The 69,326-nt window shown below is 48.1% G+C and overlaps 2 protein-coding genes and 1 long non-coding RNA gene across 7 annotated transcripts; 2 read left to right on the forward strand and 1 right to left on the reverse strand.

Moving 5' to 3' along the window:
• The first annotated feature begins 8,104 nt into the window (after positions 1-8,104).
• Positions 8,105-48,530, forward strand: UTP6 (UTP6 small subunit processome component). Its single transcript, XM_051825453.3, has 19 exons — positions 8,105-8,327; positions 11,479-11,563; positions 16,702-16,743; positions 16,964-17,056; positions 18,632-18,679; positions 20,094-20,157; positions 21,771-21,889; positions 24,768-24,848; positions 26,566-26,647; positions 27,448-27,529; positions 29,025-29,209; positions 32,172-32,251; positions 32,972-33,049; positions 39,024-39,203; positions 42,162-42,242; positions 42,423-42,532; positions 45,052-45,118; positions 46,031-46,103; positions 46,989-48,530. The coding sequence occupies exons 1-19, from the start codon at positions 8,236-8,238 to the stop codon at positions 47,144-47,146; spliced, it is 1,800 nt and encodes a 599-aa protein (XP_051681413.2). The 5' UTR covers positions 8,105-8,235; the 3' UTR covers positions 47,147-48,530.
• A 3,354-nt stretch (positions 48,531-51,884) lies between these two features.
• Positions 51,885-58,427, forward strand: COPRS (coordinator of PRMT5 and differentiation stimulator). Of its 5 annotated transcripts, none has more exons than XM_089317444.1 (4): positions 51,885-52,075; positions 53,937-54,007; positions 57,110-57,324; positions 58,009-58,427. In XM_089317444.1, the coding sequence occupies exons 1-4, from the start codon at positions 51,977-51,979 to the stop codon at positions 58,176-58,178; spliced, it is 555 nt and encodes a 184-aa protein (XP_089173570.1). In that variant the 5' UTR covers positions 51,885-51,976; the 3' UTR covers positions 58,179-58,427. The 5 variants fall into 5 exon arrangements, with proteins under 5 accessions (XP_089173570.1, XP_089173571.1, XP_089173569.1 ...); XM_089317445.1 differs by lacking the exon at positions 51,885-52,075 and adding an exon at positions 52,171-52,413; XM_089317443.1 differs by lacking the exon at positions 51,885-52,075 and adding an exon at positions 52,624-52,926.
• A 5,973-nt stretch (positions 58,428-64,400) lies between these two features.
• On the reverse strand, positions 64,401-65,361 carry LOC149121198 (uncharacterized). Its single transcript, XR_016223639.1, has 2 exons — positions 65,250-65,361; positions 64,401-65,169 (listed from the first exon to the last, which is right to left on the reverse strand). It is a non-coding gene; the product is annotated as an uncharacterized LOC149121198 (long non-coding RNA).
• Positions 65,362-69,326: the final 3,965 nt, after the last annotated feature.

Genomic DNA, 69,326 nt, shown 5'->3' on the forward strand with positions numbered 1-69,326 from the left:
ACACTTACCTCTGGACACTGTGACTGAGTCATATAATTGGTAGTATACATAATACAGCATAGCTTTCTTCAGAAAATGTTTATAGGGTACTCATCTAATGCTTTCCAGTGCTAGGTGCTGGGTAATTCAAAGATAAATAAAATACCAATTCTGTCTCTCATGGAAGTCATGGTGGCATGGAGGGTAGGTGCACAGATTAAGGAAATAAGTTAAATGGAAACCAAACTATATAAATATTCATTCAGCAAATACGTAATGAGCACTTACCATGCACCTAGCTCTAAAGATTGAGCAGCAACCAATATTAGCACCATGGAGTTTGTATATATGTGAAGAGAGACAAATCACAAACACATAATATAGTACGTTAGAGGTTGTCAGTCCTACAGAGGGCAGCAACATGAGAATGTAGACTATGGATTATTGAGAGAAGAGGCTACAATTTTATCTTATTTCTAAAATGTATTTATGAGGCAGAGAGAGAGAGGGAGAGCTCTCATCCATTGGTTCACTTCTCAGATGTTCACAACACTTCTCAGATGGCCACAGTTTGGGGGCCAAATTGAAAGTTGGGAACTCAGTCCAGGTCTCTCATGGGAGTAGCAGAAACCCAACTGCTGCTTCCCACAGTCTGAATTAGCATGAAGCTGGAGTCAAGAGTGGAGCCAACTATAGAACCAGTTATTCTGATGTGGGACACAGGTTAACTGGTATCTTGACCACTAGGCCAAACGCCTGCCCTGGGCCTGCAATTTTAAATGGGAAAGGCCTCTCTGAATGAGTGATATTTGAGGAAGGTCTGAAAAAGGTGGGCCGTAAGCAGGGAGTGGGATCGGAATTGGAGCAGTTGGGACACGAACCGGCACCCATGTAGGTTGCTGGCATCACAGGCGGTGGCTTTACCTGCTATGCCATAACGCCAACCCCATGGATTTATCTTGAGTATTCCACTCGTAAGAGGCAGTGTAAAGGCCCCGAATTACCATGTTGAAGGAATATCAACAAGGGTAGTACACGTACAGTAGAGGAAACTAGGGATTAGAGTGGGGAATAAGGGCAGAGAAGAGAGGGGCAGGGCATCAAATGGGCATGTGTATGCAAGTGACAGGACTTCACTTTCATTGAATGAGTCAAAAAACTGCAGGGTGATACGGTTTGACTCAGATTTTAATGTAATAACTTCGGCTGTCTTGTTAAAGACTCAAGGGGAGGGGCTGGCATTTGGCACAGCAGTTGACACTGCTTGGGAAGCTCACATCCCATATCTAAAGGTCTGAGTTTGTGTTCCAGCTCCATTTATGAAGCCAGCTTCCTGCTGATGGACACCGTGGGAAGCAGCAGGTGATGGTCAAGTAGTGCGTCCCTGCCACCGAGGTGGGAGACCTGGGGTGAGTTCTGAGCTCCTGACTTTGGCCTGGTCCAGCCCTGGCTATGACAGGCATTTAGGGAATAAACTGGTGGATAAGGAAATCTCTCTCTGTCTCTGTGCCTTTCCAATAAAATGAAAAAAAAAAAAAAAAAGACTAAATTAAAGGGGCCAGAGTGAAAGCAATGAGCTCAGTTGGAGACGATAGTGTTAATCCAGGGGAGAGTGTGGTGGCTTTGACTAGGGAGACAGCAGTAGTGGAGATGGAGTGGTCATATTTTGACCACGTTTTGTAGAGCAGAGAGGATTGCTGATGTTGAGTCAGAGAACATTCCAAAGCTTTTGTCCTGAGGAACTGGAAGAACTGGAGTTGTCATTAACATGATAGCAAGAGGCAGTTGTGGGGGAGAGCATCAGGAGCTTGATTTTAGAAACACTCATTCTGAGACTGCTTGTAAGATCTCCAAGAGAAGATGATGAACAGGCAATTGGGTATACTGATAAATCTGGAGTTCAGAAGGCAGTAATGGATTGGTGCTTTAAATTTGGAAGTTAATATAGATCAGTGCTGTTCATTGTGGCAGCCGCCAGCTACATGTGGCACTTTAACTTAAAATTAATTCAATTCAATTAAAGATGCAGTTCCCCAGCTTCTCTAGACACCTTCCAAGTACCTGTGACTGGTGGTTACCACACTGGACAGGCAAAGAGCAGACTGCCATCATCACAGAAAGGGGAAGTTCCCTCGGGCAGCAGCGATGTCGATGATATTTGAAAGCATGGGCCGGGACAAGATCACCTACAGAATCAGTGAGGGCCAGTGTGTGGAGAAAGAGATTCGCGGGCAGCGCTTTATATAAATGTGTGGTGGGCTTGGTGGAATACTGGGGTTGTTAAGGGTTTGTTTCCTTTCTCATTTTTTATTGTTTTATGAACTAAGCTTGCCAAGTGGATAAGGGAGCAAAGACATTGCAGGCGCAGGGAACAGTATGTGTTCAGAGCGGCATAAAATAGCATGGTATGGTTAGGGAGCTATGCAAAAGCTGGCATTTCTGGAGCAAGGCCATATTATTTTAGCGTAGTTAAAAACACACCCTGAACCAACCTCTTCTTTGCTTCAACAATTTGGGACCAAGCATGTAGTGCTACAGCTAATCACTCCAGGTCTAATTGGAAGGCAAAACGAGGAGAGAAAGTTCCTTGTCACTTGCAAAGTGTATGGGAACAGGAGTAAAAATGAAGTTCAGAGAAACCAATACTACCTTACAATGTGTTTCTCTCAGTGATAAAATCAAATGTGATCTTCATGTTCAATTTTATCATTTTGTTTAAAAAAGAACCAGAAAGTTACTTAAGTTGGAAGTGAATTTCCATCAGGGTTGGGGGAAACTGAAAACAAGTTGATTTAGCTAATCAGCTATGGCTTTGATGAAACGTATTCACACACACACAATTGCCAGGCCCATCCTGGAAGCCAATCATTTCAGGACATGTTTTTTCAAGATGTCAGTTTGTTTTAATAGTGGGTTGTTATATCCAAACTACCAGAATCTTGGTTTTCTTTTCTTTTTTTTTTTTTCCTCAAGTTTGCAAAAAGCAGTAACTCAAGCTACAGGAAAAAACACAAAAGTACTTTTCACCAATTAAAAGAAACCTTTTCCATTAATATGAATTTTAAACTAAAATAACCTCAAAAATTTAAAGATTTCATTAGAATAAAAACACTTTTAAAAGCAGAATCTATTAGAATCTCATGTTGTCATTCTCTGTTCCTGCAGTTAAAGACCGTGTCATTATTTCCATTATACTCACCTCCTAATTTTCAGGGCTTATTAGCCTGGCTGTAAAAACTTGCTCCAGTTGAAATTTGGCAAGCTGACAAGGCTGCGTGCCAGAAGTAATTTACTATCCAGTGCGGTTTGCAAAGTAAAAGAAGCTATAAATAATAGAAAAAGAAATGAAAAGTTACTGGTTCCAAATATTTTAATGTGCGTAATGTGTCACCTCCAACTTTTCAGCTTTTGTGGTTGGCAATGCGAGATAACATGAAAGGAGAGCACAGATGCCTCGCGCTTGCAGCAGAGTGAGGGCTCTGGCGCTCTCAGGCTTCAAAGCCCAGCCAGTGTCTGTCCCCACTGCTCGGACTTTGAAGTCCATGGGGGCTCTCTGTGTGGGAGAAGCACGCAGAGGATGTGGAAACAGGTGGGGGATGGGATTCCAGGTGCCTTGCCTCCCATTCTCACTGAAACAAGCTATTTCCCTTTATGAAATAATAGCACCGAAAAAGAAAGGATGAGCATTTCTCTCTGCTGTTCTTGACCACCGAGCTGCCTGTGACCTTAAATATACACAAGTGTCAGCGTGACTATTCCAGGGAAAAGTTCACGTTTACTTTGAAGTTTACATTTAAGTGCTCTGAGGGCAACAATAGAAGTTTTAACTTGGTTTGCAAACATCTGTTTAGTGTTCATCTGTCAGACTCTTTAAGAGGGATTGTTCCAGTACCCTGAAACCCCTTTCTGCTGTGTTCGAAGTTGGCTCATAAATACTCTTGGCCGGCGCCGCGGCTCACTAGGCTAATCCTCCATCTAGCGGCACCGGCACACCGGGTTCTAGTCCCGGTCAGGGTGCCGGATTCTGTCCCGGTTGCCCCTCTTCCAGGCCAGCTCTCTGCTGTGGCCCGGGAAGGCAGTGGAGGATGGCCCAAGTGCTTGGGCCCTGCACCCCATGGGAGACCAGGAGAAGCACCTGGCTCCTGCTTTCAGATCAGCGCGGTGCGCCGGCCGCAGCGCACCAGCCATGGCGGCCATTGGAGGGTGAACCAACGGCATAAAGGAAGACCTTTCTCTCTGTCTCTCTCTCTCTCACTATCCACTCTGCCTGTCAAAACAAAAACAAAAACAAAACACTCTAATAGGGGCCAGGTAATTCTCCAAGCCATGAGTGTTCAGGATGTATCTTTCTGGGATCAATCTCACTAGACAACCTGAAAAAAATCATTACAATTTATTTTTAAACTAGTATATTAAATATATTACATATATTTTAAAGCTAAGTGTTATTTAAATCCCAATATATTATGGACTGGGATGCAAAACTCATGTGAACTCTTTTGGAGTAGGAAGAGACTCTGATCATATGTGTTTCAGTATTTCTGACCTGGGGCCAGTGCTGTGGCCCAGGGGGTTAAGCTGCTGTGTGGGATGCCCACATCCCATTTGGGAGTGGAATTTCAAGTCCCAGCTCCTCTGCTTCTGATCCAGCTCCTTGCTAACACATCTGGGAAGCAGCAGATGATGGCTCAAATACTTCGGTTTTTGTCACCTGCTTGGAAGACCTGGATGGAGTTCCTGGAACCTGGCTTCAGCCTGCCTCAGCCCCTGCTATTGCAGCCATTTGGGGAGAGAACCAGCAGATGGAAGATCTCTCTGTCTCTCCTTGTCTTTGTTGCTCTGTCATTGAAATAAATAAATAAATTAAAACAAATTCTGATGCTGTCACACACTTAAAGATAATAATTGAGGCTCTTGGGAGAGAATGATATTCTCAAAGAGAGAGTCTGGTAATTAGTTTTTTTTCTTTTTAATTAAAGTATGAACTGTCATAAAGTGTACCAGTCTTAAGGGCCTACCTCTGGAGATGGATTTTTACACATGAATACACACACGTGATGATCACTCGGGTCACGCATAGAACATTTCAGCACCCAGAAGCCTCCCTTGAGTCCCCAGTTCTATGGGGAATTTTAAAGATAAAGTACAAGACTTAAAAACAAAAAACAAAAAACAAAAAACAAGCAAGTCAGGCTTTCCCATAGGTGACCTGGAGTTCCAGACTCAAGAGCACTATTCCCTTAGGGTTCCTTAACCAGGATGGTGGGCGCGCAACACATTGGGAGTCCTAGGGGGCATTATGCAGATATAGTTTGTTTTGCTGTCTTGGGCTTTTTTTTTTTCTTTCCCATCTGTTCAGGGGCTCCTTCTTAGATTGATGTTTTGAAATATTTATGGGATGTGAATGGGTGAGTTAGTAGATAAAAGACAGAACATTACACATGGTAGCTGGGCACAGAGTGAACCCTAGGTCAGCGATAGCTTTGTTATAAGGTGCAGAAGTGAAGAGAAGGCCTTGACACTTCCGTTCTAGTTACTTTTAGAGCAAGATAAATATAAAAGCCAATTTTCAAAATCAGGAGAAGAGTATTTATGGATTTATTAAAAAAATTATTTTGGGGCCAGCGCTGTGGTGTAGCGGGTAAAGCCACTGCCTGCAGTGCTGGCATCCTATAAGGGTGCTGGTTTGAGTCCCGGCTGCTCCACTTATGATCCAGCTCTCTGCTGTGGTCTGGGAAAGTGGTAGATGGCCCAAGTCTTTGGGCCCCGGCACCCACGTGGGAGACCTGGAAGAAGCTCCTGGCTCCTGGCTTCAGATCAGCGCAGCTCCATCTGGGGAGTGAACCGGTGGATGGAAGACCTCTCTCTCTCTTTCTGCCTCTGTCTTTCAAATAAATAAATAAATCTTAAAAAATTATTTGACAGAGTGGCAATCTTTCATCCTCTGGTTTACTCCTCAAGTGGTTGGAATGGTTGGGGCTGGGCCAGGCTGAAGCCAGGAGCCAGGAACTCCATCCTGGTCTCCCATGTGGGTAGCAGGGGTCCTAAAGTTCTTGGATCGTTTTCTGATGCCTTCCCAGGTGCAATAGCAGGGAGCTGGATAGTAAGCAGAGCACCCTGAACGCGAGCAAGTGCTCTGATATGGGATGTTGGCATCACAAGCTGCAGCTTCACCTACTGCACCACGACGCTAGCTCCTATAGTTAGATTTTTTTTTTTTTTTTGACAGAGTGGACAGTGAGAGAGACAGAGAGAAAGGTCTTCCTTTTTGCCGTTGGTTCACCCTCCAATGGCCGCCGCGGCTGGCATGCTGCGGCCAGCGCACCGCACTGATCTGATGGCAGGAGCCAGGTACTTATCCTGGTCTCCCATGGGGTGCAGGGCCCAAGCACCTGGGCCATCCTCCACTGCACTCCCTGGCCACAGCAGAGAGCTGGCCTGGAAGAGGGGCAACCGGGACAGAATCCGGTGCCCCTACCGGGACTAGAACCCGGTGTGTCGGCGCCGCGAGGCGGAGGATTAGCCTAGTGAGCTGCTGCGCCGGCCTATATTTAGATTTAAAAATCATAGTTAACTTGTTAAGTTCTCTATCAAATTTGCCTTGGAATGAAAGATTATAATCTGTCAGAGCTTGCTGACTTCCTTAAACCTGAAGACATTTAGCAAGTGGCTTTAATTCTCATGCATTTATTTTTTGAGTGCTTATTATATGCTAGGCATTATTGTAAGCTCTCAGTGAACAAAACAGCAAAACATTCACACCCAAATAGAGCTTACTGTTTAGTCACATCCCCATTCTTACTGTTAACACAGGGCTCAGAGGTGTTTTTTTTTTAAAGTTATTTTATTTATTTGAAAGAGCTACAGAGAGAGAGAGAGAGAGAGAGAGAGAGAGATAGAGATATCTTCCATCAGCTGGTACACTCCCCCAAGTGGCCACAATGGCTGGGCCTGGGCCAGGTCAGAGCCAGGAGCCTCATCTCGGTCTCCCAGGTGGGAGCAGGGGCCCAAGCACTTGGGCCATCCTCTGCTGCTTTTTCAGGCCATTAGCAGAGAGTTGCATCAAAAGTGGAGCAGCTGGAACTCCAACTGGCGCCCACATGGGATCCTGGCACTACAGGTGGTGGCTTAACCTGTTGTGCCACACCACCAGTCCCCAGCTCAGAGGTTTCACCATTTCAAAAACTTTCCATCTTTGTTATATGTCCACGATTTTCTTCCACTTCCTTCACGTCTTAACAGCTGATCCATTCAAGAAGTCAGGAAACCAAGCAAACCTTTGTCTCAGTTCTGAGACCAGTGCCGGTACAATGTGAAAGGAAAACGAGAGGACGGTGCGGGGGCGGGTCATGGTTAACTGTTCATTCTATTCCCCCTTCCTAAATCCTGCAGAGGATCAAGGTGCTAATGGGAATGTCGAAATAAACAGGTCGAGCAAGAACTCCTGCTTTGGCTTTACATAATCTTCCAGAAGTTAAAAAGAGCTGAGCCAGGTAGTTAGGATAGATTTAGTAACTGCACCAGCAACATTGCTTCCAAGTTAGGTGGCCTGAAGATCGTCTCAGAACGGCTGAGACACTTGGGCGATGGTTTAAGGGGTCTCAAACTTTTCTGTACCAAAATTCCCCCGTGTTTGTGTTTGACCTGGCCCACATAGGTAGGAGAATTATTTAAACAACAACGGCTCTCTCCATTTTAAAATCAATCACCCAATGAGAGATTCCAGTTGGCACGTGAACATCCAGTGTTGTCACAACGGTTTGCTAAATCCAGAGGAAGGGTGAGTCTGTGTAGCCAGTTCAGTCTTAGCGCCCCTACGATTTTTCACGACTTCGGGAAATGCTGATAGGCTGTAGTGACAGCATGTCTTCCCTATTTGCGTTTGCTTTTGGTGTTGGGAAGTGAGGATGTGGTACGGGGGCATGACAAAAATAAAATCCCGCAGAAAATGCATTTAACGTCCCTGTCAGGGAACCGCTCTGCGCCCGGCGGCGCGCGCCTCCAGCCCCGCCCGCAGGCCAGCCGGGTTCCTCCTGCAGTCCCACAGTCAGCCACAAGGAGGTGACAGCGGCCACAGAAGCCGAGGCGGCCTCCCCGGCGGCGGAGGGGCGGAAGCGGAAGAGGCGGGACGCGGGCAGCACGCTACGTCCGTACGTGCTGGCGTCAAGGCCGGCTCTCGCGACGTGAAGCCGGAGCCCAGCTGCAGGCGCGTTGGAGGTGTAGAGCGTCCCTGCGGCGTGGTGAAGTGCTGGCTCCATGGCGGAGATAATTCAGGAACGCATAGAAGATCGTATTCCCGAGTTGGAGCAGCTGGAACGCGTTGGGCTGTTCAGTCACGCGGAGATAAAGTGAGAGCGGGCTCGGGAGGAGGAAGAGCGGTGGCAGGCCGGGAGGCGGTTGGGACGCGTGTGTGGCGGGGGCTGGGCTGGGGACACGAGTCGTTTGTTTTGCTGAAGCGCAGAAGCCAGGTGCCCACCGTTAGCGTCGCATCTGCTGCAAGGTGGTGTCCGTCCTGGCATCCACCAGGCGTACTGACAGCCCTGGGTGGAGCCCGGCGTTGGGCTGTGAGGGTGCCCGTCCAGAGCTGACGGGGCACCTGTGGTGCGTGGTCGGCGAGACAAGTTCAGCATTCCGATTGCAGGGTGAGGTGATGCCTGGAGAGGCGCTGCGGATGGGCACCGCTTAATTCATTTCACGTGCTGCCCCGGCGCCTAGCCGCCGCTCCTGGTGCGTGGTTGGCAGTCGGCAGTTCGTGCCAGTTAGTTGCATTCAATAGTTTTTAGTATGTCTTCTGGGACTGTGGTCTGTGATGACTGTGAACGTGCGGTGTGGCTGTGGGAGCCTCAAAGTAAACATTGGTTAAGGAGCAACATAGATGTTATCATCGCTGAAGATAATGGACTTGGATTCTTTCCATTAAGTTTCTTTTTTAAAAAGATTTATTTACTTGAGAGAACAACAGAGAGAGGGAGAGTAGACAGATCTTCCATATGCTGGGTCACTCTCCAAATGTGTGCAACAGCCCGTGCTGGCCCAGGCTGAAGCCGGGAGCCCCAGACTCCCTCCAGCTCTCCCATGTGCACGGCAGGGGCCTAAGCACTTGACCCATCAAGTGCCGTCTGCCATGGTGCACATTAGCAGGAAGCTGGAAGTGGGGGTTCCGGGGCTGCTTATGGGACCCTGGCATCCCAAGCAGCAGGTTAACCTGTGCCACTACACCCTCACCTTGCATTAAATTCCAGTATACACATTGTGTGTTAACTCTTAGCTTAGAGAGGTTACTCTTTTTTTTTTTTTTTGGACAGGCAGAGTGGACAGAGAGAGAGAGAGAGACAGAGAGAAAGGTCTTCCTTTGCCATTGGTTCACCCTCCAATGGCCGCCGCGGCCGGCGCACCTTGCTGATCCGAAGCCAGGAGCCAGGTGCTTCTCCTGGTCTCCCATGGGGTACAGGGCCCAAGCACTTGGGCCATCCTCCACTGCACTCCCTGGCCACAGCAGAGAGCTGGCCTGGAAGAGGGGCAGCGGGGACAGAATCCGGCGCCCCGACCGGGACTAGAACCCGGTGTGCCGGCGCTGCAAGGCGGAGGATTAGCCTCGTGAGCCGCGGCGCCGGCTAGAGAGAGGTTACTCTTCTCTAAAGCCTTTGTAGTAATAAGCTTTCTTAGGTAAGGACAGATGTAGATTTTTATTTTTAAGAATTCATGAATTAAGATCTCAGATTTTTCCAAAGAGACTTGATAATTAAAATTCAAGTAACATGAATTTGGAAGGAAATGAATCCTTATGAATGTGATATAGAAATATGTTAACTATTTGACATTTACTTGCTGGTAGGAATCTCAGTGGTCCTGGCAGTTAAGATGGTTATCCTGAAAGTTTGAAAATACATCCTGATGCCCTTAAGTAGGGGCTAAGGTGGTGCCACAGGGGTTAAGCTGCTGCTTGTGAGCCAGCATTCCATATCAGAGTGCTAGTTAGAATCCCAGCTCCCCGCTAATGCACCTGGGAAGGCAACAGAAGGTGGACCAGGTGCTTGGACACCAGCCGCTCATGTGGAACACTGGGATGGAGTTACTGGCTCCTGGCTTCGGTCTGGTCCAGTGTCTGTGGCCATTTGGGGGAGTGAACCAGAAGTTGGAAGGTCTCTCTGTGTTGTCTAACTCTGCTTTTCAAATAAATATATAAATCTTTTAAAAAACCTCACAGAAGGGGCTAGTGCTGTGTTGTAGTGGGCTGATCCTCCACCTGTAGTGCCAGCATCCCATATGGGCACTGGTTTGTGTTTTGGATGCTCCTCTTCCAATCCGGCTCTCTGCTTATGGCGTAGGAAAACAATAGAAGATAGCTCAAGTGCTTGGGCCCCTGCACCTACATGGGAGACCCTGAGGAAGTTCCTGGCTTCGGATTGGTCCAGCTCTATTTTCGGCTGTCTGGGGAGCGAACCAGCAGATGGAAGACCTTTCTCTCTGTTTCTCCCTCTCTGTGACTCTGCCTCTCAAATAAATCTTTTTTTTTTTTTTTTTTTTTAAAGATTTATTTATTTGAAAGGCAGTTACAGAGAAACAGAGGCAGATAGTGAGAGTGTTCCTCCATCTTTTGGTTCACTCCCCACATGGCTGCAATGGCTGTAGCTGCACTAATCCAAAGGCAGGAACCAGGAGCCTCTTCTGGGTCTCCCACATGGGTGCAACCACTTGGGCTATCCTCCACCACTTTCCCAGGTCGTGGCAGAGAGCTGAATCGGAAGTAGAGCAGCCAGCACTTGAACCGGCGCCCATATGGGATGCTGGCACCACAGGCAGTGGCTTTACCCACTATGCCATGGTGCTGGCCCCATAAATAAAATCTTAAAAATTTTATTAAAAATGTTTTAATTTTTTAATTAAAAATCTTAAAAGAACTCACAGAAGTTATCATGTGCAAGCATATCTGCTTGTGAAAGAATTGTGTTTTATAAAGATGATTCAAAATGAATGAAGAATGGTATGGGGGAGGGAGTGGGAGGTGGGCTGTTTGGGGTGGGAGGGTGGGTATGAGGGGAAGAACCGCTATAATCCAAAAGTTGTACTTATGAAATGTATATTTATGAAATAAAAGCTTTCTGTAAAAAAACATAATTGTATTTTTAAAAAAGATTTTATTAATCTATTTGAAAGGCAGAGTTGGAGAGAAGGTGGGAGAGAGAGATCTGTCCTCCTGTTCATTTTCCACATGGCCACAAAGGCCAGGGTCTAGGCCAAGCCGAAGCCAGGAGCTTCATCTAGGTCTCCCACATGGGTGGCAGAGGCCCAAGCACTTGGCCTGCTTTCCCAGGTGCGTTAGCAGGGAGAGGGATCAGGAGTGAAGCAGCCAGAGCTTGCACTGATGGCCATAGCAGATGCTGTTGTTGTAGGTGGTGGCTTCACCCGCTATGCCGTAGCACAGCCCTGATAATCGTATTTGGGAGAGAGCTTTTTAAGCTCTCCAAGTGTTAAGAGTTTAAATGACTTTCTCCTCAGGGCTATCATTAAGAAGGCTTCTGATCTGGAATATAAAATACAGCGAAGAACCCTTTTCAAGGAGGACTTTATCAATTATGTTCAAGTAAGTGAATAATTTCATTGCTTTTTACTTTAAAAATTTTATGCTTTTAAATTTGAAATCAGTTGTAGAATGGTGAGCTTAGTATCAGCTTTCTACAGAATTTCAGAATTATTGATGAGACAGTTTTGAACCAGACTAAAGGGTCATTGGGAATTGTCTTGCCCATTAAGGCTTTAGACCTTGACAAACTACATTTTTGTCTCTGTCTTGTTCTCCCCACTCCCTTTATATTCTTATGGGGTTAGTAGGTCAGAGACTGCTAGAGATACAGTATGTATCAGAATGTTATCAAGAATTTTGCCACTTAAGGAGCAAGATAAAGGTGTTTTAATTTGATGATAGCAGATGGTTTGGAAAGTTAATATTTGTGTGTCTGTAAATCTGTCAACTTGCATTTTGAGGATTTACTTAATTTATAAGTCAGAATTACAGAGAGAAAGGAAGAGATGGTAGAGGGGAGGGGAGAAAGATCTTCCAACCAGTGGTTCACTTTCCAAGAGGCTGCAATTGCCGGAGCTGGCCCAGGCTGAAGCCAGGAGCAAGGAACTTCTTCCAGGTCTCTCATGTGGGTGCAGGGGCCCAAGCACTTGGGCCATCTTCTACTGCTTTCGCAGGCCACTAGCAGGGAGCTGGATCAGAAGTGGAATAGCCGGGACTCGAAACAGTGTGCATATGGGATGCCAGGGTTGTAGACAGCAGTTTAACCTGCTGTGCCACAGTGCTGGCCCTGATTCTTGTATTTTGTAAATGGATGGAAAGTTTGAAGATAAATGTGTAAGTTGGATCAGTTTTCAGGTGGGAGAGAATAGGTAATGTGTTGGGTGACAGACCAGGATTCAAAAAGAGCCAATAACAAGATGAGATATTTGTAAGACAAAGTTTTTTCTTTCTTTTTTTTTTTTTTTTTTTTTTTTTTGACAGGCAGAGTGGACAGTGAGAGAGAGAGAGACAGAGAGAAAGGTCTTCCTTTGCCGTTGGTTCACCCTCCAATGGCTGCCGCGGCCCGCGCGCTGCGGCTGGCGCACCGTGCTGATCCGATGGCAGGAGCCAGGAGCCAGGAGCCAGGTGCTTTTCCTGGTCTCCCATGGGGTGCAGGGCCCAAGCACCTGGGCCATCCTCCACTGCACTCCCTGGCCACAGCAGAGAGCTGGCCTGGAAGAGGGGCAACCGGGACAGAATCCGGCGCCCCAACCGGGACTAGAACCTGGTGTGCTGGCGCCGCTAGGCGGAGGATTAGCCTAGTGAGCCACGGCGCTGGCACCGTAAGACAAAGTTTTGAGCTTAGATTAAGAAAAGTAATGAACTCTCCATGAGACTGACGAAGAATATTGTTTTTGGGAGAGGTCTTAAGCCTCATTATAGATTTCTAATCAAAGTAAGCCAACAACAGATCATGTTAAAAATACACTTTAACTATATCAACCAAAGTAGAGTGATAAATTGCAGAGGACATTGGAAATAGTAGGCACTTATAAAATGTTGACTTGAGAAAACATGTTTTGCACTTGTCAGTCCACATTTAGGGCATTGTGTTAGGTTTAAGACTTCATTACGGGGCTGCCACTGTGGTGTAGCAGGAAAGCCGCCATCTGCAGTATCAGCATCCCATATAGGGGCAGATTCGAGTCCTGGCTGCTCCATTTCCAATCCAGTTCTCCGTTATGGCCTGGGAAAGCAGTAGAAGATGGCCCAAGTCCTTGGGCCCCTGCACCCACGTGGGAGACCCGGAGGAGGCTCCTGGCTCCTGGCTTCAGATCGGCGGAGCTCTGGCTGTTGCGGCCATCTGGGGAGTGAACCAGCGGAGACACCTCTCTCTGCCTCTGCCTCTCTGTAACTGTCTATTCAAGTAAATAAATAAACATTTAAAAAAAACCTGCTTTACTTCATTGTTATTTTTTTAGAAAAAAATTTTTAAAGCTTTATTTATTTGAAAGCCACAGTTAGAGAGAGATTGATTCTACCCACTGTTTCACTCCTCAGTTAGTTACAATGGCCAAGGCTAGGCCAGGCTGAAGCCAAAGAGCCAGGAGCTTCATCCAGTTCTCCCATGTGGGCCATCTTCCGTTGCTTTCCCTGGCTCATTAGCAGGGAATTGGGTCAGAAGTGGAGCAGCTGGGATTCAAACTGGTGCCCATATAGGTGCTGATGTTTCAGGAGACAGCTTAAACTGCTATGCCACAACACCAGCCCCTACTTATTTAAAAAAGTTTAAAGTTTATTTTCATCTACTTGAAAGGCAGAGTGAGTGAGTGAGAGAGAGAAAGAGAGAGAGAGATCTGCCATCTGCTGGTTCACTCCACACATGCCTGCAACAGCCAGGACTGGGCCAAGCCAAAGCCAGGAATCCAGAACTCCATGTGTGGCAGGGGCCCAAGCACTGAAGTCATCATCCACTGCATTCCCAGATGCACTAGCAGGTAGCTGGGTCTGAAGTGAAGTAGCTCTAATACAGGATGTGGGCAGCAGAAGCGGTGGCTTAACCTGTAGTACCACACCTGTCCCAAAGCCACATTTTAAGAAGGATGAAGGCCACTGCAATGTAAACCTTTATGTGAGAGGAAGCCCTGAGGGGACTCTAGGCATTTTAACTGGAGGAGACTTAAGAAGTGGTAAATGATTTCACTCTTTAAATATTTGATGAGCTATATGTGGATTATGTTGATTTATTTTAGTATGACTGAAAGAACGAAGTAGATGAAAAAAAGCACACCCACACTTACATATACATTCTGCCTGCCTGCACACAGCTATATAAACTTGCTCTGAGGGACAAGTGGCATTTTATTTATTTGAAAGGCAGAGTGACAGAGAATGAGAGACAAAGATTTTCCATCTGCTGATTCATTCCCCAAATGCCTGCCACTGCTGGGGCTGGGCTGGGCTGGGCGGGAGCCTGGGACTAGGAACTCCATCCAGTACTCTTATGTAGGTAGTACTGACCCAACTATTTGAACCATTACCTGTATCTGCTCAGGAGTGTGCATTAGCAAGAAGCTGGAATCAGGAGAGGATGCATCCATCCTATCTGGTGTCTTACCATCAGGCCAAACATCTACCCAGTATTAGTGAACATTTTAAAGACTGACATCAGTTCATAATGGGTTCCACCACTTTGGAGAACAATTTGGTAAAATCCCATAAAGTTGAAAATACATGTATCCTATGACCCGGCAATTTCATTAACTCATTCACCTTTAGATACTATCTGTCTGCCATACACATGACACTGATGCAGCCTAATAGGGAATGGGAAAAAAAAATTTTTTTTAATTTATTTGACAGAGTTATAGACAGTGAGAGAGACAGAGAGAAAGGTCTTCCTTCCTTTGGTTCATCCCCCAAATGGCCACCATGGATGGTGCTGTGCCGAGCCGAAGCTAGGAGCCAGGTGCCTCCCCCTGGTCTCCCATGCCCAAGCACCTGGGCCATCCTCCACTGCCTTCCCAGGCCACAGCAGAGAGCTGGACTGGAAGAGGAGCAACCAGGACTAGACACCGGCGCCCATATGGGATGCTGGCACTGCAGGCGGAGGATTAACCAAGTGAGCCTTGGTGCCAGCCCCAGAAAAAAAAATTTTTTTAAAGATTTGTTTTATTTATTTGAAGGGCACAGTTAGAGAGAGATAGAGAGGGAGAGGAAAGCTAGGCAAATTGTGTATTCTTTCTTTTTAAACAAATCTCTAACCCGCAACACTGATTCCAGTATGACTGGGTAGAAACTATGGATCAATTTTTTTTTTAGAATTTAGTTTTACTCATGAAAGTCAGAATGACATAGATATCTTTTATCCATTGATTCAGTCCCCAAGTGCCTGCAACAGCTGGAGCTGGGCGAGGCTGAGGCCAGGAGCCAGGGTTTCAACTGAGTCTCCGATGTGCATGGCCGGGACCCCAGTTGCCTCCCACAGTGTACATTAGCAAGAAGCTGCATAGCAAGTGCAGTTGAGACTTCATCCCAGGTATTCTCATATGGGATGTGTAGGTCCCAAGGGATGCCTTAACCCACTGTGCCACAATGCCTGCTTCAGTAAACTACACATTTATAAATGAATTACGAAGCAGTTGAAATGAATGAGAGTGAATGAAGTGTGTCAACAAAGATATATCTAAAGTTATTTTATTTTTTAAAGATTTTATTTGTTTATTTGAAAGGCAGAATTACAGATAGAAGAGAGATCTTCCATCCACTGGTTTACTCTGCAAGCGGCCATAATAGTTAGGGCCAGGCCAGGCCTGAGTCAGGAGCCAGGAGTTTCTTTTGGGTCTCCCACGTGGGTGCAGGGGCCCAAGTACTTGGGCCATCATCTGCTCCTTTCCCAGGCACATTAGCAGGGAGCTGATCTGAGGTGGAGCAGCTGGGACTCATACCAGCTCCTATGTGGCTAAGCCACAGTGCTGGCCCCTTTACTTGATAATTTTAACTAAATCTGGGACCAGCGTTACAGCAAATTCGGCTAAGCCTCCACCTGCAGCATCAGCATCCCATATAGGTGCCAGTTCAAGTCCTGACTGCTCCATTTCCGATGCAGCTCTCTGTTAATGCTCTTGGGCAAGCACCAAAAGACTGCCCAAGCGCTTGGTCCCCTGCCACCCATGTGGAAGACCTGGGTCAAGCTCCTGACTTCGGCTTCGGCCAGTCCTGGCCATTGTGGCCATTTGAAGGGTGAACCAGCAGATGGACCTCTCGCTCTGTCTCTCTGTCTGTCACTCTCTAATTCTAACTGTCTCTAACTTTGAAATAAAATAAAATCTTTTAAGAAAAAATTGGGGGCAAGTGTTGTGATGCCGCCTGCAATATGGGCACCATATGGGCACTAGTTCAAGTCCTGGCTGCTCCACTTCATTTCAGCTCCCTGCTAATGTGCCTGGGAAAGCAGCAGAGGATGGCCCAAGTACTTGGGCCCCTGGACCCTTGTGGGAAACCTGGATGGAGTTCCAGGATCCTTGTTTAGTCCTGGCCTAGCTCCAGCCATTGTGGCCATTTGGCAATGGACCAGCAGAAGGGAAATAACTCTGTCTCTCTCTTTCTCTTTGTGATTGCCTTTAAAATAAATAAATCTTCAAAAAATTTTTTAAACTAAATTTGTTTTCTGTATGAAATTCTATAAATTTTCTCCTTTTTATGTTTCTCTTCAATAGTATGAAATAAATCTATTGGAGCTCATCCAGAGAAGAAGAACAGTAAGTAGATGATTTTCTAGATGTTGGGAAAAAGTACACAGTAAGCATTGTGGCATGTAACTTGAACTTTTGCTTGGGAGGCAATTATTGTGGATAAACTGTGTGGTACAATGTTCATAATGGGTAGTTATAGTTACTTGCTTTCTTTATCTGTACTGTTAAATGATCAGGTAAGAATGCTGCTTTGGATAACCTAAGACTTTTTGATGTCCCCTATTAGCGCATTAAATACTCATTTAAGAGGGATGAAATAGAGAATTCTATTGTACACCGGGTACAAGGAGTCTTCCGACGCGCTTCAGCGAAGTGGAAAGTAAGTGATCAGAGCATCCTTTACTCTATGAGATGTGAGGATCTGTATTATACATGTTAAATGTAGCTTTTTGTTTCTTTTGACAGGCAGAGTTAGACAGTGAGAGAGAGAGAGAGACAGAGAGAAAGGTCTTCCCTTCCTTTGGTTCACCCTCCAAATGGCCCCTATGGCCAGTGCACCGCGCTGATCCGAAGCCAGGAGCCAGGTGCTTCTCCTGGTCTCCCATGGGGTGCAGGGCCCAAGCACTTGGGCCATCCTCCACTGCACTCCTGGGCCACAGCAGAGAGCTGGCCTGGAAGAGGGGCAACCGGCACAGAATCTGGCGCCCCAACCGGGACTAGAACCTGGTGTGCCGGCGCCGCAGGCAGAGGATTATTAACTCCCCACTTGGACGCAATGGCTGGCGCTGTGCTGATCCGAAGCCAGGAGCCAGGAGCTTCTTCTGGGTCTCCCACGTGGATGCAGGGGCCCAAGGGCTTAGGCCATCTTTCACTGCTTTTCCAGGCCACAGCAGAGAGCTGGGTTGGAAGTGGAGCAACTGGGACTTGAACTGCTGCCCATATGGGAGCGCTTTATCCAATACGCCCTAAGATGCATTGTTCTCTGTTATCTTGGGTGCCTGCGTAGTTAAATGATAGTATCATTGCTCAAAACATTTTTTGAGGGGCTGGTGCTGTGGCTTAGCAGGTAAAGCCGCTGCCTGCAGTGCTGGCATCCCATATGGGCGCTGGTTCAAGTCCTGGCTGCTCCACTTCCGATCCAGCTCTCTGTTATGTCTTGGGAAAGCAGTAGATGGCCCAAATGCTTGGACCCTGCACCTGCATGGGAGACCTGGAAGAAGCTCCTGGCTCTTGGCTCCTGGCATTGAATTGGCATAGCTCTGGCCACTGCGGCCAACTGGGGAGTGAACCAGTGGATAGAAGACCTCTATCTCTCTGCCTCTCCTTCTCTCTCTGTGTAACTCTGACTTTCAAATGAATAAATAAATCTTTTTAAAAAAGTTTAAAAAAAAGAAACATTTTTTGAGCCATTTAACAAACCGTTAAGAGAGTTAGTTTCATTCCCTCATAGTTACTCTATAAAAGTAGTGCTGAAAATAACATATTTAATTATTAGGGATCCAAAATTATTTTGGAACTGTTTTGATCTATCTCTAAGTCACAAACACAGAAGACTTGGAGATGGAAAATGAAAAGTTAGATAGGGCAGTATCTCAGTAATTTGATTTTCTTCAGGTTTGGCTTTGGAACTGGACATGTTAAATAGGAAATACTGTGTATTCCTGGGAATGACAATTTTTGGGTTGCTTCACCTGCTGGAGACCATTTAAGAACCGTATCAAGCATATTGGATAGATGACACATTTATCTTGGAACATGAGTGGAAGTTGGGCAGACTTTGAGTTGTCATGGTTGTGAGGTCCAAGGCCTTGATAAGGAAAAGCCTAAGAGGCCTAGGGGTGTGATAGCACATTGGGTCTTTGAAATCTGCCTGTCCATAACAGAATTAATCAATCAGAGGTGCCTTGTATGCACGCATCAAATTCAAGCAGCTAACCACATTACTTTCTTGCAGGATGATGTCCAGCTTTGGCTGTCCTATGTCGTTTTCTGTAAAAAATGGGTGAGTAAAGCGTGTCTTCCCCATCCCCCTCTTCCTGCTGGTCTGCCGTTTGAGCTTGGGCTTCATTACTCAACTCCTTGTTCACTCCAGAGCTGTAGGATTGATGAATGGAACAAGAACTCAAGAGTAGGTGTTTGGCAGCACAGTTAAGATGCCGCTTGGGGCACCTGTATTCCATATCGTATAGTGCCTAGGTTCAAATCTTGTCTCTGCTTTTGATTCTGGCTTCCTGCTGATGCACACCCTGGGAGGCAGTAGGTGATGGCTTAACTACTTGGGTACCTGCCAATCATGAGGCAGACCTGAATTGAATCCCCAGCTCTCGGCTTAGGCCTGGCCCAGCCCTGATTGTGGCAGGTATTTGGGGATTGGACCTTCAGTTGGAAGGTGTCCAACTTCTTTAAAGAAAAAAAAAAAAAAAAAGAGTGGAGAAGAAACCAAGAAGGGAGGCCAGCATTGTGGCATAGTGGGTAAAGCCACTGCTTACAACACTAGAATCCCATGTGGGTACTGGTTAGAGTCCTGGCTGTTCCATTGCCTTTTTTTTTTTTTTTTTTAATTAATTATTGATTTATTTGAAAGGCAGAGTTAGAGAGAGAGAGAGAGAGCGATTCCATCTGCTGATTCACTCCCCAAATGGCTGCAACAGCCAGGGCTGGGCCAGGCTGAAGCCAGGAGCTTCTTCTTGGTCTCCCATGTGGGTACAGGGCCCAGGCACCTGGGCCACCCTCTGCTGTTTTCCCAGGCACATTAGCAGGGAGCTGCATTGGAAGTGGAGTAGCCAGGATTCAACTGTTGCCCACGTGGGATGCTGGTCCTGCAGATGACAGCTTTACCTGTTATACCACAGCACTGGCACCTGCTGTACTTCCTATCCAGCTCTCTACTAATAGCCTGGAAAAGCAGCAGCAGATGACCTAAATGCTTGGTCCCCTGCTACCTCTGTGGGAGACCCCAAAGAGGCTCCTGGCTCCATCCTGATCATTGAGGTCATTTTGGGAGTGAACAACAGCATATGGAAGACCTCTCTTTTTCTCTCTCCTCTCTAACTCTGACTTACAAATGCATAAATACATCTTAGGAAAAAAACACCCAAGAAGGCTGAACTTCAGTATAACATTTGTATGTCTGAATGACTACAAACATAGTTTGTAAATAATTGGAAAAAACTCAGTTTTATACATATTCAGTGACATTAATTTCTTTATTTTAGAGTCTTAGAATCTAAATGTTTGTTTTGTGGTTTAGGTAGAAGAAAATATTTGTGTGTCTACATCTGTTCCTATGTCCCTAGCAATAGCATCTCTTGTCCTGTTGGGTTTTAAAGGTGCGAGGGTGTAGCACATACTACTTAGAGAGAAACATCAGTGACTGCTCTGTGCAGGAAGTAGACATTTTCCTTCCTCTTTTACAGGCTGCCAAAGAGCAACTGAGCAAGGTGTTCTCTGCCATGTTGGCCATTCATTCAAACAAGCCAGGTATGGTGAAATCTTTGATAGCTCTTTTTCTCTGTTTTATTTAGACTCAAGTCATTTTGAAATGTCTTTGCTTGATGCACCTAAGAGAAATTATTTGGGGACTTGAACTTAGGCAGTTGGCCTCGAGCAGTTTTTGTTTGTGAACAGCTGCCTCTTCATCTTTGCCAACCTGTACTAGTTACGATGCCAGGTGTTGTATCTGTGATCAAGAAGGACTATTATTTCTTTTTTTTTTTTTAATTTTTATTTTTTAAAGATTTATTTATTTATTTGAAAGTCAGAGTTATACAGAGAGAGGAGAAGCAGAGACAGAGCGAGGTCTTCCATCTGATGGTTCACTCTAGTTGGCCGCAATGGCCAGAGCTGCACCGATCTGAAGCCAGGAGTCAGGAGCTTCTTCCGGATCTCCCATGTGGATGCAGGGACCCAAGGACTTGGGCCATCCTTTACTGCTTTTCCAGGCCATAGCAGAGAGCTGGATTGCAAGTGGAGCAGCCAGGTCTCGAACTGGCGCCTATATGGGATGCCGGTGCCTCAGGCCAGGGCATTAACCCGCTCCACCACAGCACCAGCCCCTATTATTTCTTTTTAAAAAGTTAAAATCTTTTTTAAAAAATTGTACATGACCACTGATGTTGATGAAATGCAGTAGGTCTTGTGTTAGTGTTTACCTGTTTCTTTTAGAATTTTCTTTCTTGTTTTTGTTTTTTAAAGATTTATTTATTTATTTGAAAGGCAGAGTTACAGAGAGGCGGAGGTAGAGAGAGATGGGGTCGGGGTCGTTCATCCTCTGGTTCACTCTCCAGGTGGCCTGGCCAGAATTGTGCTATTCCGAAGCCGGAAGCTTCTTCCGGGTCTCCCACGTGGGTGCAGGGGCTCAAGTACTTGGGCCATCTTCCACTGACTTCCCAGGCCATAGTGGCAAGGGCCTAATCAGTGGGGCCCATCTTCTGATGCTTTCCTAGGCATAGTAGGAGGGAGGCAGATAGGAAGTGGAGCAGCAGGGACTTGAAACCAGCACTCTGACATGGGATGCCTGTGTTGCAGGTAGCAGCTTAAGCTGCTGTAGCACAACACTGACCCTGGAATATTCTAATTTTATTTATTTATTTGGGATTGATTTTATTTGAAAGACAGAGTTAGTGGGTGGGTGGGTGGGAGGGGGGTGAGAGAGAGAAAGAGCGAGAGCTATCTTCCACCCTCTTGATTCAATATCCAGATGGCTGTAATGGCTAGGGCTGGGCCAGTCTGAAGCCAGGAGCTTCTTCCAGGTCTCTCAAGTGGGTAGCAGGGGCCCAAGCGTTTGGACCATGCTCTGTTACTTTCCCAGGCTCCTTAGCGAGGAGTTGGATTGGAAGTAGAGCAGCGGGTCTCAAACTGGTGCCTATATGGGATGCTGTTGTTGCAGGAGGCAGTTTTTACCTGTTATGCCACAATGCTGGCCCCATAATATTCTAATTTTAGATAAAGCAGCAAAACTTGGTTATTGGAAACTTTGTTTTCTTCCTTTCCCTTTGGTAAAATTATTTAAAAATTCTTTTGAGTATTTGAACTTGGGACATTGTCTTTTCTTGTTTAATTTATTGATATAAAGTCTGATTTTTCATTTATAGCTTTGTGGATTATGGCAGCCAAGTGGGAAATGGAAGACCGTTTATCTTCAGAAAGTGCAAGACAGCTATTTCTTCGGGCTCTACGTTTTCATCCAGAGTGCCCGAAACTTTATCAAGAAGTGAGTGTGTGCGCACCAGGTGAAAGAGCGATGTCTTGCTTTGATCCCCTGGAGATGTACTTTCTTGAATTTGAGAGGCAGAGAGAGAGAGTGCTCCCATCCAAATACCTACAATGACCAGTACTGAAGCCAGGCACCAGAATTCAAACCAGGTGAAAACACGTGGATGTCAGGAACCCAGTTACTTAAGTCATTACCACTGCCTCTCGGGGTCTGCATTACTAAGAAGCTGGAGTCAGGAATTGAACCCAGGCTGTCCGATGTGGGATGTGGGCATTTTAACTGCTCGGCTAGACACTCATCCCATATGTTTTTCATTAAGTCTGGAAACACTTCAGGGGCCAGTGTTGTGGCAGAGTAAGTTAAGCTGCCCACTTGGGATATTGGCATTCCATATTGGAGTCCCAGTTTGAGTCCTGAATGCTCTGTTTCCAATCTCTCTCCCTGCTGATGTGCTTGGGAAAGTAGCGGAAGATGACCCAAGTCATTTAGCTCCTGCCATCCACATCGGAGGCCTAGTTGGAGTTCCAACTCCTGATTTTGGCCTGGCCCAGCTCAGCATATGACCTTTTGGGGAGTGAACCAACAGATGGAAGATCTGTCTCTGCCTCTCAAATAACTAACTAACTAAATCTGAAAGACTTCAGATTATGCAGGCTAAGGATAATTGTGGTGGGGGTGGAGGGGTGAGGAGAAACATCTTTTTTTTGTTGAAACTGTGCAACTTCTTGATTCATGAGAAGTTGGAACCCTTACCTGCCTGCTGTGGTTTGGAGGTATGGGGATTGGACCATAACTTCTTTTAGTTGAGTGGTCCATTTCAGCCTCTTTTTCCTTTGTTCTTATTTTTTAAATTGATTTCCCTCCCTCCTTTCTGTCTTCTTCTGGATTTCCTTTTTCTCCACATTGCTCTTTTTTTTTTTTTTTAGGTTTATTATTTTATTTGAAAGGCAGAGGCAAAGAGAGGGAGGGAGGGAGGGAGGGAAGGAGGGAGGGAGAGAGAGAGAGAGAGAGAGAGAGATCTTCCATCCACTGGTTCACTCCCCAGTTGGCTGCAATGGCTGGAGGTGGGCCTGTCTGAAGCCAGGAGCCAGGAGCTTCTTTTGGGTCTCCCACGCGTGTACAGGGGCCCACACACTGGAACCGGCACACGGATGGGATGCAGGCATTGCAGCTGGAGGCTTAGGCCACTACACCATAATGCTGGCTATATTTTATTTCTTAAGATGGATACACTTGAGCCAGCACTGTGGTGTAGTAGGTTAAGCCTCCGCCTGTGGCGCCAGCATCTCATGTGGTTACAAGTTTGAATCCCAGCTGCTCCATTTCCTATCCAGCTACCTGCTAATGGCCTGGGAAAGCAGTGGAAGGAAGATGGCTCAAGTTTTGGCAACTGCACCCACATGGGAGACCCGGAAGAAGCTCCTGGCTTAAGATAGGCCCAGCTCCAACCATTGTGGCTATTTGAGGAGTGAATCAGCGGATGGAAGACCTATCCCTCTGTCACTCCTGTTCTCTGTCTGTAACTCTGCCTCTCAAATAAATAAATAAATTTTTTTAAAAGATGGATATACTTTTAGGGCTTTCTTCCTCTCTTGAGGGACTCATTCCTCCTCCTCTCTTTTTTTTTTTTTTTTTTTAAGATTTATTTATTTGTTTGAAAGAGTTACAAAGAGAACAAAAAGAGAGAGAGACACACGCACACACACACACACACACACCACAGAGACACCAATAGATCTTCTGTCCACTGCTTCACTTCCCAAATGGCTGCAGTGGCCGGAGGAGCCAGGACCTTCTTCGAGGTCTACACCTGGGCCATCTTCCACTGTTTTCCCAGGTGCATCAGCAGGTGGCTAGATAGAAGTGGAGCAGCTGGGACTCGAACCGGTTCCCATATGGATGCCAGCGTCACAGGAGGAGGCTTTACCTGCTATGCCACAACGCTGCCCTTCCCCCATTTTTACTATTTATTTTAACAGTTGTCAGCTTGTAGCTATCCTGCTTGTCATGCTGCTCCCCTGTAGCATGCAGCAGTAGCAGCTAAACCCTAGCTGTCCTGATTGCTCGCTCCTCCCCTGAAGCATGTTCAATAAATCTAATGCTGCTAAAAATTTTTTAAAAATGTATTTGAAAGGTAGTTAAAGAGAGGGAGAGAGAGAGTGCTGGTTCAAGTCCCGGCTACTCAGCTTCCTGCTTATGTGTTAGAGAAGGCAATGGGAGATGACCTAAGTACCTGGGCCTCTGCTGCTGATGGGGGAGATCCAGATGGAGTTCTGGCTCCTAGCTTTGGCCTGGCCCAGCCCCAGCTGTTGTGGTCATTTGGGCCCTGAATAGCTGGGACTTCAACTAGAACTTGAATATGGGATTTTGGCATTGCAAGCAGTGGCTTAACCTGGTGCACCACAATGTTGGTCCTTGTGTCACATACTTTTTTAACAAAATATAATACTCTCTGCCCCCCAGACTTTCCTAGATATGATACTTAAGGATAAAAAGTGGCATCTTAGGGGCTGGCACTATGGCGCAGTGGGTTAAAGCCCTGGCCTGAAGTGCTGGCATCCTATATGGGTGCCGGTTCTAGTCCTGGAGCTTCTCTTCTGATCCAGCTCTCTGCTATGGCCTGGGAAAGCAGTAGAAGATGGCCCAGGTCCTTGGGCCCCTGAACCCACGTGGGAGACCTGGAAGAAGCTCCTGGCTCCTGGCTTCGGTGTGGCCCAGCTCTGGCAGTTGTGGCCATCTGGGGAGTGAACTAGCGGATGATAGATCTCTTTCTGTCTGTTCCTCTGATTGTAACTCGACTTTGAAATAAATAATACATAAATCTTTAAAAAAAAAAGGTTTCAAGGATTTTCATGTCATTGTTTTCCTTCTGCAGTACTTTAGGATGGAGTTAATGCATGCTGAGAAACTGAGGAAAGAAAAGCAAGAACTTGAAAAAGCTGACATGGATGATCTGGTAAGATCCTACTGTGTTGTCAGTTGCTAATATTATGTAGTCTTTTAAGCCTGTACAGGAGTAAGAGAAAAATCTTTGGAATATATTATTTTTCTTTTCACTTTAATGTCACATTTTGAAATTTTAAGTAAGTCCAGAGTTGATTTAGTTTAATGGGCCTAGTAATAAGAGTAACATTTTATATTTGAAAATAGGTATTTGATGGGGGCTGGCATTGTGGCATAAGCTGGTAAAGCTGCTGCTTGCAATGCCGGCATCCCATATAGGCGCTAGTTTGAGGCCCGACTGCTCCACTTCTTAGCCAGCTCTGTGCCAATGTGCTTAGGAAAGCAGTGGAAGATGGCCCACGTGGGAATCCCAGGTAGAGTTCCATGTTCCGGTGTTGCGCCTGGCTGAGCCCCAGTTGTTGCGGCCATTTGGGGAGTGAACCAGCAGATAGAAGGTTTTCTGTGTCTGTCTGTCTCTCTGTAACTATGCCTTTCAAATGCATAAATAAAATACAAAAAAACAACAACAGGTATTTGGACTACCTGAAGTGGTCCTCAAAATTATTATTGAGGAAATAACCAAATACTGTGGAATAGCACTTTTATATATGGGTTCAAGGAGCTTCAGAAAGATGAAATGTGTAGTTCCTAGACTTCTTTCTTTTCCTTTTTATATAATTATTTACATGGCAGAATTTTTCTTCCAAAGATTTATTTATTTATTTCAAAGTCAGAATTATGCAGAGAAGGAGACAGAGAGAGATCTTCCATCCTCTGGTTCACTCCCCAAGTGGCTGCAGTGGCTAAGGCTGAGCCAGGCCTTAACCAGGATCTTGCAGGTCTCCCATGTGGGTACAAGAAGCCCAAGCACTTGGGCTATTATCTTCTGCTTATCCTAAGCCATTAGCAGGGAGCTGGATTGAAATTGGAGCAGCCAGAACATGAACCGGCCCCTTATAAGGGTGTACTGGTGTCTCAGGAGGGAGCTTTACTTACAACACCACAATACTGGTCCCCAGAATAATTTTTAAAAAAGATTTATTTATTTGTGTAAAGGGCAGAGTTAGAGAGAGAGAGAATGAAAGATTTCTGTTTGCTCATTCACTCTCTAAATGGCTGCAATGATTGTGACTGGGTCAGGCCAAACCCAGGAGTTCAGAACTACATATAGTTCTTCGGTGTGTGTGGCAGAGGCCCAAGGGGTTGAGCCATCTTCTGCTGCTTTCCCAATAACATTAGTAGGGAGCTGGATTGGAAGTGGAGCAGCTAGGACTTGAACTGGCATTCATATAGGATGCCAGCATTGTAAGTAGAAGCTTAACTTGTACCACAATGCTTGCTCCATGGCAGAATAATTTGAAAGAAAGGTTTAGAACATTAGGCTGAAAAAGGAACTTTGTTATCTTCTTGTTAATTTGGTTTCCAACTCAGACCTTTTTTATCCAAGTAAAATCTTAACACAAAAGGTTAAACAAGGCATGTAGCACTTGACCTATTCTGGTCTAAACGGAGTGAGACTTTAAGGCATGCGATCTTGCCAACACTCCAGCATCCTGAGTGAAAAGAGCAGGAAGATGAGTGATCTTGTTTAAGCTGCATGGTTTACAAGTAAGAGGGCTGGGCCAGACATAGAGCTTATGTGGTACAGGTAATCAAGGAATGTTAATTTTCATCATGGTGCTTTCTCTACTCAGTAGTGCTATGGTTACGTTTTATATCACTCTCTTTAGAGGAATCTTGATTATCCTCAAGAAATCCTTAAGGGCGAGTTGGCACGGATCATCTACAAAAATTCTGTAAGCATAATTAAAGGTAGGTGTCTATTGGACATTTATTTGTGGTAAGAAAGTTTAATATTCTCTTTACAATGAAAAAAACCTTTGCTAATTTTGAAACTTTCCAGTAGGATGATTATAAAACTGATCGTACACATAATGTTCTGTTTCTTTCAGAAAAGGTTTTTTTCTCTTAGATTTTTTTTTTTTAAGATTTATTTATTTATGTGAAAGGCAAAGCTACAGAGAGGCAGAGGCAGAGAGAGAGAGAGTTCTTCCATCCACTAATTCACTCCCCAAATGACTGTAATATCTGGAGCTGGGCTAATCTGAAGCCAGGAACCAAGACCTTCTTCTGGGTCTCCCACGTGGGTGCAGAGGCCTAAAGGCTTGGACCATCTTCTGCTGCTTCCCCAGGCTCACTAACAAGGAGCTGGATTGGAATTGGAGCAGTCGGCATCTGAACTGGCGCCCAAATGGGATGGTGGCACTGCAGGTGGCAACTTTACCCACTATGCCACAATGCCAGCCCCTTGTCCCAGATTTTTATTGAACATTTCAGTAAGTTTTCACTGAGTACTTTACTCATATTGGGAGTCAGAAAAAAAGATAATTTATTCCATTTCCTTGTGCCTTTCATAAGTCTAGAATGAAAATTAGAAGTGCTTACAAATACTCAAATATGGCTTTGCTTGTTGAGTAGGACTGTGAGGAACTTTTCTTTCGTATTTTGTTCTATTTCTGCATTTTTCAAAAACAAGAAAAAGAAGTTTGTATTTTTAGAGCAGTTTTTTTTACTGATAATGAACCTTTCCTCACCTATTTTTTAAATTCTAGGTGCAGAATTTCATGTGTCATTACTTTCAATTGCACAGCTATTTGACTTTGCCAAAGACCTACAAAAAGAAATTTATGATGAGTAAGTAAAATAGTGGAAAGGTGACTGTTTCTCTTGCTGATCTGTGATAAGGTACTTTTTTTTTTTTTATTTTTAGATTTATTTGAAAGGCAGAGTTAGAGAGGGAGACAGAGAGAGAAAGAGTCAGAGGGAGATCTTCCATCTGCTGATTCATTCCCCAAATAACTGCAATGTCTAGATTTGGGCTGGTCGAAAACCAGGAACCCGGAGCCAGGCACTTCTCTAGGTCTTCCACGTAGGTGCAGGGGCCCAAGCACTTGGGCCATTCTTTGCTCCTGTCCTAGGCACATTAGTAGCAGAGAGCTGGATCAGAAGTGGAGCAGACGGGACTTGAACCGGTGCCCACATGGCCTGCTGGTATTACAGGCAGCAGCGTTAGCCACTGTGCCACAGTGCTGGCCCAATGTGATAACGTTTTAAAGAAGTATATTTAGAGGGGTGGAATGAAGATATCACACAAAGTCCTTGATAGGAAAGCTAACTTTAAGATCATGTGTTTATGGTATATTTAATGTTTCTGGCGATGTTCTTTGGCTTATTTCCTTTGTATTTATTCAATAATAAATACATCCTAATGCTTAAATAAATATTAATATGGTACTTTGCTTGTGTGCCTTTCTCCAATAAAATGAGAGTTGTATTCATAGGTGTTAATACTTGAATACTGTAGATAATTCTAATCTTTGCTGTCTGATTATATTGTTTAAGAATTACTTGCAATGTACCTTGTGGGAACTTCATTCTTAGGTAGTTCCGCTCACAAAAGAGATTAAATAGACTTGTATCATTTTGGATATCTTCAAGGTTTTGGTAGGGATTAGGTTGTGCTTTTTCCTCTGTCTCTATTACAGCAAATTTAGTCTGAGCATCATAAGCTTCTCTGGAGTTCATTGAGGCTTGTGTTGTCATGGTGAGCTGCTGACTTGATTTTGAGAGCTGACTTCAAAGTTCACATTTGTGAGTGATGCCTGACATGTTCTGGAATTCTTTAAGTGAATGGTGACTTTGTTCCATTGACTAGATTCAGTTTATTTTTTACAATTTTTTAAAGCTATTTATTAGAGAGAGACAGAGGGAGCTGCCCTCCGCTGGTTTGTCCCCCAAATGCCTGCAGTGGCAGAGACTGGGGCAGGCTGAAGCCAGGAGCCTGGAACCGAATTCCAGTTCTCCCATGTGGGCAGCAGGAACCCAACTGAACCGTTAACCTGATGCCTCCAGGGTGTGCATCAGTAGAAAGCTGGAATTGGGAGTGAAGCCCAGACATGAACCCAGGCACTGGCATAGGGATGTGGGCTTCTCAATCAGTGTCTAACTGCTCTGCCATACATTCCCCCTCCCCCCACCCCAACCAAATTTATGGAGTGAGTAAGGAGATTCTGGAGAGCATATTGAGAAATGCAGTTATTATGAGGGTGTCCTATATGGAGCTCTTTCTGTGGTTGATATTATTGTGTGTTAAGTCTCTTGTCATAGATGCAAATAAACTATTTTTCAGCCTTCAGACTCGACACACAGATGACCCTCTCACTTGGGATTATGTGGCACGGCGAGAATTAGAGATCGCGTCAAAACCAGGAGAAGAGCAACCTACAACGAAGTCAGCCAAAGTGCTGGAGGTGTGCCGGCGGGAAGACAGGTGCAGTGCAGTGTATGAGGAGGCCGTGAAGACTTTGCCTACGGGTGAGCTGCAAACCATGGTGTGGTGTTAGAGTAATGGCCTCTATGAATGTGAAACTGAAGCTCCCCTTCCTATTACCCAAATCAGCATCAGAAATGTTTGTGTAGTACAGTTCTCAGCATGCCTGCCTTTTCCAGCTTGTTCTTCCCACGATGGTGAAAATTGGAGCATTTATGACCTTCGTCAATAATAATGGTATTTATTTTTGGGAAATGATAATGCCGAAAGCTATTATTATTTTTAAAAGATTTATTTATTTATTTATTTTTTGACAGGCAGAGTTAGACAGTGAGAGAGACAGAGAGAAAGGTCTTCCTTCCATTGGTTCACCCCCCAAATGGCTGCTGTGGCTGGTGCGCTGTGCTGATCTGAAGCTAGGAGCCAGGTGCTTCCTTCTGGTCTCCCATGTGGGTGCAGGGCCCAAGCACTTGGGCCATCCTCTACTGCACTCCCGGGCCACAGCAGAGAGCTGGCCTGGAAGAGGGGCAACCAGGACAGAATCCAGTGCCCCAACTGGTACTAGAACCCAGGGTACTGGCGCCGCAGGCAGAGGATTAGCCTAGTGAGCTGTGTTGCCGGCAAAAGATTTTATTTTAAAAAGCGGCAAAGATAAAGGGAGAACAGAGAGAGCTTCTATCCATTGATTTATTCCCCAGAAGGCCACAACAGCCGGGGCTGGGCCAGGCCAGATCTGGAGCCAGGAGCTCCCATCTGGTTCTGCCACATTAGGCAACAGGGACCAAAGTACGTGGGCTATAATCTGCAGCCTTTCCAGGTACATTTGCAGCAAGCTGGGTCAGAAGTAGAGCACCCTTAGCTCTGGCATGGGATGCAGGTGCTGCAGGTGGCAGTTTAACCTGCTGCAGCACAACACTGACCTTTATTATTTCTTAACTATTTTTTTTTGACAGGTTGCAGGGGCCAAAGCCACAGGGCCACTATGCCATGATAGCAACCCCATGCTTTGCTTATTTTATTTTATTTTACTTTATTTTGTTTTCTTTTTGACAGGCAGAGTTAGACAGTGAGAGAGAGAGAACAGACAGAAAGGTTTTCCTTTCCATTGGTTCACTCCCTATATGGCCGCTACCTCCGGCGCACTGCGCCGATCCGAAGCCAGGAGCCAGGTGCTTCTTCCTGGACTCCCGTGCAGGTGCAGGGCCCAAGCCCTTGGGCCATCCTCCACTGCACTCCGGGGCCACAACAGAGAGCTGGACTGGAAGAGGGGCAACCGGGAGAGAACTGGCGCCCCAACCGGGACTAGAACCTGGGGTGCGGGCGCTGCAGGCGGAGGATTAGCCTAGTGAGCCGCGGCGCCGGCCTGCTTATTTTATTTTTATTTAAAGATTTCTTTCTTTCTATTTATTTATTTATTTATTTAGACAGGCGGAGTGGACAGTGAGAGAGAGAGAGAGAAAGGTCTTCCTTTTGCCTTTGGTTCACCCTCCAATGGCCGCCGCAGCCGGCGCACTGCGGCTGGCGCATCGGGCTGATCCGAAGCCAGGAGCCAGGTGCTTCTCCTGGTCTCCCATGCGGGTGCAGGGCCCAAGCACTTGGGCCATCCTCCACTGCCCTCCCGTGCCATAGCAGAGAGCTGGCCTGGAAGAGGGGCAACCGGCACAGAATCTGGCGCCCCAACTGGGACTAGAACCTGGTGTGCCGGCGCCGCAAGGGGGAGGATTAGCCTATTGAGCTGTGGCGCTGGCCAGATTTCTATTTATTTTAAAGTCAGAGATACACAGAGCAGAGGCAGAGAGAGAGAAAGAGGTCTTCTATCTGATGGTTCACTCTCCAGTTGGCTACAAAAGCTGGAGCTGTGTCGATCTGAAGCCAGGAGCTTCTTCCAGGTCTCCAACACGATGCAGGGGCCCAAGTCCTTGGGCCATCTTCCACTGCTTTCCCAGACCATAGCAGAGAGCTGGATTGGAATGGAGCAGCCAGGACTATGGGATGCCAGTGCTTCAGGCCAGAGCGTTAACCCGCTGCGCCACAGCGCCGGCCCCTCTTAATTATTCTTTGATAGGAATTTCATTTTTTAAAATTACTAATACTGGTAAATAAAGACAACAGGATAGAGAGCCTGAGTAAGGCTTTTGAATTTTTATTTATGCCATCTTTCAATATTTTTTCTCTAATATTTGAAATGTTTTCCTGTAATCAGAGTACTATTCTTGCTGTCTGGCTTCTTCCTTTTTTTTTTTTTTGACAGAGTGGATAGTGAGAGAGAGACAGAAAGATCTTCCTTTTGCCGTTGGTTCACCCTCCAATGGCCGCCATGGCTGGCGTGCTGAGGCCAGCGCACCGCGCTGATCCGAAGCCAGGAACCAGGTGCTTCTCCTGGTCTCCCATGGGGTACAGGGCCCAAGCACTTGGGCCATCCTCCACTGCACTTCCTGGCCACAGCAGAGAGCTGGCCTGGAAGAGAGGCAACCGGGACAGAATCCGGCACCCTGACCGTGACTAGAACCCGGTGTGCCGGCGCTGCCAGGTGGAGGATTAGCCTATTGAGCCACGGCGCCGGCCTTTTTTTTTTTTTTTTTTTTTTTTTTTAAAGGTTTATTTTATTTATTTGAAAGGTAGAGGTAGAGCGAGCAACACAGGGATATCTTCCATCCACTGGTTCACTCCTCAAAGGGCCACAAAAGCTGGGGCTGGGCAGGCCAAAGCCAGGAGCCAGGAGCTTCCTCCAGGTCTCCCACATGGCTGCAGGGATCCAAGGACTTGGGCCATCTTCTGCTGCTTTCCCAGGCACATTATCAGGGAGCTGGATTGGAAGTGGAGCAGCCAGGACTTGAACTGACCCATATGGGATGATGGCGCTGCAGGTGGCAGCTTAACCTTCTGTGCCACAGTGCCAGCTCCCAGGCTTCTTTAAACTTCTTCATCAGGGTTTTCTCTTTGAAGTGAAGATGCACGGTGCTTATTGAATTGGTCTGATTACGGTGATCTTTGTCACTATTCCAGGGCCCATGTGGAAGTGTTACATCAACTTTTGCTTGGAAAGATTTTCTAAGAAGACAAACAGTGAATTTCTCAGAGGGAAGGTAAGGACTTAAGTTACATGGTTATAGTGGCTCACTAGCAAGTGACTTTTTTTTTTTTTAATATTTATTTATTTATTTGAAAGGTAGAGTTACAGAGAGGCAGAGAGAGAGACAGAGACAGAGGTCAGTCAGTCTTCTATCTGCTGATTTTCTCCCCAGACGGCCACAACAGCTGGAGCTGTGCTGACTGAAGCCTGGAGCCAGGAGCTTCTTCCGGGTTTCCCACATGGGTGCAGGGGCCCAAGCACTTGGGCCATCCTTTGCTGCTTTCCCAGGCACATTAGCAGGGAGCTGGTTTGGAAGAGGAGCAGCCAGGACTTAAACTGGCACTCGTATGGGATGCTGGCACTGCAGGCGGTGGCTTTACCAGTTATGCCACAGTGCCGGTCCCAGGATTTTCTTTCTGAAGGAAGGGTTTGGGACAGCTCCTGAGAACTTTCCGCCTAGCCCCCGTCTTTCTCTTGTGGGTGACTGCTGTTCTGAAGGTCTGGGTTTAGTTTATGCCTAAGGGCCCTCCAGGTTGGAAGCAGCTGTCTGCTTACAGCCTGTACCCCATACACCTGACCTGCTCGGGCAGTCAAAAGTGAAATCAACAAACGGCAGCAACTCAGTCTCTTCACCAAATTCTCAGAAATATGCAGAACTGCTTTTGTTGGTGTCGGAGGCATGTCACTCCTGTTGGTATCCTTAAAATGGACTGAAGGATTTTTCTGTTTGCAGAGGCTGGAAAGAACCATGATTGCGTTCAGGAAGGCACATGGACTGAAGCTGCTGTCAGAATCCCAGTACAAGCAGTGGGTAAGGACGTGGGGAGCACATTCACTGCCAGTTACAGCACTTTATTCCAGTTGTTTTTTGACAGTCTTACACATTTGAAATATATATACTTATATGAATAGGCCCACTCAGAAGATCCGTATGTAAAGAGTGTTTACTTTGGGCTGTCAGTACTCAGTATATGCTAAACTTGAAATCTGTACTAGTGAAGCGAGGAATATCAATTTTTTTAAAAACTTTTATTTAATAAATACAAATTTCAAAAGTACAACTTTCTGATTATAGTGGTTTTTTCCCCCTATAACCTCCCTCCCACCCACAAACCATCCCATCTTCTACTCCCTCACCCATCCCATTCTTCAAGATTCATTTTCAATTATCTTTATATACAGGAGATCAAGTCAGTATATACTAAGTAAAGATTTCAACAGACTGCACCCACACAGAAACACAAAGTATAAAGTACTGTTTGAGTACTAGTTATACCATTAATTTGCATAGTACAACACATTAAGGACAGAGATCCTATATGGGAAGTAAGTGCACAGTGACTCCTGTTGTTGATTTAACAATTGACACTCTCTTATTTATGATGTCAGTAATTACCTGAGGCTCTTATCATGAGCTGCCAAGGCTATGGAAGCCTCTTAAGTTCACAAACTCCGACTTTATTTAGACAAGGCCATAATCAAAGTAGAAGTTCTCTCTTCCCATCAGAGAAAGGTATCTTCTTTGATGGCCTGTTCTTTCCACTGGCATCTCACTCACAGAGATCTTTTATTTAGGTCATTATTTGCCACAGTGTCTTGGCTTTCCAAGCCTGAGAAACTTTCATGGGCTTTTTAGCCGGATTGAATGCCTAAGGGCTGATTCTGAGACCAGAGTACTGTTTAGGGGATTTGCCATTCTATGAGTCTGCTGTGTATCCTGCTTCCCATGTTGGGTCATTCTCTCCTTTTTAATTCTATCAGTTATTATTAGCAGACACTGGTCTTATTTATGTGATCCCTTTGACATTTAATCCTGTCTTTATGATCCATTATGAACTTAAACTGATCACTTTAACTAGTAAGATGTCATTGGTACATGCCAACTTAATGGGATTTGGAGTCCCATGGCACATTTCTAACTCTACCATTAGAGGTAAGTCTGAGTGAGCGTGTGCTAAACTGTACGTCTCCTTCCTGTTTTATTCCCACTCTTATTTTTAACAGGGATCAATTTTCAGTTAAATTTAAACACCTAAGAATAATTGTGTGTTAATTAAAGAGTTCAGCCAATGGTATTAAGTAGGAAAAAAAATACTGAAAAGAATGAAATAGTAAGCTGTCAACAGTCAGGACAAGGGCTGATCAAGTCATTGTTTATCATAGTGTCAGTTGCACTTCTACAGGTTTCCTTTAGGTGCTCAGTTGTCACAGATCAGGATTTTTTTTTTTTTTTTTTTTTTTTTTTTTACCGCTGTGTAGTATTCTATAGAGTACATATCCCATAATTTCTTTATTCAGTCTTCTGTTGATGGGCATTTAGGTTGATTCCATGTCTTAGATATTGTGAATTAAGGTGCAATAAACATTGAGGTGCAGATAGCTCTTCTATTTGCCAATTTAATTTCCCTTGGGTAGATTCCGAAGAGTGGGATGGCTGGGTTGTGTGGTAGGGCTATATTTAGGTTTCTGAGGACTCTCCAAACTGTCTTTCATTGTGGCTTTACCAATTTGCATTCCCACCAACAGTGGATTAGTGTGCCTTTTTCCCCATAGCAAGGAATATCATAATGTGGAAAACACTGGAACAGAGACTCTGAGTTGGGTTTTTTTCTGTCTTCCCATTCTTCCCCCCAACCAATTTGAAAGAATTAGAGAGTTCTTCCATCTGCCGGTTCACTCCTCAAATTGCTGCAGTAGCCAGGATTGATCCAGACTGAAGTCAGGAGTCAGGAACTTCTTCTAGGTTTCCCACATGGGCAGGGTCCCAAGCACTTCAACCATCCTTTGCTGCATTCCCAGGGGCTGGCGCTGTGGCGTAGCAGGTAAAGTTGTAGCCTGCAGTGTCAGCATCCCATATGGGTGCCAGTTCAAGTCCCGGCTGCTCCACTTCCGATCCAGCTCTCAGCTGTGGCCTGGGAAAGCAGTAGAAGATGGCCCAAGTCCTTGGGTCCCTGAACCCACATGGGAGACCTGGAAGAAGCTCCTGGCTCCTGGCTTTGGATCAGCGCAACTCCAGCCATTGCAGCCAGTTGGGGAGTGAACCAGTGGACGGAAGACCTCTTTCTCTGCCTCTCCTTCTCTCTGTGTGTAACTCTTTCAAATGAATAAATAAATCTTTTTTTTTTTTAAAAAGTGGAGCAACCGGGACTCAAACCAGGGCCCATATGGAATGATGGCATTGCAAATGGCCACTTAACCTTCTATACCACGGTGTGGGACTTTAACCCACTGAGTCACAGTGCTGGGCCCCATCCATCTGTTTTGACTATCCTTTTCCTGAGCCAGGCCCAGCCCAGATTAACCACTGGTAGAGTAAAGACAGATGAGACATGTGTCTGTGTTCAGAAACTGACTTTCTGGAAAGAGGCACAGTAAGCCATCTGTATCTTGTTTTATGGGTAAAGTTCGCTAGGGACCAGAATAGCAATGCACAGTTAGAATTTGCTACTTAATAATTTGGTGACTTGGGCAAACCACTTTTCTGAGTTTGTTTGATTTTTTTTTTTTTTTTTTTTTTTTTTTTGATAGGCAGAGTGGACAGTGAGAGAGAGAGACAGAGAGAGAAAGGTCTTCCTTTTTGCCGCTGGTTCACCCTCCAATGGCCGCCGCTGCAGCCGGCGCACCGCGCTGATCCTGGCAGGAGCCAGGATCCAGGTGCTTTTCCTGGTCTCCCATGGGGTGCAGGGCCCAAGCACCTGGGCCATCCTCCACTGCACTCCCTGGCCATAGCAGAGAGCTGGCCTGGAAGAGGGGCAACCAGGACAGAATCCGGCGCCCCAACCGGGACTAGAACCCGGTGTGCCGGCGCCGCAAGGTGGAGGATTAGCCTATTGAGCCACGGCGCCGGCTCTGAGTTTGTTTGATTTTAAAATAGTGATAGTGGTGCCAGCCTTTTGGCATAGTGGGTTATGCTGCTGCCTGTGACGCGGGCATCTCATATGGGTTCCAGTTCAACTCCCGGTGGCTCCACTTCTAATTCCAACTCCCTACTAATGTTCCTGGGAAAGCATCAGGGGATGGCCCAAGTGCTTCGGCCCCTGCACACACGTGGGAGACCTGGAAGAAGCTCCCGACTCCTGGCTTCAGCCTGCCCAGCAATAGCCATTGTGGACATTTTGGGAGTGAACAACAGATGGAAGATCTTTGTCTCCCCCCCCCCCCCACCCTACCTTTCAAATAAATAAAATAAGTGTTTTATTTATTTATTTGAAAGGCAGAGTTTCAGAGAGGCAGAGGCAAAGAGAGAGGTTTTCCATCCACTGGTTTACTCTACAAATGACCACAAAACCTGGAGTTGGGCTCATCTGAAGCTAGGAGACTGAAGCTTCTTCCATGTTTCTCACATAGGTTCAGGGGCCCAAGCACTCAAGACATCTTTTACTGCCTTCTTACACCATAATAGAGAGCTGGAGTGGAAGTGGAGCACCTGGGAATCTAACTGGCATCCATATGGGATACCAGCACCACAGGTGGTGGCATTACCTATTACACCATGGCGCTGACCCCTAAAATAAATCTTTTAAAACACATAAAAAAGAGTAGTGGTAGTGATCTTTGTTCTTGTTAAATCATAGAGTTGTTGAGGGCATTCATGAGATACTGAAGGTGTTTAATGTATTTAAATACCTTCATTGAGGAAAGAACAAAAGCTTCTTGTGTATATATATATATATTTAAAGGTTTACTTATTTATTTGAAAAGCAGAATAACGAAGGGAGGGAGAGAGACAGGAGAGTGAGATCTTCAATGTGCTGGTGCATTCCCCAAATACCTGTAGCCATTGGGTGGCAGGGACTCAAGTTCTTAGGCCATCAAGTACTTACGCCATCATCTGCTGCTTCTCTCGTTGATCAGCAATAAACTGGATTGGAATTGTAGAGTAGCTGGTACTTGAACCAACCACCCTGATGCGGAATGCAGGCATCCCAAGCAGCGGCTTAATTTGCTGTGCCACAACATCCACCCTTATGCTTGTTGAGTGCCTTTTATTAACTCCTACCTCTTTAGTTAATATAATTGCAATGAATACCTTGTTACTTTGCATCCTATTCTGTATAGTATTCTGTTTTTACATTAACATTTACTCCATCGTTTCTATATATGGCCACATAATGGTATTATTATACCAAGACTGAGATACCATTGTCTTGTTCTGGCATCTGTCTGGACAGATCACAGGCCTGGATGATTTTCATGTGTGTCCCTTTGAGCTGGCAAGTTTGTTACTGCCTGTAGATTGCAGTCCCTGAGTGTGGCCTGGCAGTCCCGTCCTTCCATTTTCATCTTTCTTTGGTATCCCACACTCAGGTCTGGTGTAGCCTTTCTTCTTCCTTCCACCTCAGCTCTCATTTGCTGACCTGGCTTTTAAATGCTGCCACTGATTTAAACACTGTGCTGATTCTATACCCATACTTTTTCCAGATTATTCTCCACAGAATGATCTTTTAACATTGTCAGGTGATCGCGTTGCTTCCCCTTGTCCTTTGGATAAAGCTACTCATGCTCCTTGACTTGGCCCCAGCTGGATTTCCAGTCTCATCATCCAAGTCTCCAGTTTGCATCCTACCTGTTAGGCATTCTGAACTTAGAGTGCCTTTCATATCCAAGATATCTTTTGTGCTCACCCTCTGACATGTGCTGGTTGGGAGAGCTTTCTGTTTTCCTGGTGGGAGAAGGAGGGTGTCTGCTTTCCCCTGACAGTGCCTGTTCCTCAGTCTTCCTTCAAATGCTTCCTTTCGAGAGTTCTTTTTCATCACTGCCATGGACCCCGGTGGCTGCTTCTGACTGGTACCCCTGGAGCAGATGGTTCTTTATCTGTCATAGCACATATCAAATAGCCTGTGTCTGATTTGCTCTGTTAAATCTGGCATGTGTAATCAAATGCTGGCTCAGTGAACTGATTATTTACTACCATTCACTTGTTTTTCACAGTTTTGTAAAATTGGATTTGTTTTCATTTTTTCCCTCCTGTTAAAATAGTGTAGATACAAGTGTTTTGAACAGACAGGATTTCCATTTGTTTATTTGTTGGGACATACTTGTTAAAGTAAAATTCTCAAACATATTAAGAGATGAACACTTTTATAATTCATGTTAAATAGTATCAAACTACATTTCAGAAAAATTGTGGCAATTTATGGTGTATCCAGTTCCATTTGAATGAATATATTTCCTTACTCCTCTACAAATACTAATTTTATCTGTTTTTTGATTGATACTGTGGTATGTGTGGGTTCTAGTTTGGTAGACTATACTGAAAACTTCTAGTCTAAATTATTAAATTATTTACACTGTCTGCTTCTCACTTCTACCTTTTTTTTTTTGAAGACTATTTAATTGAAATGCATCATCACAGATAGAGATCTTCCATCTATTGATCAGGGCTGGGCTAGGCCAAACTAGGAGCTAGGAGCTTCTTCCAGGTCTCCACGTGGATGCAGGGGCCCAGTACTTGGGCCATCTTCTGCTGCGTTCCCAGGTGCATTAGCAAGGAGCCGGATCCAAAGCGGAGCAGCCGGGGCTTGAACCAGTGCTCTGATATGGGAAGCTGGTGCTGTAAGCGGCGGCCTAACCTGCTGTGCTGCAACAGTAGTCCCCCTTCCTTGTTGTTTGATGGCCCTTGTGCATAGCCAGATTATTCACTTTTTGCCTGTTTAGCAGCTGTGCGAAAAGGTTTAGTGGAAAGGGTGTTGAAATGGTTGTCTTGGTTGTGGCCTTTGTTCTCGTTTATGTAAGTTATTTAAGTTTTGGCAGTTAATTTTCCGGTAATCCTTTGTCTTACCTAGATTGAGTTGTTGCTGCACCAGGAGTTGTTTAGGGAAGCGTCGGAGGTGGCAGTAGCTGGGACGGACTTATTCAAGGACTCTGGGACAATGTGGCAGATGAGGCTGCGGGTGCTGATCGACTCACAGAGCCCTGGCGTGGACAAGCTTGTTGAAGAAGCCTTTTTGCATCTGAAACCCCAGGTCTGTGAGTGTGGACTTCGTGTTCATTCTGTCTGGGACACCTTTCAAGACTTCAGCCAATGCTTGTTTGGAGTATACTTGTCTGAGGGGAGCTGGCTCTTGAGTGGCATTTGTTATTTTTTTATTTTTTTAAGATTGATTGATTTATTTGAAAAAGTACAGAGAGAAGGGGAGTGACAGAGAAATCTCTCACCTGCTGGTTAACTCCCTAGATGCCTGCAACAGCGGGTGCTGGACCAGGAGCCAGGAACCCCATCTGGGTCTCCCCCATGGGAGGCAGAGGCCTAAACACTTGGGCGACCTGCTACTGCTTTTCCCAGGCCGCTAGCAGGGAGCTGGATTGGAAGTAGAATAGCCAGGACACAAACCAGTGCCCATATTGGATACTGGCATCTAAGGTGGTGGCTTTACCCACTACACCACAATGCCAGCCCCGACATTTGTTTTTAAGTGGTCATAGTTCAGGGGTGAAGAATAGAAGAATTTACCTGCGTTCAGTAGCTTATTTCTAATTATTTGAAAGTTGACTAAATTATACAAAACTTCTATTCTGTTAGCTATCTTCCAGAATTAATAGAATATTCTCACTTGCATTTAAAGCTGAACATAAATTCAACTTTTAATTATAAACATATTTAAATTTTTTTAAAAAATGATATATTTTTAAATTTATTTTTTATTTTTTCGGACAGGCAGAGTGGACAGTGACAGAGAGAGATAGAGAGAAAGGTCTTCCTTTTCCGTTGGTTCACCCCCCTATGGCTGCTGCAGCCGGTGCACCGTGCTGATCCGAAGGCAGGAGCCAGGTGCTTCTCCTGGTTTCCCATGTGGGTGCAGGGCCCAAGTACTTGGGCCGTCCTCCAGTGCACTCCCGGGCCACAGCAGAGAACTGGCCTGGAAGAGGGGCAACCGGGACAGATTCCGGCGCCCCGACTGGGACTAGAACCCGGTGTGTCGGCGCCACAGGCGGAGGATTAGCCTAGTGAGCCGTGGCGCCGGCCAATATGTTTGCATTTTTTAAAGGTAGAGTGACAGAGGGATGGCAGAGATCTTCCATCTGCTGGTTTCCTTCCCAGATGGCTGTGAGAGCCAGGGCTGGACGAGGCTGAAGCCAGGAGCCTGGAACTGCATCTGGGTCTCCCACATAGGTGGCAGGGCCCCAAGTACTGGGCCATCTTTTGCTACTTTCCCAGGTACAATAGGAGGGAGCTGGATTGGAAATGGAGCTGTCGCTTCCTGTCTTCGTGGAGGAACGACACAGGACCCTGCGCTGTTCTTTTGTCTGCTCGGCCCTCCCCGGGTTTGCTGCTGGTTCTTCCCGGGTTGGCTACTGTCCCTTCCACCTCCGTGGAAGGGCAGTTCCCCCTGCCACATTCCCCACTTCCGCGGGGGAGCGGCACACCGCCGGCCGGCTCTCTCGGGGGCTGCACAGGTGTTCCTTCAGATAGATGTTCCCCTTAGATGTTCCTGGTGCATGCCGTCTCTCTCCTCCTTTATAGTCCTCCTCCGCCAATCCCAACTCGGCTGCCCACACGCCAAGCACACTGCTCTCCTGCAATCAGGAGCAAGTCCTACAGTTTATTGGCTGAACTGGAGGTAGCTGTGTAGAAGCTGTTTTCTTCTCTCCCAGCGCCATATTGTGGGAGAGCAGATGCATAGAATAAATCTTAATTCCAGTAACAGTATAGTCCGAGTTGCTCCCCACAGGAGCAGCCAGGAATTAAACTGGTACCCATAGGGGGGGATGCCAGTATTGCAGGCAGTGGCTTAACCTGCTGTGCCTGTTTGCTAGCCTCTTAAGTTGAAAGGTCTAGGGGCTGGTACGGTGGTGTAGCGGGTAAAGCTGCTGCCTCCAGTGCCAGCATCCCACATGGGTGCTGGTTCGAGACCCGGCTGCTCAACTTCCCATCCAGCTCTCTGCTATGGCCTGGAAAAGCAGTAGAAGATGGCCCAAGTGCTTGGGCCCCTGCACCCGCGTGGGAGACACCCGCGTGGGAAGAAACTCCTGGCTGTTGTGGGCAATTGGAGAGTAAACCAGTGGGTGGAAGACCTCTCTCTCTCTGCCTCTCCTTCTCTCTTTGTAACTCTTTCAAATAAATAAATCTTAAAAAATTTAAAGGTCCAAATCTTAAAGCTTTGCAGTGAATATTTTAGTAAAAAAAATGTATTGTACAAGGTGGATTGTGAAAAAAATCTGCTTACTTCTGTATGCCTGTGGCCCATGAGTAACAGCTAGTTCAGCCTAGATTAGTTATTTCTTGTGTTGTGGATCTTAGGAGAAACATGACCGGTCTGTGGTCTGTCTAGCTATGGACTCCTTTTTGTTTTATTTATTTATTTGAAAGGGAGAGTTGCACAGAGAGAAGGAGAGACACACACACACAGAGTGAGAGAGAGAAATCTTTCATCCACAGGTTCACTCCTCAAATGTCTGCAACAGCCGGGGCTAGTGCAGGCAAAAACCTGGAGCCTGGAACTCCATGCAGGTCCCCCAGCTGTGTGGCAGGGGCCCATCTTCCCAGGCACATCAACAGGGAACTGTACAGGAAGTAGAACAGCCAGGTCTATTGCAGGGTGAGGGAAACTCGACAGGCTGCATCCCCATGCACAAGAGAACAGCTGCTATGGACTCTTAACTGCTTACTTAACAAAAAGATGATTGGTGGTAATTGTAGGCAGAGTTCCTCAACAGAAAGGAGAGTGCTGTGGTGGGTGACTGACTTGGTTAGGAGGCTGTGTGTGCTCTGGGATGCCATTCCTGCTGGCAGTGGACATGCTGTCACAATGTGGACAGACTGGGAACAAATCAATATTTTACAGATTGATTATTTTAGAGGAGCCTTCTGAGAGTGGTTGGTTTTCAGAGTTTAGAGTTTAGTATTAAGCTGACCTTTTTCTTTTCTTTTCTTTTCTTTTTTTTTTTTTTTTTTGTTAAACATAAAAAATTTCTTTGAGCAGGCTTGTGTGCCATTGTGGATATCTTGGGCAGAGTGGACTGAAGGTGCCAAAAGTCAAGAGGACACTGAAGCAGTCTTTAAGGTCTGGGCTTTGTATTCCAAGTCTTTTGCTGTGGGGATTGGGTAGCTAGGTTTGCTTGTTGTCTGGCTTTAGGATTATATCATCAGCGGGTCTGAAACCCTGTTGAGTGGCTTGAGCTGATTCTGGGGGTAATTTGTCTTAATATCCATAATTTTCCTCTTTTTTTCTTTTAAATTGTAGAAAGCTGTCTTAGCTGTCATGGGTCCTGACTCAGTAACTCTGAAGGACAAGTATCTGGATTGGGCTTATCGAAGTGGTGGATACAAAAAGGCCAGAGCTGTGTTTAAAAGGTAATCACAACCGGGTTCTAGTCCCGGTTGGGGCACCGGATTCTGTCCCGGTTGCCCCTCTTCCAGGCCAGCTCTCTGCTATGGTCCAGGAGTGCAGTGGAGGATGGCCCAGGTCCTTGGGCCCTGCACCCGCGTGGGAGACCAGGAGAAGCACCTGGCTTCTGCCTTCGGATCAGCATGGTGCGCAGGCCGCGGAAGAAAAGGAAGACCTTTCTCTCTGTCTCTCTCTCACTGTCCACTCTGCCTTTCAAAAAAAAAAAAAAAAAGGTAATCACAGGTGTTTATGGCTGTTGCTGGTGTGTCCACGCCATATTCAGCTCCTCGTGCCCAGATTATATGGGTCACAAATAGTATCTGAGCAAGTAATGCAGATCCAGAAGATGTTTTCAAAAAGTAATGTGTTTATCTTTTCTTGAAGAGTATCAACAGTTTGTATCTATCGTGTGTGTGTGTGTGTTGGGGGGGAGCTTATGATTCATTGTACTTTCATTATTAAAAGGAAAACAGTGTTAATATATCGTTTTTAAACTTTCTGGGAAAGTGCTGTGGCATAGCAAGTTAAGCCACGCTCCACTTCCCATCTGGCCCCTGCCTAATGTGTCTGGGAAGCAGAAGATGGCCCAAGTGGTTGGGCCCCTGCACCCACGTGGGAAACCCAGAAGAAGCTCCTGGCTTCTGTCTGGTCCAGTTCCAGTAGTCGTGAATGTTTAGGGAGTGAACCAGCAGATGGAATATCTCTGTCTATTCCTGTCTCTCTGCAACTCTGCCTTTCAAATAAAATAAATAAATCTTTAAAACAAAAATTCTGTCTTTTTTTTTAAGATTTATTTATTTATTTGAAAAGCAGAGTTACAGAGAGAAAGAGAGATCTTCCATTCATTTGGTCACTTCCCAAGAAAGATCTCTCAGTCTCTCCCTCTCTCTAACTCTGCCTTTCAAATAAATCAATAAATCTTAAAAAAAACCAGCTATATGATATATATTACATGTGTATTTTAAATTTATATTTAATGGATGGGCAGAGGGAGAGAGAGCCAGACAGTGAGCTCCCACCCGACTCAGGAACTCTATCCAGGTGGGTGGTGTGGGTTACAGGAACTGTCACTTGAACCATCACTGTTGTCTCCTTGGGTCTTTGTTAGAGGGAAGCTGAAGTCTGGAGCTAGAGCTGGATAGCAAGCCTCCACACTACACTGTGGGACAGGATATGTTACCTGGCGTCTTCACCTCGGGCCAGACACCTGCTATGCCATATCATATGTTGCCTTGTGGATGTGTCATACTTTATTTGGGCCACAGTCATTCTGGCTTTGTGAACATTTCTGCACAAATGTTGGTAATTATGTATATATATATACACACACACACAAACACATATATATATATTAAAGATTTATTTATTTGAAAGGCAGAGTTAAACAGAGAGAGGAGAGGCAGAGAGAGAGAGAGAGGTCTTCCATCCAGTGGTTCACTTCCCAGTTGGCCCCAATGGCTGGAGCTGTGCCAATCCGAAGCTAGGAGCCAGGAGCTTCCTCTGGGTCTCCCACGTGGGTGCAGGGGCCCAGGGACTTGGGCCATCTTCCACTGCTTTCCCAGGCCATAGCAGAGAGCTGGATTGGAAGAGGAGCAGCCAGGTATTGAACCGGCATCCATCTGGGATGCTGGCGCTTCAGGCCAGGGCATTAATCCACTGTGCCACAGTGCCGGCCCCAGCAATTATATGTTTTACTGGAAATGTTCATATTAGAAATTAATTCCTTAGAATATAGTCTTTTTTTTTTTTTTAATTTATGTTTATTTGAAAGGCAGAGCTACAGAGAGGCAGAGGCAGAGAGAGGTCTTCCATCCAATGGTTCCCAACCCAGATGGCCACAACAAGGCCACGGACTTGGGCTATCTTCTACAGCTTTCCCAGGGCATAGCAGGGAGCTGGATGGGAAGTGGAGCAGCCAGAACTGGCACCTATATGGCATGCTGGCGCTGCAGGCCGGGGCCTTAACCTGCTGCACCACAACGCTGGCCCCTGCTCCACTTCTGATACAACTTCCTGTTCTAATGTGCCTGCAAAAGCAGTGCCAGATGGCCCAAGTACTTGGACGACCCCTGCACTCAGGTGGGAGACCCAGATGAAACTCCTGCTGCTAGTTTTGGCCTGGCTCAGCCCTGGCCATTGAGTCTATTTGGGAATGAAATCAGCAGATGGAAGATCTCTGTCTCTTGGCCTTTTAAATAAATAAAGAAATCTTACCCCCCCCCCCCAAAAAAAAAAAATTTCAAAATGTGAAAGCAGAGAACAGAAGAAAACCGTGTAGGACAGAGTTATTCCATAATGGTGATGACAGCCATCAGAGAGTGGAAGTTGTGGAGATTGAGGTTGAGTCATGGGGAGAGGGTGGCCATCAGTCCAGTGCTTTCACCGAGTCCCAGCCAGGTCTTCATTAAACTACAATTTGTTGAGGTTCTGGTTGGTGTTTTCTGGCACCGTGGAAAGTGACGTGCCCTTTCCCTTTCTATTTCAGTTTGCAGGAAAGCCGTCCATTTTCAGTCGATTTTTTCAGGAAAATGATCCAGTTTGAAAAGGAGCAAGTGAGTGTTGTGTCTAAACATTTCTTTTCTGGGAAAGTGGGGTAGTGGTTATTAGTCTGCTGTGTTGTGTGATTTAAAAGCCTCCCATAAAGCTATATATTTTGGGGCCCTTAGTCCAACGCTTTTCATAGACCTGGTTCAGGAGTGGTAACCAAAGAGGTGAAGATCCGTATCTGGAGAATAGAAAACCCAGAAGCTGCTTTTTAGAGGAAGCCTTGCCTGCCACGCTGGGTGTGGTGCTGTTGCTTTGCCTCTTCAGCACCCTGGTTATCTCTTGTGTGGGTACGAGGGAGAGAGGAGGTACTCACTAACTATTTTTGATGTTTTCAAACAGAACCTGTGAATGGGACAACCACCAGAAATTGTCATTTAAAAAAACATGAGGCAGGCACACTTGCAGTTGTGCTAAGAGACATTATTATCCTTGTTTTCAGGTGAAGAAATGTGTAAGATCAGATCAGGGGGTTTACAAAGCTTGCTAGAGGTCATGTAACTAGTACTTATTTATATTTTGCCTTGTCATAAAGAAGTTTAAGGTGGACGTAAACTAATAAATGTCAGAGCCTGGGTACTCAGAAGGAAGAAATCTTTAACCGTAGGGAGCAGAACCTTCATCATTTATTTCTTTATCTAAACCCAACTCGTCCCTTGAGGCTTTCAGAAACCTCCCCTTCATGTTCTCCCACTGAAAATTCATGAGACTTCTCCCTGTTATCAGAACAAAGTGTTTTTATGTTTGACATTTACATCACTCTGTTGGGTGGTGTATTTGACTTTATTCTGAGTAAATAGAGCCAGGCTGTGTTCATCTTAAGCCCCTTCCCGTTTCCCTGTCAAATTCCTAACTTGGTAGCTGCTTAACAATGTGGTTGAAATGAATTTGTGACATTACAATTTGAGCTTTTGTTTTAGGAATCCTGCAAGATGGCAAATTTAAGAGAGTTTTATGAAAGGGCTTTGAGAGAGTTTGGATCTACAGATTCCGGTAAGTAAACTTTTGAGTGCATGTGCATGGTGGTTAGAACAATGTTTTGTTTACTTCCCCCTGCCCCCACTCTTGCTTTGTGCATGAATACATGTACACGTAGTTTGGCTTACAATTTCAAGGTCATAAGCCATGGGTCTTGTATTAAGAACTCTGGATCAGAGAAAGATTTGCTTGGTCTGGTTCTCATAAACTGTATTTGTAAGGAAAGAGTTAATGTAGGTCAGAACAAAGAGGAGCAGGTGTTACAGCCCAGGTAAATGTGGGATGCTAACTGGCATTTATTTTCATTGGTTGTCACCAGATTGCCCTCATTTGTAGGACTTGTACAATGTACTTCTGGGGCTGTGTGTGTTGTGTACTACCTGAGACTTTATGTATGAACTACTAAGCACTGGCGTGAATAGTTATTAAATTCATGTTGAACGATACATTAGCTCCTACCAGTTTTTCAGCAGACCTTTCCTTATGAAATAAATTTTAAAAAGTGCCATTTTTGCTAACCTTAGCAAATTTTAATAAGCACGGTGACAAGGTTACAGTGAACTCTTTGAGTGTTGATTTCAGCTTTAAAGAAACTCAGCAAAACCTTCTCTCCAAAAATTTAGGATTTTTGAGTTCATTAAGTAACATAGGATATTGTGGTTACTGTGAAGGGATTTTCTTCCTAAAAAAAAAATAAGAGGCAAACCTTTCATTGCTGGCCCTTAGTGTTGGGATGCTTCAGAAGGGGTATTGTTTCACATGATTCAAAGGGAATAATGGCAAGAAAGTAACTTTAGAAATCTTGTATTGATATACTTAAGGAAATATTTGTTAAGGAAACCTTTTCAGTTGTCTGACTGTATATTTATAGTCATTTTCTTTTTGTTTGTTTCTTTGAAGATCTTTGGATGGATTACATCAAAGAGGAGCTGAACCACCCACTTGGCAGACCTGAGAACTGTGGACAGATCTATTGGCGAGCCATGAAAATGCTGCAGGGAGAGTCAGCAGAGGTGTTTGTGGCTAAGCACGCCATGCACCAGGCTGGCCATCAGTGACAAGGAAGGACACAGCCAATGCTGTGATGTTGCATTGCAGGCTCTGTGGGCAGACTGTATTATGAGTCAGTCCGTAACTTATTCAGAATGGTAGAAAGGATGTCTGCTTGATCTTGAGACATACTTCAATTTTTTATTAATTTGTTAATGTTTAACTCCAGAAAAAAGAACTACTGATTTCATATCTATTTGTTGAGCCCAGACCCACCATGGGCCCTCAATGTTCTCTCTGCCTTATGGAAATCCTACAACTGAGTTTAATTTATTATCTCAGGTCCAGCGTATATATCTCTAATTCAGATCTAGGAGTCCGTTAAAATGGAGGAGAAAGTACAGTTTTGCTAGTTTATTGTTTACTCTTATCTTACTTTAAAAGTATACATGATTTGAGTTTGTTCTAGAAAATATGGAGGGAAAAGGACAGTATGAAGAAAATGAAAGCATCCTGTAACCCATCTAGAGATTACTCAGGAATTTGATCAGAATCAGATATATACAATCACATCATTGACTCATTTATTCGTTCAAGAAATATTTGCATGCCCGTCATGTGCAGTAAAGAAAGGGAGGATTTGGGGGGTGGAGAGTGGGGGTTGGAAAAGGACTGTGCTTATGAGCTAGGTGAAGCAGCAGAGAAGGAGGTGCTGGGTATTGGGGAAAGTGGCTGTTGAAGAAGGTTGAGATAGACAGTGTTTAAAATCTCTGAACTGAGGAGCAGAGGAGGCACAGCAACAAAACCAGGGCAAGGGCAGAGAGGCAGAGAAGGGCCTGTGCAGGGAGGCATGGGAGGACAGCTTGGTGAAGGGGATTGTTTGAGGTACTGCCTTTTAACTTAACATCTGACATCACCAAGAGAAGCATTCAGTGAGGTTTTACCTCATTCTCTGTTTCACTTAATACTGTGTTATAGCCCCAGGTCATTAAATAGCTTTAAATACATTCAATGTGTTCATAACACTGTATTGGAAAAATGAGCCAGGACTGAACTTTGCTGATCCCCTTGTCATTTTTGATGACGATTTTTGTCAGTCTTTGTATGCCTGGTTATTTCCTTACGAGATTGACAGCTGCCAGTGGAATACTGGATTGGAGGATGTAACTTTTAGAGCCTATTGTTAAGAATTGCCACTTTGCTCCTTCTTTCAAGCAGCGTATGAATAAAGTGGCAACACCCTGGCGTCTATTGGATATTGAAAAACATTTTGTCTTTTTCCCATTTTAATAGGTGAAAAGTGATATGTCATTGATTTAACATGCAATTCTTTGATATTAGTGTTTTTTTTTTTGTGTCTTCTTACCTTTACACATTTTTAGATTTTTTAAAACTTTTCTTGCTAATTTATGAGATTTTTTATATATTAAAATGTTAATCTTTTGTATCTCATTTGTTGTAAATAATTTTTACTTCTAGCTTTATGTATGTGTGTGTGGTGTTTCTTGATACCCAGAGGTATAAGGACATTTTTAACTTTTGCATTCTAAGTATTATTTGCATGTCATTTAAAAATATTTGTTTGTTTGAAAGAATTACAGAGACAGAGAGAGGTCTTCTATCCACTGGTTCACTCCTCAGTTGGCCACAATGACTGGAGCTGTGCCAATCTGAAGCCAGGAGCCAGGAGCTTCTTCCAGGTCTCCCATGCAGGCGCAGGGACCCAAGGACTTGGGCCATCTTCTACTGCTTTCCCAGGCCATAACAGAGAGTTGGATTGGAAGTGGAGCAGCTGAGTCTTGAACCGGTGTCCATATGGGATACTGGCACTGCAGGTGGTGGCTTTACCCACTACGCCACGGTGCCAGCCCTGTCACTTGTTTTAAAATAAGAAATACTTATTTTCTTTTTAAGTCCTGGGAAGTTTAACATTGCAAATCCTATGTGACATCCTTATTTGTGTTGCCCATGGGTAGAGAGCGAAGAGAATGGTGGTAGGTTCCTTCCAGGAAGGCTGTGTCCCTGGGTCACCCTGGTGTTATCACATCCCTATATGTAGTTCTCACTGCCACAGGTTATAGAAACACATTTATAGTCATACTGTGAGACATGGTAGTCCTGTGACAACTTCAACTTATTAAAATTAAATAATTTAGTTTCTTATTCACACTGGCTCTACTTCAAGTGCTTAAGAGCCACATGGTTACCATACTGGACAGCACAGATTATAAAACTTCTCCACTGTAGCAGAAGACTTTCTGGGGCAGTGCTGACCTGGAGCCGATCAGATTTGGGGAAATTGACTCTTGGGTCAGCAGAACAGAGCACACATTAATTAGTCACATTTCTAGGGCCAGCTCTGTGGCCCAGTGGGTTAAATGCCCACTGGGACAGCCATATCCCATACTGGAATGCTAGTTTGAATCCTGACTATGCCTGGGAAGCAGCAGATGATGACTCCAGTACTCGAGTCCCTGCCACTCAAGTGGGAGACCTGGATGGAGTTCCAGTTTCCCACCCAGGCTGCTGTTGACATCTGAGGAGTGAACCAGCATCTGGTTCTCTTTCCTTCTCCTTTTCTCTCTACCCCTCCCTTTCCCCTTTCTCCTCCCATCACTTTCTTTCTAAAGATTTATTATTTATTTGAAAGGTAGAGTTACAGAGAGGTAGAGGCAGAGAGAGAAAGAGAGGTCTTCCATCTGCTGGTTCACTCCCCAAATGGCCATGATGGCTGTAGCTGAACTAGACCAAAGCCAGGAGCTAAGAGCTTCTTCTGGGTCTTCCACACATGTGTAGGACTTGGGCCATCTGCTTTCCAAGGCCACAGTGGAAAGCTGGATCGAAGTGGAGCAGCTTGGACCTGAACTGGCACCCATATGGGATGCTGGCACTGCAGGTGGTGGCTTTACCTGCTAGCCACAGTGCTGGCCCTTATCACTATCTTTCAAAGAAATAAATCTAAAAAGATTAATCGGGCCAACACTGTGGCATAGGGGATAAAGCTACTGCCTGCCTGTTAGAGTCTCAGCTACTCCGTTTCCGATCCAGCTTCCTGCTAATGGGCCTGGGAAAGCAGCCAAGGATGGCCCAAATACTTAGGCCCCTGCACCCACATGGGAGACCCAGAAGAAGCTCCTGGCATCGGATCTTTCCAGCTCCTGTGGTTATGGCCATCTGGGAAGTGAACCAGTGCATGGAAGATCTCTCTCTTTGCCTCCCTCTCTCGGTGACTTGGACTTTCAAAAAAAAAAAAAAAAAAACCATCAAAAAGATTAGTCACATTTCCTCACATTTCCTTTCCTGTGTGGGGTTGGGGAGGGGGGACGGGGGCACCCAAACATTGAATATTATGTCACTGTTGGCTTTCTTCCCCCAAATGCCGCAAAGTGTGTGTGTGCTTTTAAGATTTATTTATTTGAAAGAGTTAAACAGAGAGGAGAGGCAGAGAGAGAGAGAGAGAGGTCTTCCATCTGCTGGTTCACTCCCCAAATGGCCGCCAACGGCCAGAGCTGTGCTGATCAAGAGCCAGGAGCTTCTTCCTAGTCTCCCACGTGGGTGCAGGGGCCCAAGGACTTGGGCCATCTTCTGTTTCACAGGCCATAGCAGAGAGCTGGACAGGAAGTGGAGCAGCCGGGTCTCGAACTGGCACCCATCTGGGATGCCTGAGCTTCAGGCCAGGGTGTTAACCCACTGTGCTACAACGCAGGCCCCACAAAGTGGTTTACAGACAACAAAATTCCTCTAGGGAGGCGCTCTAATGTCCCAAGAGGTCATAAGGTTTCCTGGTGAGCAAGGAGTCCCAGCTTCTGGCTTTTTGCTCCTTAAAGGTTAACATGTGAGTGGCCAGGGCTCCCTGGTTTAATCCTCCGTTTGCAGCGCCGGCATCACATGTGGCCGCCGGGTTCTAGTCCTGGTGGCTCCTCTTCCAGTCCAGCTCTCTGCTTTGGCCCGGGAAGGCAGTGGAGGATAGCCCAAGTGCTTGGACCCTGCACCCACGTGGGAGACCAGGAAGAAACACCTAGCTCCTGACTTCAGATCGGAGCAGCTCCGGCCGTAGCGGCCATTTTGGGAGTGAACCAAGGGAAAGAAGACCTTTCTATCTATCTGTCAAAAAAAAAAAAGAAAAAAGAAAAAAAGAAAAAGTTAACGTGATTATCACGCGTGGTCGGTGGCCAGCAGGGAAGGCAATGAAGGCCCTTGCTGCATGGGAGGCACCCCTCTTAGTCCTTAGAGGCAAAATGGGGAATAACTGGTGGCAGACCCAAATCTCAGCGTGGGAAGGTCGGAGCCCTGGTCGGATTCCACCACTAGTGCAGAATATTTAACCGTGTCCACACATTGCAGCTGTTTGAACAGCTGCCCTGGTTCCCAATAGACTGTTGTAACTCGAGGTGGGGCGTCGCTGGCTGCTAGGTTGTCTCGTTCGTTGAGGTTGTTAGGGTCTAATTCCAGTGGACCCAGAAAGAGGGTGAAACGTGGCTGGAGCCTCAAACTGCATTCTGAGTTTTGACAGCTCGGCTTCAGACGGTGTCAGGGCCGCTCCGGTATTCGTGTTCTAATGGGGAATGGAGGTTTTGCAGCTGAACACATCGGGTGTGGCAGAGTGGAGCTGGGATTCGGCCCTGCCGGCCCAGCCCGCGTTCCAGGCCGGGCGTTTGCGCGTGGGAGCCACCAGAACCAGTACTCCAGACTGGCTCCGTTTCTCACCGGGTAGGCAGGGGGCTCTGCGGTGGCGACGCGCCCCGCCCCCGGCGTCCTCGTGACCCGGTGTCCCGCCCCCGCGGCCGGGAGCACCCCGGCTGATTGGCCCCTGCGCGGCGTATCCTCAGGCTGGCAGCCAGGCTGGCGCATCACGTGGCCGAGCCGCGTCCAGGGCGCCCAGCCGTGGGCAGCTCGGCATGGACCCGCAGGCCACCGGGGCCCGGGCACGGGGCGTCACGGAACCGCCTCGGGGCCCGCCGCTACCGAGCACGCGGGAGGCGCCCCGCAGCCTGGAGGTGAGCGCCGCGCGCGGGCCGAGCGCCGCCACCACCTGCAGCCAGTGCGGGAAGTTGGGGGCTCGCGGGGCGGTGCCCGGCGCGGGGCGCGGACAGCGCCACGGGCCGCTCCACGAGCCCTGAGCGCCGTTTGGGCTCGCGCTGGAGCTGGAAACGGCTGGCCGAGGGGCAGCGGGGCTTCGAGGCTGCCGGGCGGGGAGCTCCGAGGGGCGTGGGTGGGCGCGCCGGTCCCACTGAGGCTGTTGGCCCATAGGGCGCCTCTGCGTACTTACTAAATGGGAGGTGATGCTGGGGACGGAGAGCTGGGGCCCGCTACTGGGGGCCTGGGCCCCGGCCAGGTGAGGGCTGCAAGGGGAGGGCTTCGCCTGGAGGAGCCCTGTTCACTGACTGAGGGTCGGGGGACGCTCACTACCCCCCGAGCGCTGAGGGGTGGGTGGGTGTCCCATGCACTCTCCGTTTACGGAGACCCGAAGGCCAGGTTTGACGCAGGGTTTGCAGAAACTTGCTTTCAGGTGCGCTCCAGGCAGCCCCCGTGTTTCCGAGACCGCTGTCGCAGTGCTCGCCTGTCCTTGTCTACAGTGTCTGCCTAGACGACAGCTTCTCCGTTTAGGGCTGGGAGCCCAGCGCCTAGCACGCGGGACAGGCGTAGTAATTGGGTGGACACAGCAGAGATGGGCCTTAACCAGAGACGTGCACGCGGCGGCAACGCTTGTAGTCGGGGAGAGCAGGGAGGGCTGCGCGCTGGCTCTCGCAGGTGGGAGTCCGGTGGTGCCTGCGGAGGCTGGCCAGGAAGAAGCGCAGGGCAAGTGGCTCAGAGCTGGGGCGGCGGCGTGGAGAAGCATGCTGAACAGGTCGTGGGGGTCGGGTGCCTTTGTGTTTGCTGGTGGAGGGCTGTTTAAGCTGTTGACCAGAGTGGTGATTAACCCTGTGGGTGGGGGAATTCGGAGGTCAAGGCCTCCTTAGCTTAGCCTCATCCCGCTGGTGGGCAGCCCTGGGCAATTGCTGCTGACCACTGGAAGTGGAATCACTTAAGGGAGGCATGGCTAGGCAAGGAGTGATGATTGGATTGAAACAGGTGCAGTTTAGATGTAGGATCAGAGGAGGTGAGTCTAAATTCTAGACGCCTCGCATTCCTGCCCGTGCGCTGGGAGAGCTCTTAGACGTTAGGTAGTAGGAACCACTCTCCCCTGTTTCCAGGGAAGAAAGCCCAGGGGCTGAAGCCAGGTGGCCAGACGGTACCCTGAGTGGCAGAGCTGGGGCTGAAGGTGGGGCTTCCTGCGAGCGCTTCTGGGGCAATTAGAGCGCTTGGGAGACTTGTGGGTGCTGGAGGCAGAGAAGCTTCCGGCCGGCTGCAGGGGAGGGTGATTTCCAGCTGGTTTAGAGCTGTTTATTTCAGCCAGCACCACTCAGGACAGAGAGTTCCACTCCCATTGTGTGCCAGTGAGAAGAGGCAAAGAGTTGTGAACTAGATACTAAGTAACCAGAAAGGTCAAAAAGATGTCTGGAGGAAGCAGTGGGCAGGAAACAGCCAGGACAGCTCTGCAGAGCTGAAATCCAACCTGCTGCAGCTGGTGCTGAGGTCTCTGAGCTGGGAGAGTAGGGACCCTGGTCTCCAGACCTCTGACAAGAGGGCCCAGTGATGACACGGCCACCTCAGGTGTCCACACAGCTGTAGCCAGGGGTGCAGCCGTGTTGTTGGGATGGTGCCTGGAGAATTAGAAAGGCCAGCTGGATCTAACGGGGAGACAGAAATGTGGATCCCCAACAAGAGTGTGGGACTGGGACTCGACCTGAGAGGCAATGGCTTAGTACCAGGATCCGGGGCACCTGAGTTCCTGGTAATCGGTTGTTCTTCCTGCAGGCCACCTTCGCCACAGCAGACCCCAGTGGTCCCGAGACAGAGGCTGAGACGGCCACGGATCGACTAGGCAAGTAGATGTCGGAGCGGCCGTGATGGTCTCTACGTCTTGTTTGCCTGTTCCTTCTAACCAGCCCTCTGCTGCCGAGGTGCCTCCCCTGTCGCGTTTCAGCAATGCTTTCCGTTGAAAGCCCTGCCCAGGCTACCGTAAGGGAAATCCTGGACTTGGCTTACATCCCAACTCATCTCTTCAACTGAGAGCCAGCTCGCAGCCGTGACACGTGGGGGCTTGGGAGGCAGGCAGAATTGTATTTTCAACTCTGAGAGCCCTGAAATGGAGTATCATGGACTTGACAGTGAGACGAATAAGACCTACTCCCTAGGGTTGTTCTCAGGATTGGGGGACAGAGCGAGGAATCGTGTGGGTCTGTTAACAGCAGCCGCTAGCCACAGGTGCAGTTGAAGTTAGTTCTAAGGCAATACCACAGGAAACTCAGCTTCTCAGGCCACATTCCACGTGCTCAGTAGCCACGTGTGGGTAGTGCTGCCTTGTTGGACAGCAGTGATGCTAGAACATTTCCGTCATGGCAGGAAGTTCGAATGGGAAGTGTTGGTCTAGATCACGCAGTCGCAGGTGTAACAGTCCCAGTAATGGAAACCTTTGAGCGCTCCTGTCGACAGGTGTAGTCTGTTTCTATTGTTTCCTTTTTCCCCCCCACATCTCACAACAAACCTGTCTCCATTTTACAAATGAGGAAACAGATACAGCGTAGTTAATACAAAAAAAAAGTTTTTTTAAAATTTTATGTACTTGAAAAGTAGAATGAGGGGGTGGGGAAAGAGGGAGATATCTTCCTCTGGTTTACTTCCCAAATGGCCTCATTGTCTGGGGCTGGCCCAGGCTGAAGCCAGGAGCCTGTAACTCCACTGGGGTCTCCCCCAGGGGTGGCAGGGGCTCAAGCACTAGGGTCATCTTCCTCTGTCTTCCCAGGGACATCAGCAGGGAGCTGGATAAGATGTGGAGCAGCAGGGACTTGAAACAGCACCCATATGGGATGCTGGTATTACAGGTGGCAGCTTAACCTGTGCCACAGGGCTGGCCCCCATACAAAAATTTTTTTAAAACTTTCTCTTCTGTTGATTTGAAAGCAGTGGGGGAAGGGGGAAGCAGGGCAGAGAGAGATCTTTCATGTTCTAATTCATTTGAAAAGCCTCCCAGGGCTGAGCCAGGCCAAAGCCAGCAGCTGAAAACTCAGTTTGGGGATCTTACGGGTGGCAGGGACCCGAGTACTTGACCCAGGTACACTTCCCAGGGCACGTATTTGCAGGAAGCTGGCTTAGAAGTAGAGGAACCGAGACTCAAACCTGGCACTGCTATATGGGATGTGGACATCTCAGCTTCATCTTAAGTGCTGCGCCAAATGCCTGTCCCTTCCCCGAATTAAAAAAAAAATTAGGAGGGCTGGTGCCGTGGCAGAGCGGGAAAAGCTGCCGCCTGCAGTGCCAGCATCGCATATGGGCGTCATTTCGAGTCCCAGCTGCTCCACTTCTGATCCAGCTCCCTGCTAAAGGCCTGGGAAAGCAGTGGAAGATGGCCCAAGTGCTTGGGCCCCTGCACTAGTGTAGGAGACGCGGAAGAAGCTCCTGGCTTCGGATCAGCTCAGCTCTGGCCATTGCAGCCATCTGGGAAGTGAACCATCAGATGGAAGTTCTCTCTCTCTCTCTCTGACTCTGACCTTCAAATAAATAAATAAACAAACCTTTAAAAATTGTGAAAGATGTATATCATAAATTTACCTTTTAACCATTATTTTTAGGAAACAATTTATTTTAAAGGCAGAGAGAGTGAGAGACAAAGGGAGATCTTCCATCTGCTAGTTTACTCCTCAAATATTTGCCACATTCAGGGCTGGGCCTGGCTAAAGTCAGGAACCCAGAACTCACTCTGGGTCTCTCATGTGAGTGGCAGGATCCCAAGTACTTGAACTATCACCTGCCGCCTCCCAGGGTGCTGGAATGAGAAGTGGAGCCAGGACTTGAACCCAGGCCACTTAAATATGGGTTGTAGGCATCCCTAGGGGCATCTTAACTGTTGTGCCGAATGCCGCCTCCCCCCCCCCCCCAACCATTTTAAAGCATACAGCTCAGTAGCATTTAGCACACTGACAGTGTTGGCCAACTGTCAGCACTATGTAGTTTGTTCCAGAACATTTTCCTCATTCCAGAAGGCAACCCTCTACCCTGAAGTAGTCACCCCTCCGCCCCGGCCCCTGCAGACCACGAATCTGCTTTCTGTCCCTGTGGCTTTGCTGTTCTGGAGGGGCAAATGTGAGATGCCCATACATGGAATCAAACTGTGTGTGTCTTGTATCTGGCTTCTTTCACTCAGCAGGGGGTTTTCTCGGTCTGTCCATCCGTGTTGCAGTGTGCATCAGCACTGTCTTGCTTTGTACAGCTGAGGCTCTCCATCACGTGGAGTTCATCCTCCCATGGCCATTGGTGTCATTTCCACAGTTTGGAGGCTGTGCAGATAGTGTTGCTGGCAGCTTCCGTGGTTTGGTGTGAACCCCTGTTTTCAGTTCTTGTGGAGTGGAGTTGCTAGGTTATGTGGTTATTTGTGTATGTTAACCAGGAACAAGGTAAGTATATTTGGCTTTGGTTTACACACTTAGTAATTGGTAGAACTGTTTTTTTTTTTTTAAGATTTATTTATTTGAAAGGCAGTTACAAGAAGAAGGAGGGGAGACACACAGAGATCATCCTTCTGCTGGTTTACTCCCCAAATGGCCACAATGGCTGGGGCCGGGCCAGGTTGGAGCCAGGAGCCAGGAGCTTCTTCCAGGTCTGCCCCGGGTGTAGGGGCCCACTTGGCGTGTAAGTTACCTGAGAGTGTGTTCCGTGCCTGGCTTCCCTTGTGCATCACAAGGCCTGGCGTCAGTGGCCTTGTTTAAGACAAAGCATGGAAAATAAATGGCGACGTGCCCCACGTCTCACGGCGGAAGCGGCCAGCCCTTCTGGAGCCGGCCGTGCGGTGAGAGAGCTGTGCGCCTTTGGTTCCTGCTGGCTCAGTGCGGCCGCCGCTGGGAGCTTCCGAGCACCCGTGCCGCCCTGTCTGCTCGAGGAGTTCTTTAGTTCTTTCACGACCTTCTTCTGCCTTCTGTCGGTTTCTTAGCCAGTGGAGCCCAGAGCGTCGCTCCTGAGGTTCCTGCCCAGGGCGAAGGCAGCCATTCTGAGGAGGAAGGCCTTGCTGGGGACGAGGAGGAGTCCGACGGGGAGCCGACTGCCTGGGAGGTGCCGGAGGGCAGGCGCTGCTGGCCCACGGAGCACAGCGCCGAGCTTTGTAGCGAGGACTGGGACCTGGAGTTGCAGGCGGAGCAAGGGAATCCCTACGGTGGGTTTCTGGGGTCCCCAGGGATAGTTTGGGAGGGGGGCAGGGGCAGGGCCCTCCCACCAGACTACCCATGGAGGCAGACAGTGTGCAGGTGGGGTCAGCTGCTACGAGCCCTGCCTGATACCCCTCACAGCGGTGAAGTTGCTGTGTGCGCATCTCCTTGATCTTGGAGTGTGGGATTGAACCCAGGAAGCATCACTTTGAACAGTTGTCACTTTTTCCAGAGATTGTTGCCCGGTGTGAGCTGATGTGGACAGAAGTGCCCTGGGGTCTGCTTGCGACCCCTCCACTGCTGGGAAACCCTGTCTGGGAAGTTCAGCAGGAACACGTTCCCAGTTGCTGGGCAAAGGAGGGCCGTGTGTGTGTGTGTGTGTCTTTATTTGAGGTAGAGTAGCTCCCATCCATTAGATCCATTGGTCCCCTTGGTCGGAGCTGAAGCCAGGATCCTGGGAGCTCAATCCAGGTCTCCCACGTGGGTGGCAGGAACGCATTTACTTGAGCCATCACTGCTGCCTTGTAGGACGTGCGTTAGCAGGAAGGTGGAGTGGAGCCAGAGCTGGGTATTGAACCCAGTGCCTCTGATGTGAGACACAGGCTGAGTGCCTGCCCCCATACGGTTTTAAACAAAGTAAGGGCAGGCGTCTGCCCCCAGACCCACTCGTCTTTCCCTGTGGTCTGCTGCAGATGCCGACGACGTCCAGGGGAGCATTTGTCAAGAGGTGAAGCCCTGGGTGTGCTGTGCCGCGCGGGGAGACATGATCTACGACCCCAGCTGGCACCACCCGCCGCCGCTCATCCCCCACTACTCCAAGATGGTCTTCGAAACAGGACAGTTTGACGATGCTGAAGACTGACAGGGCACCTCCCGCCCTGGGAGCAGACGGCTCCTTGGCCGTCCCTGAGGTGAGAGGCCACGCCTGAGCCAACTCTGCCAGTGCCCTGCGTCCGGGGTGCACGGACTGGTGCGAGATAAGGTCCCACCACTTTCCCCACTCCTGTTGCTGTTTTTAATGGATTCCTCCTTGGAAGGTGCGGACACTCATGTCCGCATCAGGAGGAGACGTGCTCTCGTGTGTTTATAAATAAAGGCAGGAAAAACAGTCTATATGCTCCGTCTCCGTTTTTTTCCCCCTTTTCACTGAGATGCTTTTGAGCAAGGCCTGGCTGCTTCACTAAAGCCCACGAGTTGCATTTAAGGGTTGATGTACCAGGAGACTTAAAACTGCTCCGAAAGAAAAAAAAAAAAAGGAAGCAGTTTTGGCACTGTGGATGCAAGGTTGGGCTCCAGGAGACAGGTGACTTTGTGGCTGTCTCTGTGCCTGTTGAAGGGAAAACCAAACCTTTGCTTCAAGATCAAGGGCTTCCTGTAGGATGGGAAACTAAATGGCACTGGCTACCACACCTTAGTTGACACATAACCCTGTTTTTCTGTCTAATCCTTAGAGTTAAGATACAAAGTCACTTTTATTTTTGTATATATTTTATTGGTTAACATTTGTCCTATTTCTTTGCTACATTTATTCTGTGTTTTAAAATTTGTCTGCATTTCATTAAAAAGGCAGAGACAGAGAAAGGTCGTCTGTCCTCTGGTTCAGTCCCCAGAGGCCTGCAGTAGTGAGTCTGGTCCCTGAAGCCAGGAGCTGGAATCCATCCAGGTCTCCCACAGTGGGTGGTAGGGACCCAGCTAGTAGAGCTGTCACCTGCTGCCTCCCTGGGTGTGCAATAGTGGAAAGCTACAATTGGAAGTGGAGCCAAAACTTGAATCCTGGCACTCCTGTGTGGGATGTGGGAGTCGCTAACGGGGTCTTAATCATTGCATAGAATCTTTTCTCATATTTACCTCTAAAATTTCGGAGGTGAGGCATGCAAGACTCAAAATGTGTGTATGTATATCTGTGTGTGTGTTTGTGTGTGTGTGTTTAAAGATTTTATTTGCTTGAGAGGTAGAGTTACAGAGGGAGAGACAGATATCCCATCCACTGTTTCACTTCCCAGTGTGTGTTTGTGTGTGTGTTTAAAAGATGTATTGTATTTATTTGAAAGGCAGAGTTACAGAGAGGAGAGAGAGAAATCTTCCATCTGCTGATTTACTCCCTAAATGACCAACACGGTCAGGGTTGGGCCAGGCTGAACTCAGGAGCCTGGAATTGCATCCAGGTCTCCCACGTGAGTGGCAGAAGCTCAAGCACTTGGGCCATCTGCTGCTTTCCCAGGCACATAACAGGGAGCTGGATTGGAAGTGGAACAGCTGCGTCATGAACCGGCACTCAGGAGAAACTGGAGCTGGCAGATGGCAGCTTAACCCACTGTGCCACAATGCCAGCCCCTGACTCAAAATGTCTAAGATCACACGGTGCATGGCAGAACAGAGACCTAAGTACATACGTGCCCCTGTAATCTATTCCCTTGTTGGCCTCACAAGCGTGACAGCATAGCAGTGCCCGGGGCCAGGCCTTGACAGGCTGTGATCCAGGGTCAGGCCCTTTGCCTCCTTGCCAGACCTCCCTCCCTTCCGCCTGTCCAAGCTGAATCCAGAAAAGGCTTCAGATCTGAAATCCAGCTATACTCGATGGCAGTGAATTGAGCCCACTTAGGTTATCATTTACAGGTGCCGCTGGGGACAGGAACAAGGCAGAGCCTCGGGAGGGAACAAGGCAGCTTTGGCTGTAGAAAGAGTAGCCCTTCCCTGTCCTTGGACACCACATCGCCACGCCCCTCCTGCTTTCCTCCTCCCCCCAAGGTCATAGCTGGTGAAACCATGACCATGTCTGGCATGATGAGGTGAACTTGAAAATGGAGCTAAGAAATACAGGGCAGCAGAGTGGCTGAAATGGCAAGGTTAAGTCCTTGAGAGGCTGCGTTGGCCCACGTGCAAACTGTCGTTTAGGAGGCTGAAGCCATGGTGTGGGGAGGTGGTGGGAGTCCACGGTGCTATGAAAAGTGGGCGTGCGGCCGGCGCCGCGGCTCACTAGGCTAATCCTCCACCTTGCGGCACCGGCACACCAGGTTCTAGTCCCGGTCGGGACGCCGGAATCTGTCCCGGTTGCCCCTCTTCCAGGCCAGCTCTCTGCTGTGGCCCGGGAGTGCAGTGGAGGATGGCCCAAGTGCTTGGGCCCTGCACCCCATGGGAGACCAGGATAAGTACCTGGCTCCTGCCATCGGATCAGCGCGGTGCGCCGTCCGCAGCTCGCCATCCGCGGCGGCCATTGGAGGGTGAACCAACGGCAAAAGGAAGACCTTTCTCTCTGTCTCTCTCTCACTGTCCACTCTGCCTGTCAAAAAAAAAAAAAAAAGTGGGCGTATCTGAGTCGCTGCTGGGATCCACGTGGAGGTGTGGGTCCGGGACCCTGGCCCTTGGGAAGCTACTCCCTGTGGCTCCTTCTCGTTACTCCCAGCGAAGTGGGCAGGAAGGAAATGTGGTCTCTGGGAGCACACAGGGAGAAAGCATTTTTCTCTTAGTGTTAGAAAGAAAAATGGAGACATTTAGAGTGGTTTTTATGGCTGAGAGTTGGGCGTGCCGGGAGAACAAGGAAAGGGGAGGCGGTGTGCAGTGCCCCGCCGTAAATGCTTGGAGTTGGCACGGACTCTGGCCTAGAGAAGGATGGTGAGGATGAAAGCTGTCGGTGCTGAGGTGGAGACAAGTAAGTAGTGAAATGGAAAAATGCTGGTGCTGTATGTAGACTGTCAGGCTGCTCGGGTCATAGTGCACACGTAGAAAGATTATGATAGGAGTGATAGATGAAAAGCAAGTGTGGACAAATGGACACAATCTGACGTGATGGAGGCACTGGCAGGTTTGTTTTTATATTTTTGCTATTTTAGTATCTTGTAATTAGGCATTATTTAAAAATGTTTATTTTTTTTATTTGAAAGTGAACTCTCTCATCCACTGGTTTACTCCCTAAATGCCTGCGACAGCTGGGGCTGGGCCAGGCTGAAGCCAGGAACCACGAACTCAACTCAGGGTCTCCCACATGGTTGGCCGGGACCCAACTGCTTGAGCCATCACCTGCTGCCTCCCAGGGTGCACATTTGCAGGAAGCTGGAACCAGAAGTGGAGCTGGGGTTGGCACCCACGCAGTCTGCTTTGACACGCAGGGATCCCAAGAACTGTTCTAACTAATAAGCTAAACGCGGGCCCCAGTGAGATATTTAAAATAAGACGTCGTTCTGAACAGAGTCGTGTTGAGTGTCTCTTCTCCCGGGCCCTGCAGCACTCGTGGGCTCCGCTGCTGCCGTTGACTGGTGAATCTGCCTCTCACTAGGCCAAGAGCTCTCCTGAGGGCAGGTCCACATTTCACACCCATGAAAGCCTTCAGTGGATACTGGCCCGATTCCGTTCCCCTCAGTAACGGGGCCTGTATTTAGTGTTGACTGAACACATCCCAGGCTGGTGTTAAAAAGCACTGAGATACTTGAAGGATCTCCAACAAGTATTTGTGTTTGGTCAGATTAGGATTTAATCCGCTGAGTGATCTGCACAACTGCATATCGGAATAGGACAGAGGTGTCTGGAAGTCCAAACTGAGCCCATTTTGTCCTCTGTAGGTGGGCATACGGATGACAAAACAGGTGAGTTTGTAATGCAGATTTTTTGATAAACAATCAGGGTTATTTTAACAAGTTACTTGATGGAAAGGAAATGTGACACCTAACCGATGTCCTATAATGATGAATTGAAATTTTAGGTACTGGACAAATTGAAGAAAAGATTGATTTATCCGAACCTCTAAATACTGAGCTGAGGGAGGCCTCAGTCTCAGGTTGGAAAGAATGGATGTTGCTTTTCTTGGCTTTGCGCCACCTGCAGGAGTCCTTGCGACTTGTGGCGGCGGGGAGCTCACCACCTCAGCAAGGCCTGTCTGTTGCTGGCTAGTGTGGTTCCCTGTGTTGGGCTGAAATCTACCTATTTGGTCCGTTTATGCTCCTGAGACTTTCAGATCCTGGAAATGAGTCATCCATCCTCCCTGGGTTTTTGTTCCCTGGGCTAGCCGGTCCATAGGCAGCTGCCTGCGTGGGTCTGGAATCCATGGGGCAGGTACAAATCTGGGCATCCTTGGGGTTTCAGTTGGTGTTGCAACATCAAGGGAGGTTGAGGTTGTCTGGGCGCAGCTGTGAGGGGGGACGAGGGCTAAGCACAGACCCACGAGAGCATCCGTGACGAAAAGGCAGCTGGGGCCGGCGCCGCAGCTCACTAGGCTAATCCTCCACCTGCGGCACCAGCACCCCGGGTTCTAGTCCTGGTCGAGGCACTGGATTCTGTCCTGGTTGCTCCTCTCCAGTCCAGCTCTCTGCTGTGGCCCAGGAAGGCAGTGGAGGATGGCCCAAGTGCTTGGGAGACCAGGATGGGAGACCAGGAGGAAGCAGCTGGCTCCTGGCTTCGGATCAGCACAGCGTGCCGGCTGTAGCAGCCATTTTGGGGGTGAACCAACGGAAGGAAGACCTTTCTGTCTCTGTCTCTCTCTCTCACTAACTATGCCTGTCAAAAAAAAAAAAAAAAAAAAAAAAAAAAAAAAAAAAAGGCAGCTGGAAGGGTCGAATCACGGAGCCAGAGCAGGAGGAGAGCCGCAAGAGAAGAGCTTGCGGGGTCTGCGTGCCACGCAAGCCAGAATCTGATCAGAAGGGAGAGGCTGAAGAAGTCGGGCTAAATGGTGTGATCAGGTGCGGGAGTTAGGAACGCTGGGATGAGGGGACATTTTGGAGCTGGGGCACGGCCTGTGTGACGGTGGCCTCTGGTGCTGGCGTTTCTCCCTGCTGGGGCAACGGTGGCTTCCGACCGGCTTCCCTCTTACTGTGTGAGCCAGGCTGGGTGGCGACGGCCGACGGCCATGGGCGAGACGAGGAGGTGGCGGTGGAAAGGGGCAGAGCGGATGGCGACTGCTGAGACGTGGTACGTGTGGGACAGAAGAGGAACGGTCACTCTGATGTTTCTTTCAGGCAAGGGCCTTGCCAAGAATGACGCCGCGGCTGAGGCGATGGAAGGGCCACGGTGTGTTCGCCAGGTGGGTCGTGGGGGAAAGTCGAGGCAGGTGCTTGTGTCCTCTTGCGCTCTCTCCCCGGGCAAGCACTGCCTTAGTGGAGGCATGGGGCATCGCGTCCCTGCTTTGGTTTTGTAAGAGGGGACCTATTTATTTTCTGGTTAGGAGGCAGGGGAGAGGGGAAGTTGGGGTCAATAGAATGTGCACCTTAGAGGGAAAAGAATTTTCTCCCAGGCCAAAACAAAATGAAACAGTTTTAAAAAGCCCCAGAGGGGGCCGGCGCTGCGGCTCACTTGGCTAATCCTCTGCCTGTGGTGCCAGTACCCTGGGTTCTAGTCCCAGTTGGGGCGCCGGATTCTGTCCCGGTTGCTCCTCTTCCAGTCCAGCTCTCTGCTGTGGCCCAGGAGGGCAGTGGAGGATGGCCCAGTGCTTGGGCCCTGTACCAGCATGGGAGACCAGGAAGAAGCACCTGGCTCCTGGCTTTGGATCGGTGCAGCGCCGGCCGTGGCAGCCATTTTGGGGGTGAACCAACAGAAGGAAGACCTTTCTCTCTGCCTCTCTCTCTCTCTCTGTCTAACTCTGCCTGGCAAAAAAAAAAATTCTGCTTTGGGGCTGGCACTGTGAGTTTGGGGTGCAGTGAGTTAAGCTGCTGCCTGCAGTGCTGCCATCCCATATGGGCGTCAGTTTGAGTCCTGGCTGCTTCACTTCCGATCCAGTTCCCTGCTAATGCATGGGTCCCTGCACCCATGTAGGAGATCCAGAAGAATCTCCTGGCTCCTAGTTTCAGCCTGACCCGTCCCTGGCCATTAAAAAAAAAAAAAAAAAAAGGATTTACGTATTTGAAAGTCAACATTAAGTCAACATTAGAGAAAGAGAGAGATCTTCTGGCTGGAGCTGGCCAGGAGCTAGGAGCTTTTTCTGGGTCTCCCACCTGCGTGCAGGGGCCCAAACACTTGGGCCATCCTCTGTGGCTTTCCCAAGTGCACAGCAAGGAGCTGATTGGAAATGGAGCAGCCAGGACTCAAATTGGCGCCTATATGGGATGCTGGTGCTGTAGGCCAGGGCTTAATCCCACTGTGCCACAATGCCAGCTCCCCATTTTCTTTTTTTTTCTTTCTTTTTAAAAATTTTTAAAAAAAATTTATTTATTTATTTATTTGAAAGGCAGAGTTACAGAGAGGCAGAGAGAGAAAGAGAGGTCTTCCATCCGCTGGTTCACTCCCCAGATAGCTGCCAACAGCCGGAGCTGCACTGATCTAAAGCCAGGAGCCTGTAGCCTCTTCCAGGTCTACCCCCTGGACACAGGAGCCCAAGGACTTGGGCCATCTTCTGCTGCTTTCTCAGGCCATAGCAGAGAGCTGGATCGGAAGTGGAGCAGCCGGGACTAGAACCAGTGCCCACATGGGATGCTGGTACTGCAGGCGGCGGCTTTACCTGCTTGCTACGCCACAGTGCCGGCCCCACCTCTCTCATTTCTGTTTACAACTTCTTCCCTTTGGGAGCTCCTGGGGGGTGTGTTCGGGGTAGGGGGCATTTTGGTTCCGAGGAGACCCAGGAGGCCGTGGTGGGCGGTGTGGAGCTGAGCTTGACTCTTGGGCGCTGCGTGCCAGGGTCAGGCGGTGCTTGCTGAGCGCGAGCCTTTTCCCCGTCTCAGAAGTTGACCAGAGTGGCTGTGGGCGTCCCTCTCTGTACGTCCAGAAGCAACCGGCCGGGCTCAGCAGAGCCCAGCTGCCCTGAGGACAGCTGAGACCGCCTCCCGGGGAGAAGAGAGGAAGCAGCCTAGCGGGCTGAGTAAACACGCAGCGCTGCCCAGGGCGGTTCCTGGAGTTTGCAGGCTTGGGTCCAGCTTTTCATAAGGACCACTGGACTGTGGAGAAAGAAAAGAGAACCCGGCTGCAGCCCGTCTGGGTTTCTGCCTCCCAGTTCCCGCAGAGCAGGTTGCCTTACCCCAGTCGCTGTGGGTGATGCACCGTGTGTGTGTGTGTGTGTGTGTGTGTGTGTGTGTATATGCACGCATGTGCACGCACGGGTGTGTGCCTGCAGCAGTACGGGATGCAGGGAGGAGAAGCCGGAGGGCGTAACAGGAAGGCGAGAGGCAGGGCTGGCTCCTACTTTGTTGACTTAGCAAGTCTGGCTGCAGAGCCAAGGCTTTTGGAAAGAGCAGCCTCCCTGCTTCCAGCAGTTTCTGTCGTGCTGAGTCTGGGCTGAGCTGGACCTGCGCTGTGTCTGAGCAGGAGGGCGGTGCGGTCAGGTTCCGGGATACCGAGATTTGGAGGCTCCCACCAGGAAATGGATTTGATGGTGGCCTGGGGAGTATACTACAGCCATGAGTTCTCTCTCTTTTCTTTAATTTCCCTCCCCTTCTCCCTCCCCCCTCCCTCTCTCCTCCCTCCATTCCTCCCTCCTTCCCTCCCTTCCTGTCTTCCTTTCTAAAGGATTGATTTATTTGGTAGAATTACAGAGGAGAGACAGTGAGAGATAGAGATCTTCTGTCCACTGGTTCCCACCCCTAAATGATTGCAACAGCTAGGGCTGAGCCAGGCCAAAGCCAAGAACAAGAAACTCTGCCTGGCTCTCCTATGTGGGTGCAGGGGCTCAAGCACTTGGGCCATCTGCTGCTGCTTTCCCTGATGCATTAACAGGGGCCGGATCACAAGTGGAACAGTAGGGACTCGAACCGGTGCTCATGTGGGGTGCTGGACCCCGCTGCGCCACAAAGGAAGCTCTAGCCATGATTCCTAAAGACGTTTCCTTCCACCTCACAGGGTTCTGTGGTCTTTCCCGTTGAGTTAGAGAACTTTCCCTGGGAGGCATGCTTCCACTTTGTGACTGTTGCAAGGTGCAATTTGCTCTCCTTTTCTTTGTTTTTCCAGTGAGGTGGTTTTGATTTCAAAAGCAATTTCCTCTGACAACTTTTCATTGGCTGTTGAGCCGATGTGGCAGATACAAGTTAGAGCTCCGTGTTTTGCAATTCCAGGCTGCGGCCTATGGCTTTATTCCACTCTTCCAGCAGGTGGCAGTAGAGACCCATGGACGCGCTCCCACCAGGGTGCACCTAGGAGAGTCAGAGGCTCTGGAGGAGACGCCAAGGCCGGCTCAGGCTTACCTTTCGCCTGATTGGCAGATCCTCTTGTGAACTCCCGAGATTTGCTCCAGATTTTATTGATGAGTTTTCTCAGAAAAGGTAACAAATCCAGGGTAAGGGTCCTCAGTTAATCCATTAACCCCTCTCTGCAAGTCATTTTTTTTCTTTTTAAGATTATTTTATTTTATTTTATTTTTTGACAGGCAGAGTGGACAGTGAGGGAAAGAGAGACAGAGAGAAAGGTCTTCCTTTGCCGTTGGTTCACCCTCCAATGGCCGCCACGGCCAGTGCGCTGCGGCCAGTGCACTGCGCTGATCTGATGGCAGGAGCCAGGTGCTTATCCTGGTCTCCCATGGGGTGCAGGGCCCAAGCACTTGGGCCATCCTCCACTGCACTCCCTGGCCACAGCAGAGAGCTGGCCTGGAAGAGGGGCAACTGGGACAGAATCTGGTGCTGGCAGGGAGCTCTGGGTGGAGGGGAGAGATGCTAGCATAGGCAGGCCCCCACAGCACCCCAGCAGAGCTGTGCAACCCCAAGAGGGGGTGGGGGGCCAAGGAGACGTCGCCCCTGAGCCAGGTCCTGTGGTCCTGGCCGGCCCCGTCATCCACGTCCGGGAGCTGTGTGTGTGAAGACTCCTGGCCAGGAGAACTGGAGGTCTTCAGGGAGCTGGTGATGGAGTCTGGTGGGGGGGGCAGCCAGGCCTTGGCAGTTATGCCAAGTGGCTTAAGGGATTTCTAAGCAGGAAGTGGCAGGCAGATTCTCTGTATTGGAAGATTCTTCAAGTTCCCCCAGTGGAGCGTGGAGGGGGGAGGCTGGGCCAGGGACTTAGTCTGGTAAGAGAAAGGGGTCAGCTACAGTAGGTAAGAGCCACGGAGATGGAGGGAGGCAGCCCGACTGGAGGGAGTGGATCTGTCAGGGGAGGGTGTGGGGAGGGGAGGGTCTGGGATGGCCTTGAGGTCCTCCTGGGCAAGCAGGTGGCTAGAGCAGTCCTTTAGGTGTCCGTGAGCTTTCCTGTTCATGAGCACTCTCACACCTGTTGTTTCACGAGGCCGGTGCTCCATGTGGCAGACGCACACTGTGTCCTCGGGGTGGGGGAGCCCTGGGCGGTGCAGCTCTGGCTCCTGTCCTTGGGGTGGGGGAGCCCTGGGACAGTGCAGCCCCGGCTCCTGTCCTCGGAATTGGGGAGCCCTGGGCAGTGTAGCCCCAGCTCCTGTCCTCGGGTAGGGGAGCCCTGGGACAGTGCAGCCCCGGATATTGGACACATGACCATTGTGCCTCCAGGATGTCGCCTTTTCCCCATGTTCTCCTGTCTCACCAGATGCTCAGGGGATGGGGCCTTTCTTGTGCAGACGCCGGGAGCAGAGGCTGCCTTGCCCACGTCCGTCCCCCATCTCGTGGTGACCGTTTCTTTCCTGGGAAGGTATGGCTTTGGGGAAAACCAGGCCTGCCCCTGAACACAGCGGCAGGGCATAGGGCTCAGGCCGAAAGGAGCCCTCGTAGCTGTGTTCCTTGTCATCTGCATTCACTCCCTAAGCCTGCCGAAACAAAGGGCCACACAGCTAGTAGCTGAAGGCAACAGAAATGGCTTCTGTCTCAGTTCTGGAGACAGGAAGGCTGAAGTCGGACAGCAGCAGGGCTGGGCTTCCTCCAGGCTGTGGAGGCTCTGAGACCGGTCGCTCCTGGTCGCTCCCGCTTTGGAAGCGGTTGGTGTCCCTGGGCTGTGGATGCCGGTGGCGGATACTGCCTTGGGTTCACATGGCTTTCCCCTCCGTGTCTGCCTTCTTGTGTTTCTTTTCTTATTTAAAATTTAACTTGTCTTTTAAAAAAATTTTTTTTAAAGATTTATTTATTTGAAAGGTGGAGTTACAGAGAGGCAGAGGCAGAGAGAGAGAGAGAGAGAGAGAGAGAGAGATCTTCCATCCACTGGTTTACTCCCCAGATGGCTGCAATGGTTGGAGCTGGACTGATCCGAAGCCAAGAGCCAGGAGCTTCCTCTGGGTTTCCCACGCGGGTGCAGGGGCCCAAGGACTTAGTCATCTTCTACTGCTTTCCCAGACCATAGCAGAGAGCTGAATCAGAAGTGGAGCAGCCTGGTCTTGAACTGGTGCCCATATGGGATGCCGGCACTGCAGGCGGTGGCTTTACCTGCTACACCACAGTAACTGCCCTTAAAATTTAATTTGAAAATCAGAGAGAGAGAAAAAAAAATCTTTCAACTGCTGGTTTACTCCCCAAATGCCCATAAAAGCTAGGGCTAAGTCAGGTCAAAGCCAGGAGTCTGGAATTCCATCCAGGTCTCTCACACGGGTGGCAGGGACCCAGGGGCTTGAGCTGTCTGTCGCCTGCCGCCTCCTAGGGTGTGCCTTCAGATGAAGCTGCACTTGGAAGCAGAGCTGGGACTTGAAGCCAGGCACGTGGGTATAGCACTTGGGCCTCCCACGCAGCGTCTTAACTGCTGCACTGCACATCTGCTCCCCTTCTTCTGTTTCCTGTAAGGATGCTTGGCTTCAGCTAATCCGGGGTGATCCTTAACTGCATCTGGAAAGACCTTTCCCAAATAAGGTCATGTTCACAGGGCGTTCGGTTGACGTGAGTTTTGAGATGCTGTCATCCACCCACGATAGCCTCTGTGGACAGTGAGTTAGAACAAAACTTGGGCCATGGGGACGGTGTTGAGTCTGTCAAGCAACGGGAAAGATTTGCCTGCTTCTGGACTTCCAGGAGTTGCCTCTGATAAACCCTCCTTGTCGTTTAAGCCAGGGTCAGGCAGTCCCGATGCTGTTCTCCCCCGCTGGCTGCTGCCTGTGCCCTGACCGATAGGCAGTGCCCATCTGGAGCCCCGCACCAGGCGGCTGGAAGCGGTGGGGAGGTCCGGGCGATCGGAGTTCTCGCCTGGACTCTGTGGTTGACACTGTGTGTGACCTTGGATGAGCCCTGGC

Source organism: Oryctolagus cuniculus, chromosome 17, assembly GCF_051225735.1.
Source record: "Oryctolagus cuniculus isolate XC-2025 breed Fujian yellow rabbit chromosome 17, ASM5122573v1, whole genome shotgun sequence".
NCBI lineage: Eukaryota > Metazoa > Chordata > Mammalia > Lagomorpha > Leporidae > Oryctolagus > Oryctolagus cuniculus.

Excerpts from the sequence above, each read along its gene's own strand:
- UTP6 (XM_051825453.3), top strand. The coding sequence starts at position 8,236 with ATGGCGGAGATAATTCAGGAACGCATAGAAGATCGTATTCCCGAGTTG. Across the intron at positions 39,204-42,161 it reads TTTTGCATCTGAAACCCCAG|GCTTGTGTGCCATTGTGGAT; the intron begins GTCTGTGAGTGT and ends TTCTTTGAGCAG. Across the intron at positions 42,243-42,422 it reads ACACTGAAGCAGTCTTTAAG|AAAGCTGTCTTAGCTGTCAT; the intron begins GTCTGGGCTTTG and ends TTTAAATTGTAG.
- COPRS (XM_089317443.1), top strand. The coding sequence starts at position 52,747 with ATGGGCCTTAACCAGAGACGTGCACGCGGCGGCAACGCTTGTAGTCGG. Across the intron at positions 52,927-53,936 it reads TGGAGAAGCATGCTGAACAG|GCCACCTTCGCCACAGCAGA; the intron begins GTCGTGGGGGTC and ends TTCTTCCTGCAG. Across the intron at positions 54,008-57,109 it reads GCCACGGATCGACTAGGCAA|TGGAGCCCAGAGCGTCGCTC; the intron begins GTAGATGTCGGA and ends TTTCTTAGCCAG.